Raw genomic sequence first — 63,947 nt, forward strand, 5'->3', positions numbered from 1 at the left:
CTATAAAACATAGTTTCCACTGAGCAGTACGGTTCAGTTCAGTTCAGTTTGGTAGGCTTTATTTCTGTTTTCACTGTGAAAAGTTGTGGATGGTACCAATAGAACCGTTCCGTACCGTCCCCATTTTTGGTCCCCCCTCTGTTGGGGTACCTAGCACACAGACTGGATACTAAAAGGTGGAGCTGTGAACACTGCAGTCTGTTGATTGGTCAATAGAGGGCGGTCACTCTGCTCAGGGCTGAGTTGTGGCTGGTTTTGAGGCTTATGTAACCACTGTTCATAGCGTGGAGAGTTTTACTAATATTAGAAAGCTGTAACTATAAAGTGAAAAGGACGTTTTGCTGCCTCTTGCAGCAGCTGTAGTCTGAGAAACAATAACTTAGTTCATTGGGCCGACTGCCGGCAACTATTAAGGTGGAACGTTAACTTGTTATGTTACTCAATGTATGAGGTGATGACATGAATCCATCAACATAACTTAAATTATGACCTTTTTAGTTGTCATTGTCTCTCTTGGATGACAGCCACTTTTAGTTTCCTGAAAGTTATTAATTTTGACCAGATTATGTGAACTGCATATATTCTAATCTTCATGCAGAGGGAAAAAAAGAAACGCCACAGAGCGTCGTTCCTGTGGGCTCCAGCAACACTAAACCACTGAGCTTGCCTTAGAAGGAATAAATGCACAAACCCGCTATTTTTAAATACCCCATGGAAAGAGACTCTCACTGCGGCTTGTTCTATTTTGTTCTGAAAATGTCGGCTTGCAACCTTGTTCTGTGAATGAGAAATGAGGTGTAGACTGATAAAGAAGGAAATCCAGTGAGTGACAACAACCCTGTCCACATGAAAGAGTACTGTTTGTGGTAGAAACGCTAAACGTACCTAGGGTCTAGGTACCATGTCCAAAGGGTTACTTTTGGTTCTACAGGTACTATACCGAAAGTTTGGAAACAGTGCTTAAGGTGCTTTTTAAGGCCCAGACACACCAAACTGACTTCAGAGAACTAGCGCAGACCAAGACCCCCTGCTGAATCACTTGATGTTGCTATGTCTTTGCCAAAAAGGTGCACATGAACACACCACAAAGACTACAGCCGATGGAAAACCAGCATGTATATTTTGTGCCTGCATGAGAGGAAATAACTTTCCACACCTGCAGATGGCGGTTGTCTATAATCCTTGTTCAAAACGGGAAACCAGAAGACCATCTTGACACTAGTTAGTCAGTTAGCACATTCACAACATGATCCAGTGTTGAAAGAACAAATTATATTTACTGTGCGCCAATGAACAACAACACACATCATCATCACAAAATGTTTCAGCTAAAGAGCTCAATGTCTGAAGAAAAATAATCTTACTTCATGAAACAAGTTTGTTTTGTCTTACTCCCTCTTGACTTTAGCTGTTTGTTTACTTTCCTCACTTCCATTTCTCTTCGTGTGTGCTGAGCTGAACTGCCAATCAGAGTGATTTAATTCTCTGATGGTCTCCACCATCGCCAATTCAATATGCTGAACACACAAAAAAAAATAAGCCAACAGGGGCCAACGAGGGGCAACAGTGCGAGACACACTACACTAACAAGGGCGACAGACGGCTCACTGATTGCCCAACATTGACCGATGGCTGACTGTTGGCTTTGTGTCTCAGGGCCTTTAAAGGCTTAAGTCTGTGAATCCTACTGCTTATTATTTGAATCTTTAATAGAATTTGAGTCTTTGTCAAAAGCCTTGCTGTTTTAAATCAGCTCTCCATAAAAGAACCAGTATGAAAATGAATTTGATAACTCAATATATCAGCCCTTGATTTAATTACTCCCAACAAATGTGCAAAGGCAGCAGTCAAGTGGCTCTTAAGCCCCTGTGCCTCTGTAAAAACATCACATAAAATTACATAAAGCAATGATTACCTTCAAAAAGCACAGCCTCTCACTAATGTGAGTGTTGGACAGTTTATTAAATGAGTTGTGCAGTAAGGAAAATAAAAGAGGGGCTATCATTACCACATGTTGTTTTATTCTATTTTGTTTTTCATTGACTATAAATGTATTGATGCCCAAGGGGAGTAAGTCAGCGTGTTTTTAATGTTTTGCTTGGAAAGGTTCAATAATTACAGTGGAAACATTTGCTTTGCTACACAAACTCAAAACTGTAACGGCAGAGGAATTCTGACTTTATGACCACTGCATTTCTGTTTCCTTTTAGTTCAATTATTATGATCCTTTGTTAGGCCCATATAGGACTCGATAGGTCTTTACCGCTAGCAACCATCTTTTCTTTCTGTTGGATTTTTAACAATGCTAGAAGTGTGGCCGTACAGCAATGTTAGAGGGTCGGTCAGTCCACCACTTTGGTCCACAGTGAAATATTTAAAAACCTGTTGGATAGTTTAACAAACATTTGTACACACATTTATGGTTCCTAGACAATGAATCCTGTTGAACTTAATCCTCTTACTTTTCCTCTCGTGGCATCATGAAGCTCACATTGATGTTTTGAGTGAAATGAACTTTGCATGAAATGGTATACACTACTGATTTCCTAAGTGGGCGTGGTCTCCTGTCTTGCTTATCCCCCCACCTTGTAAGAAAGTGTTGTAAACGTCATGTGGATGGATGAAAGCAGACTTAAAACAATATAACACTGTATACAGAACATGTTTGCTTTTTTATCTGCTACCTTGAAATCTGATATCAACCACGTACAAGATCATATCAGTCTAATTCGAATTCTTTCCCCCTCTCCGAAACCAGTTAAATAATAACAGAAACAGTATTATTAAGCAAAGAAAGACATGTTTTGTTTTTGTTTTAAATTTTGGTTACAGTTCACATTCAAGTCTATTTTAATTTCTGTTTATCTAGTTGGGAAGTCTGCAACACCAGAGGTCATTACGCCTGGGTCCCTGCCCCTGCCTGCTGCCTGGCACACATTTAAACTGGCCCCAGCGTCAGTCCCTGCTGGTGGTGGGCCCACAGGGTGAAGGCTCCATGTTATTCATTCTGGCTGAGCCCTACCTGGCCCCATGGCCCAAGGCCCAGCCAGGGGGGTCCTGGTCTCCCCATACTAGGCGAGGTACGCCTTCCCTGAATGTGCCATGTCATCGTGGTCTTCTTGAATCGCTCTTAGTCTGGCCCCTCCCCCTGGGACCACTGTGCTGTGGGAGACCCTTCCAAGCCCCTGGCAACACAGCTCCCAGGATCATGGTCATGAGCTATTGGTAGTGAGCAAAAGAATGAGGTTGCGGATACAAGTGGCTGAAATGGGCCTTAGAGATAAGGTAAGGAGCTTGGACATCTGGAGAGAGCTCGAAGTAGAGCTGCTGCTTCCTTACGTCGAAGAGGGCCAGTTGAGATGGTTCGGGCATCTGATCATGATGCCCTCTGGGTGCCTCCTGTTAGAGGTGTTTCGGGCATGTCCCACTGGTAGGACGCCCTGGGGCAGACCCAGAACACGCTGGAGGGATTACATATCTCATCGGTCCTGGGAACGCCTCAGGTCCCCCAGGAGGAGCTGGAAAGCATTGCTGAGGAGAGGGATGTTTGGAATACTTTGCTCAGCCTGCTGCCCCCGTGACCAAGCTTCGGAAAAGCAGTTGAAGATGGATGGATGGATGGATGGATGGATGGATGGATGGAAAGTGACATGGCCAGCACTACAGTGAACCTGGGCTGATGGTTCAGCGCAACAGGAAAGATTCTGTGTTGCCAGATCTTGTGAGAGTGGGTTACTGAGGTGGTGACATGTCTCAAACAAAGTTAATATTCTCCTGATTTGTCTGTCTGAAGAATGCCATTTTAAGACCACCTCTAGTCTCCTTAAGGGGCGGGGCAGTGGAGACACCCACGTGACACACATACAGGAAATGAATCTAAAGTGGGCTGTCTCAGTTTATCAATGGTCTCTGGCACCACTATCGGGGTTAAACTATACATTTGTCCCATGCTGGTTCATGACTGAACTCTCACACCTACATAAAAACTAAGAACTCAACATGTACTTTGTGATAAGTGCTAATTTTGCAAATGTCAGTCAGATGGTGAACATGGTAAACATTATAACTGCTGAACATCAGCATACTGGCATTGTCAGCGTGAGCATATTAGCATGCTGGCATTAACATTTAGTGCAAATCACAGTTGTGCCTGGCTGAACTCTGTTTGTGTAAAATTAAAAGGATCTGTTCAAGCCCTTCAGTTTCAGGAGGAAAGCTGGGCGCCTCCCCTCATTTTATCACTTGACCCGAGGCTCTCGAGGTCTCTCAGGATTTACAGCAGTATCACCACCACACTGTGTTTCTAATGATAATAAAACAGCATGATAATATTTTAAGTGTTGAACTATTTAAGCTCATATTCCATCATTTGTTTCTCTAAGTGATGAAGTATAATTCACAGAGGCCTGGCTTTTTTCTATCTTGAAACCTGTGTTTCTTTTTTTTTTTTTACTGACCTTGCCTTTTTTTTTAGCATGTGAAGAGTTAAATTCTGTATTTTCAAATGTGTCACACAGGCATTCAGTGCATGAAATACTGAGTCTTCTTGTTTAACCTGGTTTCACCTTTGTCTCTGTCTCCCTAGAAATGCGCAATTACAGGTAGCTTTAAAGGGGGCCTATTATGCTTGTGTTCAGGTTCATACTTGTGTTTTGGGTTATTACTAGAACATGTTTACAGGCGTCAATGTTCAGAAAACACTTTATTTTCCTCATTGTCTGTGCTGGAACACCTGTATTCACCCTCGGTCTGCAGTCCCCTTTTTCAGCGCCTGTCTTTTTAACGTAAGCTCCCCTAGTATATCGGTACTTTCCACCATGAAAAATCACCGGTAAAAGCTTTTAGACTAATATCTTTACAACCAGACATGTTTCAGCAGGAATATTACCTTATATTTGGGGGAAATTAACAACATCAGCAACCAAGGTTACATATTCCCTGATGTTAGCATACAGCTACATGTAGCTCTGCACTTACAGCCAAGGGATTGATTTTAATGAAGTACGTCCAGTGCTTAATTTGAGCCGGAACGTACTGGAACGCTTACCAGGATCTTTTCAGAAAAGGCCCTGGTGCGTTCCGGAACTAATTTGCATGGGTCTAGAACTTTTCGCATCTAAAAACTACATACAGTATTGGCTGATGTCACTAGTGTTGCAGGGTATACTGGTAATGGTAGACCGCGGTACTAAAACTCCACAGTAGCCTACATATGATAGTTCAAAGTCCAATCGCAAGACGGTGAGTGTCCGTCCCAGCGTGCGCTGGTCAATAACGGCACGCGCCGGCCGCCTGGCACTCAATATGCTGCTGTAGTGGTTTGTTTTCCAGGCATGTGAGTATCTTTGAGCAGTGAAAGTTATTATTTATTTATTTTTACTTGTCAGCAGTGATTTGTTTTCCACAGAGCTCTACGTGCGAGCATTTTACTCGCATTTGCGACTAAAAATAGTTTTGTGAGCGCAAATTAAATCATTCAGCTCGCTGTGTGAGTACAGATTTCAACCAGCAGCAGAAAGGAAAATCAAATCCTGCCGGTTGTGGGTTGAACGGGGGTCACAGACAGGATACGGCGGTCAAATACGGTGGAGGCTCATAGTGCTCCGTGCCGCAACATTACAGCTTACCGGCGAGTCTGACTCCAGGTCCGCTAATTTCCTCTTCTTGGTGTCATGACTGCCCAGTAGTACCTGGACAACTGAGCCATGGCGGCACACAGGTATGTGGCGTGTCAGAGGAGGAACAAGCTGTTCACATTTCTCTCTGTGGCAGGTAACGGTCTACAAACCTCACTGCACTTTAGGGACTGTTCTTTACTTATGAAGGGACTGTTCTTTACTTGTCAGGGGAGGAGGGTGGCTGGTTGATTTTTATTTCATTTATTTATTTTATTTTGATCCCCCCTATGTTAATCACTTATTGATGCTGTTTTTGAAGTATGAATAAGTCAGTAAGTAATTTATTCCATTGAAATATCATTGATGTATTATAGACAAGTGATTTATCTTTTTATAAATGACAAAAGGCACATCTGCCTCATTTTTGCCGTGGTATCCTGATACTACTCAGAACCGTGATACTTTCACTGGTATCGTACCGTGGGTCCCAATTTTGGTACGGTGACAACACGAGATGTCACAACCATTCCATTCGGAGTTGCGCAGTGAGGCGGCTCGGGTGCCGCTTAAAAAAGTGTTCCCCCACTTTTGGGAGTGGGGGAACACTGCTCTCTCAGAGGCCCAAAGTGTTCCCTTACTTCTAATTTTACAAATTAAGCACTGAGTATGTCGGTACTTTCTACTGTGAAAAATCACCAGTAAAAGCATTTAGGCTAATATCTTTACCTCCATACGTGTTTCAGCAGGAATATTACCTTATATTTGGGGGAAATTAACAACATCAGCAACCAAGGTTACAAATTCCCTGACGTTAGCATACAGCTACATGTAGCTCTGCACTTACAGCCAAGGGACTGATTTTAATGAAGTATGTCCACCATACTTTCCACCATGAAAAATCACCAATGAAAGTTTTTAAACCAAACTCTTCACAACCATACATGTTTCAGCAGGAATATGACCCAAACTTGGGGAAAAATTAACAACATTGGAAACCAAGATTACATGTTTCCCTGATGGTAGCAAGTAGCTACATGTAGCATTGTAGGCTATGTAATATAAACACGCAGTAGCATGCCTGGAGCAAATGACCTTATAAAGAAATCTGTATCGAGCTGACATCAGCATGTCTTGAAAGCAGAAATATAATTGGAAACAGTATTCACAACATTCTGAAGCCTTTTGCTCACAGGGATTACTTTTACACATGTTTACCTCATTATTTAAAAGTTTGGCCACTTTTGATATGAACATCCAACATTGTAACATTTTTATGAAAGAAAATAAGGAAAACCACAACAGGTCCCCTTTAAATCTGTCCCAGAGCCCTCTGGCCATCAGCCATGTCACAGTTGTTGGTCCTCTTTCGGTTCAATAGGAAACTTAGGAAAGGAGGAAAACAGACAATATCCATCACTGCTTATTACTCAATGTCGATTTTTGAGTTTCACAGCTGGAGAATGATGATCCAAGGCTGGTTTGATAAATCAGACACACAGGATTAAATACTCAAAAAGGTGCACCTGATAATAATCTATCAAGTCTGGTTTGCAGTCTTCCAGAAGTCATTGCACATTTGCAACTGGAAAATAACTCTCTTCTCAAACGTGTTTTCATATCTTTACACTTTTTGCATAACTTGATGTGGTTGACTGTATAAAGAGAGCTTGAGAGATTTGTTTTATGTCGTGATTTAATTTTTGATGTGACTGAAGCTTGATCAAAAAAATAGGACTAAATGAATAATGATATTGGAAACACGACAACGCTTGCCATACACTTTGGCAGAACATGAGAGAGACCTGCAGGGACATTTGCTATTTATCCCCTACCACGATTAATGACCTCACTGCTGCGCTGCTTTTCTGATATGCATTCCAGTTCACCCCATGCTGACATTGGGACGCCAACAGGAGGCATACGCTCTGCTGTTCTTTTACATTGTTCTGCTGGAAATGTTCGTCCGGTTCCCGTTTTTATTTGTTTCCTTTGTTCTGTTGTTCTCACAGGGTTCTGGCCAGGTTTCATGGTAGAACATCCACTTACACATCTGTAAGTCATGTTGACCTGAACATCATGACCTGAACGTCAGGTTTGTATCACAGTGTTAGTTCAAAAAGAGAAATGATTCTGTGTGAAATATGTGAAGTACGCAAACCCTTGAGTTCTCTTTATGGAGTTGTATCAGTCAGCATGTTGTCTTACTGAGCAGAACATGAGTTTGCGTCTGTACCCACTTACGTGAGTGTATTATCCACTCTACAGCATATGATCTTGTGTGTTTTGAGCAGATCTGATTCATTTTCCAGCCATGTTTCAGGGTGTTTTACCCACATCAGGTTTAGATTAGTGGGATCCTGGCCTTGATTGCTCTTGTTCATAAATCATGACTTATGATTAGAGTTCTCAACTGCTCATTTAGAGATTAGAGACTTTAACTTTGGCCATGAACTTTCCTAATGCCACGTTGTCTGTTGCACATTGTAGTTCATGTTTTGATTCAGACAGAGATACGGAAGAATAAAATGGCCTTACTCCTGCTAAACACTCCGTTTTATAGGTTCATGGCGTCATATGACTTCATCCTCTCGCTTCTCCCGTCAAGATGCTTAGCCAATGAGAAATGAACTCAATCTTTGGGGACTGGCGAGGCCAGACTGATGTGGCCGAAATCCAAATGCATACTAACCGCAGGCAGCAGGACTTTACTTCTCTTCTAGGCCAAGGTTAAAGGCATAACTTGACGTTTTGAAATTCAGCAGATTATTTGTCTCCGCCAGGAACTTGTCACATTATAGGAAAAACTTGCCATTTTGTTTTCCTATAATGGCTTGCTAGCATCATTAGCATTCCCTGTTGAAACCAGGAGGCACAGCCAGCCAGGAGTTGGAGAATTTCCCTGACATTGTTGCAGTGAAACCTTCACGTGAACACATTATGCATATGCAATACTCTCATTCTCCTGATGAATTGCAGGTTGCATTTCTTTACAAAAAAGGGTAACTCTTCATCATTTTCTGGCCGGCTACCACTGGACTATTCCTAGGCAAGTTATAGACCAGTCAAACTTGCTCTGGGTTCAGGTTAAACAAAGGAACCAAAGCAGCCAGACCACCCAAAACATTCATGAGTAAGATTATGAGCATCCAAAGCAGCCAGCTCGTGTCCTGCTCTTCCAGTGTTCTGTATACACTCTGTGACTTTGATCACAACTCCATGATTGATGCCATATTTTTCATTTGCCTGGCTTTGTCTTTGTGATCCAAATTATAGTGTGAAGAATAAATGTCAGAACTCTAAAACAAGCCCCCCACTTTTGGGTACTTACCATATCCCCTCTCATAAAGACACACATGGTTCTACTTAATCTCTCTCTTCATTCTGGGACCTTAAAAACCTCTTGATTAGAGTAAATGGAATATGAAACCCCAGATTTAGGCCTGATGGTGCGCCTTTGGATGAGCAACTCAAATGAAACATTAAATTATTTCTCATTCAGCTGCACTGAAGCAATGTTCAGTTGGCTGCGTTACAGGACTTTTATGTTTGAACATCAGCATATGCACTGATGCATACAGACTACTCTTGTTCTCAAGTTTTTGCTTGTCTGAAAATAAACAACTTTATCCTCAAACACAAAAATTTACATTCCACAGTTTCCTGAGCGGCTAAAACAAAACTGAACTCATCTATCATCAAAAAACACACCTCCCAGTACATTTAAACTCTTGTAACTCCACTTCTACTGTTACAAAAAAGAATAGAGACAATAAATGGTCATATTTCAGTTGAAAACATTTTGCTGTGATGGAATTGCCTCAGGCACTCACACGATTTTTGAATAGCTCAACTTCATATGGAGACCTGACAATGGGAGTTTCAGCATAAATTAAAACACTGACAAATGGGAAAGGAACAGAAAACAGAAGTGCTTACCTCTAAAACAGTGCCCCCAACCTGGGGGGTTGTGACCCCTGAGATGATTAACAGGACAGGAGCCAGAAAAAAAACATAAATTGCGTCTAATTTCCAGACTCTTATATAATCTTTGCACCTTTTCAATTGAATGACTGGATTTCGTAACCTTTCTAGGCCTTTAAAAGTGAACATATTTGACCTACGCAACCCCAAAAGATGGGCCACAACAAGCCATTGCTTTGTTTTAAGCAAAGTATGTTCATACAGCTGTTTGTATATCTCACAAAAATGCACATACAACGGCTAATATTATATCTAACAATAAGCACCCCCAAAAATGGCACAAATTACCACCTCATGAATGGTGTTATCATGTTACGTATGTAACATAAGGTTATGTACTTAACGAAAAGTTACACAAGTTAGTTTTAAGAAAAGAATGTTGATGTAATTGATGTAAAGTTACGTAGGTTAGGTTTAGGCAGGAAAGTTACTTAGGTTAGGCAGAAACATGGTTGGGCGTTGTCATGTGCTTGATGTAATGTTCTGTAGATTTAGGGAAAGGAATGACAGGGACAGGCACAGCTCCAGGATTTTTTCTCTCCCGGGGCTAAGGGGGAGCTTGACCGATATGTGGGGGTGCTAAGAAAATAACTGATTTTCATGACTTCAGTTACTTTATAAGGAGGTTCTTGCTTTTTCAATAAACGCACCTATGATACACAGCCCAAGCATGTTCGATATAAAAGTGGTTTTAACTGAATTTGGCCAAAGAATATTCAACAAAATAGTTAAGCCTAATACAAGTGACCACAAGGCAATGGCAAAAATGTTTTACGTAGCAGCGATGGACTGCTCCGGAGCTCCTTCAGGTCCTGGCTCACGAGTTCCTCTCTCAGATTCATTTTTCAAAACTCGCTCTTCTTCTTTGTCCCACTGGGAGACTGGGTCTTGGTCTTCATTTTCTACCTGCACTCTTTTTTTCTTGATCACAAAACGATCCATTGCAACGGACTATAGGCTAGCTAGCCTTAGCCTAACGAGCGAGTATAAACAAAAGACTCCCCCAAATGTAGCGCCGTCCCTGGACAGGGATGAAAGGGATGACAACTTACCTTAAATTTACTCAAAGTTCACGTTTTGACACGAGACACAAACATTGGTCTCCTGGGGGAAAGTCCTGTGTTTGTTTGACCCATCCACCACCCCTAACTGCCTCCTTACGTGGACTTTCACTCTTTATACTATTTCCTTCTTGACTCCTGTTGGTGCATTGGACACGTGATCTCAGCCTTCCTGATTTCGTGGGTTAGCCTATATACAAATTCTGCTTTATTTGTCATAGGTGTTCATACAAACAGTGCATTGGAAGAGCCTGTGTTAGGGGGTCACAAGCAATAAATATTGGGAATACTTAAAAAGAAGTGAATCAAAAGCTTTCTAATAGTGTCTAATAATAACCTCTTTCTGATACATTTGTCTTCCTCCAGTAGAAGTAAATCAAGGAGTTTTTGGCTACTTACACCCTCCAGGCCGACAGTCTGGCTTCTTGCTGAACCTGCAACTGAAGAATTGTTGCCAGTGCAAAGACAGCTTTACTTAGTCCTAATCAATTCCTTTTCACCCTTAATTCTCCACGATGAGTAAATAAACCCACCTGTGCTCAGAGACCAAAACTGGTCACACTGCATTCCTTTTTGCCTCAGCCCAACTGGAGGTCAGTCAGAGGTTTCCATCATCTAACAGCAGGCTGACAATGGGGAAGAAAAGCACTTGCTGTGAATTCTAATGTAATGTAACCTCATGGTTGGAAACGGAGGATGTCGAATATTGGACCTCCTTTCAGCTGAACCCAGATGAAAGTGTCTGGTAGTGTCATAAAAGCCCTTTTTTTTAAGTGCAGAATGTCAGTGATTCGAATGATTATGTGGACAGTGAGACTGCACAGGAACTGAGATCATTACACTGACCTTCCAACCCAAAGAAACACATTTGTGCATACGAGTATCAACCACGTTTGTCATCTTTAACAGTTGTTTGTTTTCTCCGACATCGAATATAAATTCTTGCTGTTGTCTCTCGACACGCTCAACGAAGCAGACATCTTAAGCTCACATATCTCCTGAAGCTGAAACTAGAGGCGGCTGCCATTGTTGGCTCGGCAGTGATATCGCATTAGGTTATGTAAAATGCCAGTCAGCGTTTCTTTCTTCATAGCGCGAGGCTTAACATCAAAGAGAGCAGGTCCATTCATTCCCATTGCAAACAGGTAAAAAGGCTGTTATCTTCTGTGGTGTCTGGTGTCTACTTGCGCTGGCCTAATCTTATGAACATCATGGATAAAGGCTAAAATGTCTGCATTGTGTAACCTGCTATCAAAGCTTTGCATTCACACATTAAATGCTTGAGTTCAGTAAGTGGTCATTACTCGTCTTAAATGCTCTGAGATTTAGTAAATATTAGGCTCCGACCAAAGGAATGTCCTCTGTGACCTTATCCTCACACTGACATGCTGCACAAACAAGCTCACACTGAAGTCTGAGCTTTATCTCTGCAGATCTCCAAAATACTCCAACAGCTGACCGTTCTCTGTCCTTTCTTGTGATTTTTTTTCAAGAATCTCTTAAAAACCAGACATTTAGATTAGGCCCAACAATGTTCACCTTTTAACATTACTTTCAGTGCAGACAATGATGAGAAAAAAGTAGAGCAGGTTTTGGAATCTGTGTTACCATCTCTGTCCCATTTATCCACATACATGTTTCCCCTTAAGCAAGGTCAGAGGTGAGCGTTACAGTGACAGGTGACCCAACCATCCTTGTTTGGCTTGGAGCTGTGCCACGGCGCTGCCTTCACATTGTATCACCAGATTTGACTGTTGCTGTTGCTCTGTATCAACAGAGGTATCTCAAAGCTTTCCCGCAAAGTTTCCACATGACTAGTGTATGAATGTTTACACAAAACTGTTAGCGGCAAGCATCAAATAAATGGATCCCAGATTGAGACATTAATTTTTAAGTATGGAAATGATCTTTCTCATCTAACTTTGGCAGAGAGTTAGATGAGACCAGAATCACCAATCACCAGAAAAAATGTTGGCATCTTACATTATTGCAAACCAAGGTCATGTTACATTTGCACATTATTATGTAGCGAATAAATTGAACTTTCAACAATGCTGTGGTTAACATGTGGTTAGGTTTAGGCACAAAAAACACTTCGTTAGGGTTAGAAAAAAATCCATGTTGTGTATTAAAATACAGGGCACAATCCCCTCTGGAACCACAATGATGTCCTAATAACAAACAACCAGTGTTTGAGGCAATATCCCTGCTGGAGAAACAGTTAGCGGTCCCTTAAAAACACCCATGTTTGGCACCTAAAAAGCTGCTGGAAACAAAGCAATGACTCGCTAAAAACAATTGCTTTTGTTATTTGTTGCTCTCAAACAATGTTCTTCAGTGGTCTGTAGCTTTGCAGCTGTCTCGCCTAGCTGACACGCAATCCACCATCCTACCAATAACAAAGTTAGCTTACATTGAAACATGATACGATACGCATAAAATGTGCAAATACAACGTATTCATGGTTTGCAGATATTTTCAATGCCAACATTTTCTTTAGGAGGGGCATAAGCGCATACAGCGAGCAGCAGCAGCGACCCACCGTCCGACACTAGCACACCGTGAGGACGGAAACAGAGGGCTCAGCAGGGACGCAGCACCTGCTGCGTTCATTTTGATTGACCAGTGGACTTCACCACAAGCTTATTGGCTGTAGAAACTGGCTTTACATTCTAAAACCAGCTGCTGCCGATTTGACCAGCTGAGTTGCAGGTGACACCATTAGCTGGCTTGAGTCGAGGCCAGACCGGCCACACCGCTGCAACGTTTCTCTGCAACGTTTTAAAATGGCTTCATCTTGTCAGGTATTTTTGGTCTGAACTGGGCTTAACGCTCACATGTTACATCTTGTTTGTTTGACCATAAAAAATGGAAGTGTAAAAACCAATGTTGTGCAAGCCACAGAACAATTTAAGTAGGTACAGTTACTCTCAAAAGTAATTGAATTACATTACCAATTACTGCATATAAAAGTAACTTTTGCATTACTTTTAAATATCTGCTTCAGTTCTCTTATTAATACACACAGCCATTTAAATGTTGCTGTGGTACAATGTAAGACAATAAAACAGCCTATGGGTGCTTTCAGGCCTAAAGTTGTCTTGCTTTGGTCTGAATCATTTTGTCACAAAGATTCATCATTGCCTAGAGTGGGTTCGTGTTCTCACGGCAGCATTTACAAGTGGACCAGATCAAATGCCTTGTGCGAGAAAGCTGCTCTTGATTGGTCAGAATTTCCATGTGGGAAAAATCCAGGAAGTAAACAAAGCGTTGAAGAAGAATACACTTGTAAGATAAATGTGACACTTTCTAATGTCACAATGGAGGGACAACTACGCAGGTTGATTTTAGCGCTGCTCATCGTGGACTATATTGCTGTCATTGTTCATTTTAGTTAAACCATACAGTTTGAAAACGAGGCGCGGCTCCAACTAGAGCTGAGCTCATTTCATAGAGCTCATTTTGCTGCTGCAAGGTCAGGTGACATTAGATCATAACCTGGAAAAAAGGCTGGGTTCGTGTGCTATGATCAAGTCTGTTTAAGATTCAGTTATTGTAATTGTGTCTCCTTTAAGTAGTTAAAACTACAAATTGCTGTAATGTGTCAGAGTATTTCATAGTTGGGACCAGTTGCCCGGAAACCAGTGGAAACTCCCAAACAGTAACCAGTGACTTTGTTACCTTTGGACCGAGCCATAGGCTGGCTGTCTTTGTCCTCAGTTTCATATTTCGTGAACAGACATGATACTCAGTTCAACAGGGCAGCAAAGCACTAAAAGATGTTGTGCTCAGATAATTGCTTTTGACTTGTCGATGATAATTTTGGGTGTTTAATGAACCCACAACCACACAATAAACAAAAATGTGTGTAAGAAGTGTCATGCCATTTAACTCAGCCACACAAAGCTGAATCATTAGAATAGTTTTCAATGAGCAGAGGTCAGCTGCGGATCTGTCATCACTATTGTTTGCAGACAGATTCTGTTCTTGCTGCAGTCAGCAGACCTCCTCAGAGATGCGCATTAATGAGGCTACTCATTGGGCTTCTCCACATACCCATTCAGAATCACATGGACTGTGTACAAAGCACTTCTTTGAGATCTTTAAAATGGTCTGTGGTGTGCAGTCCATCTGACTCAGCAATAGCTGCAAAAACAAAAATCTGCTGCTGATCAGACAGAAGACGCCACATAGAAATTTTGTCACTGGGCTCCTCACCCTAATTGCTTACAGAAACTCTCAGGTCTTCAACAGTTTATAATGGTTTCACTAATTAGGGGTAAGCCTTTCCTTGGTAGGGGGAACTATTAAAGGGAGCAAAAAATGTGGAGTTATGTCTTTTTTTTTTAACAGGAAATGCAGTGATGCGCTGCTGGCTGACCCAGCTCGTCAACATTGTGGCTCAATGTCAAGCCTTGCAGCAGTGGTGAGTGAAGCAGGACTTATAATTTGCAGAAATAAAATAAAGTTTGGCTACACATTCAGTGGTAAGAGTAGTGCTGTAGCAGTCAGTAGTTCAGTGTTTTGCCCAAGGACAAATTCCAGTTTATTAAACCTTGAACCAAGCTAGCCAGTTAATGTCTAGCTTGGTTAGCAGTAAATTGATCACAGAAAAACTTTAACAAATCACAGATGGACAATCACTAAACAACAATAAGGTAGGCGCCGACATTTCCAGGCACCTCTCTGTCAGCTCTGCTATATTTTGGCTAAATTATGCTCTTATGAATATTTTGCAAGTGTTTGTGTTGCTTTTTGTGGTTTGTGTAGGACGGTGGTGGTGTCTGGCTGTGAGTAAATAATTGCGTTCAGGAAATCAACTCTCATTCTGTAAACCCTCCTCCTGCCAACCCTGCTAGCTAGCCAGGTTGAAGTATTCAAATGTAAACATCAGTAAACATCAAGGAAAAGATAAACAAGACGGGCACCAGCCAAGCTAGCATCCTGCTAGCTGGTCTACAAGCATTGGAAAATAAACTGAACGACCTCCGTGCCCGCATCAGTTTACAGCAGGATATCAGAAACTGTAATATCCTTTGATTTACTGAAACAGCTTAATCCTGCACAGCGCTATTCAGCCTGGTGACTCATTTTCTATATGTCAATCTGACAGAGCTGAGGACTCTGGCCAGAGGGGAGGAGATGTGTAAGGACTGTATAGCCCCGTTTTCACCGAGCAGTATGGTACGGTTCAGTTCGGTACAGATTTTTTCCCATTTCCACTGTGAAAAGTTGTGGATGGTACCAATGGAACCGTTCTGTACTGTCCCCATTTTTGGTCACCACACAGATCTGGTACTAAAAGGTGGAGCTGTGAACACTGCAGTCCGTTGATTGGTCAATAGTGGATGGTCAGTCTTGCTCAGGGCAGAATTGTGGCTGGTTTTGAGGCTCATACTGTGGAGAGTTTTACATATAGATTAGTAAATTGTATCTATAAAATGAAAGGATGTTTTGCTGCCTCTAGCAGAGAAAAACTTACTACCAATGAATTCACTACCAGTGAATTCACTGCCACACTGACTGTCGGCAACTTTTAAGGTGGAACGTTTACTGGAACTTTTAAGGTTGACGACTTGACTTGAGAAGGACCAAATGGACAAACTAGCTATTTGCTACTATCACTGCAGTCTGTTCTGTTTTGTTGTGTAAATGTCGCCGTGCAGCCTCGTTCTGTGGATGATGACGAGGTGGAGACTGATAAAGGAGGAAATGCAGCGAGTGCTGGACGGAGCAGTGAGTGACAACAACTCCACACACATTTAGAGTTCTGTTTGCGGTGGAAACGCTAGGGTCTAGATACCCTGTCTGAAGGGTTAATTTTGGTTTTAAAGGTACCATGCTGAAAGTGTTTGTCGGAAGTGGGGCTAAACACTCTGGATCATTGCTATATGCCGTTTAGAGGCGGCTGCAGAGCGAGGTCGCTGCCCCTGTTTGAGTGAGGCAATCGTGCACCCATCTTGTTGAAGTCAGGATATGTAAACAAACTACGACCCATGCTCTCAATAATGGGAGTGATGGAGCCAATCAGGGTCTGGAGCTCATTCTAGGACACCACCGTTGATGTCACAGATGACATCAATGACTTCACCAACTCTGTGGTGGATTTAATTTGTAAAACAACAGAAGCAAATGTACCCAAATGGTTCTGGTACCCATTACTAGAACCATCGGGAACGGCTGGTTATTACTCTGTACTCACCAGTGAAATTACTGAGAACATCTGGGAGCACTGCAACAACAATACAATAAAATCTGATTGGGCAAAAAACACAAGTAGTTTAAACTGATCAGATGGGTTGTAAACAAGCCACAGGATTATCTGCACCACTTGATTTGAAAGTAAAACTAAAATGTCTGTGATTAATCCTTTAATGCACAGGAAGTGCGTACACGTAATCAAAACACGAATGGCAAAGGTAGATCAAGAAGTCCATCAGTAAACCTGATGAATGCTTACAAAGGGCAGTTTGGTCAGCAGTTTTACTGTTTGCCTTTATTTTCTCCGTCAAATTATTTTCTCAAATCATTTTTTTATAACATTTTAAGCAATGTTCATTCATTTTCTATAGCTGCTTAACCTGGTACAGAGTGGCGGGGGTGGGTTGGAGCCTATCCCAGCTGACATTGGGCGAGAGGCGGGGTACACCCTAGACAGGTCACCAGACTATCACAGGGCTGACACATAGAGACAACCACTCAAGTTAAATAGTTGGAAAGCTACAAAAGTCCTTGACCCAAATCTTTACAGAAAGGATGAGGAAGAAAGCAAGGAGTTAGGGCTGGGCGGTATACCGGTTTGTACCGAAAACCGGTATTTATTTTCGTTATGATATAAATTTTTCATATACCGCCATACCGGTGAATAGCCCAAACAACGTCCGGAACGTGCGCGGCGAGAAAGTGTTTCAGCGGGGACCCATTTCACTGCTGCACACCACAGGCACGCTTGAGCGGGTGAGAGTGAGAGCATAGAAAAGTTTAGAGGCGAGAATGGCTACCGGAGAGAGTCCTAAAAGCAGAGCAACTGTACATGACGACCCAGAAGAACTCATACCAAAAAGAGCAGTGTTTCCCCTATATGCAACTAGCAGCGGCGCACCGCCGTTTACAATTATCCTCTGCCCTCTGTATCGCGCACGGCGGAGTTTTGCCCTGATGCGCACACACCCATACCCACACACAAAGCGCACACACACAGACAAAGTGCACACACACACAGGTGAGCACACTAGAGCACGGCTCGGACCGCATTTTCCTGACCGAAGACGACCCGTCCCGAGTCCGAGACAGTTACGGCCGGGCTCCACCGGGCCCGTCAGCGGCGCGACACGTCTGCAGCGCGAGTCCCGTAGCAGCTCGCCCCCCTGTTAATCAATTGCAACGGGAGCGGCACGACAACCCCCGTCTGTCGCGCGACAACTCTCTATTTTACGCGGCTCTTCTATTTTTGTCGCGCTACGCTCCCCTACGCGACCCTCCAGCAGATAAAAACTACATCAAATAGTGTGCTAAAAGAGCACAATGTGTTTTTAAATGAATAAACCATTATCAGAGGTGATATGTGATGATTTTTTTTTTCATGCATTTACCCATGTTTATCCGTGACATTGTGTAAATATCTGTGGCGGACATTTGAAAGTGAGTAGATGACAAACAGTACAGTAAATTTGTAGATAACTCAAATATATGTAATAACTTAGGTGGAAAATGCTTTAACATTTCATGCAGCCTACATGCAGCCTCTCGGCTCGGCAAACGGTAAACAACCCCGCTGGCTTCTCTACGTGTCGCTTCCATACGCAGTCAGTGGAGCCCAAATGAATGGAGCGGAGCGTGTGTTGTGTTCAGGCCTTGTCAGATAAATAACAAATTCCGGCACTTGAATAGGCCATAGCACAACACAGCAGCATGTCAAGTTGGCCGAACCTGAGAAAAATACAGTGAAATACCATGAAACCGATATGATTTTTTCTTAAAACCGTGATATGAAAATTTTGTCATACCGCCCAGCCCTAGCAAGGAGTGTCTTGGCAGATAGCTCCCATCCTCTCCTCAGCCAGGTTTTAGCTCTTGAGCTCCGGGAGGCGCTATAGAGTCCCTCTGGCAACTAAAGATGTATTCAAGAAGTCCTTCATCCCAAGTGCCATCAATATTCTTAACTTAAAGTGACTGATGAGTTTTAAGCCACAGACAGACGATGATATGAGATGACTTAATGTGTTAAGTGTTTCCTAATGACCTTGTATGTTTGTGTTACTGACTGCTCGTCTGCTTTTTATCATGTTGTCTCTTGTGTCTGGTTAGCCGTAGACAAGAGCGCTCCAGATTCTCAAGCCCAGTTTCCACATTCAGTATGGTACCTTTGGAACCAAAAGTAGCACTTCAGACATGGTACCTAGACCCTAGATTCGCTTAGCATTTCCACAGCAAACAGTACCCTCAAATGTGGGCAGGGTTGTTGTCACTCACTGCTCCATCTAGCACTGATTGTATTTCCTCATTACCTGTGACCCAGAGGGAAGGCTGCACCTCGTTTATCGTCCACAGAATGGGGTTGCACACTGACATTTTCAGAACAAAATAAAACAGGCTGCATTGAGAGTCTCTCTCGATGAGATATTTAAAAATAGCGTGTCTCTGCATATAGTCCCTCTCAGGCAAGCTCGGGGGTTTAGTGCTGCCGGAGCCCACAGGAACAAAGCTCCACTACACTTTTCCTTTCTCCGAGTGAGGATTTTACTGTATGCGGTTTACAGCCCAGTCGAAATTAAATTACATAAACACTTGAGGATCCACTCATTACTAAAAGTGTCTGACATATAAAAACTGAAGTAATGGTCAAAGTTTTTACAGTGAAATTTAAGGTGTGTTGATTGATTCACACTGTCATCTCATGCATTGAATAACATTACAAGTTAATGTTCCACCTTAAAAGTTGCCAGCAGTCGGCCCAGTGAATTAAAATATCCTTTCATTTTATAGTTACAGCTTACTAATAAAACTCCATGGTATGAACAGTGGTTACATGAGCTTCTCCTATTGACCAATCAATGGACTGCAGTGTTCACAGCTCCACCTTTTAGTACCAGATCTGTGTGCTAGGTACCCCAACAGAGGGGGGACCAAAAATGGGGACGGTACGGAACGGTTCCATTGGTACCATCCACAAGTTTTCACAGTAGAAACGAAAAAAAGAAGCGTACCAAACTGCTTGGTGGAAACACGGCATAGTGTGGAGCTTGCATGTTCTCCCTGTGTCAGCATGGGTTTTCTCCAGCTTCCTTCCATCGTCCAAAGACATGCAAGTGAGGTTTGGTTAGCAATTAACTCCTTTAGCACAGTGCTGTTATCACTGATAGGAATGATGATCAAAACTACACATAAAAGACCCAAATTGTAATATACTAGAATATGTAAAGGACCAAATGATCCAGCTTGTGAATTTTAGTCAGGAGTCCATTTTCTTCTAAATTTCTGTCCTATAAAAGTAAGTATCACACCAGTGGAAATGTGTATTATATAAACTGCACAGTTTTAGAGGCTGAGATCATTAATCCTCGGGATTGAGTTCACATATAACGTAGACATCCCCATGTATGAGATTTATTTTTCCAAATCAAAAGCTTCACTTGAGAGAAACTGGTGCAGCCAAACATTCTTTTTGATAAGGAGTCTGGCTCAATTAAAGCCATCAAACCTGCAACTAGATATGACTGTAAACCCAGGCAAGAGGCAACTAGGGGAACAAATAAATATTTCCATTGGCTGTCCTCCAGCTTTTTCCTCTATCTGCTCTTATGTAGGTCAGACTATTCAGTCTCTTTGACATATCACTTCCTTCTTTAAAAAAACTTTTAGAAATGTCTGACACAATACCTCCCATGTTAGACTCTGACCTTTTTTCTCAAAGTCCTCAGACATGCATAAGTCATCATGCCAGGATCTTGCAATTCAAAATTTCCACCTTCTCACACACAGCTGCATTTTTGGACTGGTCATAGACACAGACAGTGAGAATGAGTCCACGTCAGCCAGTGGAAAATGTCTGTAGTTGCATGTCTGAAATGTTGACCGTGAAACAAATGCACGGCAAAGTAGAGTTTATGGGCTACAGTGAACTGCAACAAGGCTCGCCGGCCACCCATCTCACCTACAGCGTGCACTTACTGTGGCTGCACATGTGAGAGCAGTAATTAATTTGGATGTTTCACAGAGAGGAAACAGAGAACATGGGCATATTTTCTGGCGCATGTTTCATGGTCCACACTTCATCTGCTTCCTCTCGTTCTTCTGTTTAATGTAAATGCTGACCCTTGCTAAAAGTCTGCTCAGCATGGGTTCTGTAATTTTACTCCCTCTGGAAGTATTATAGATTTTCTGGCTAAAACTGTGCATTACTTTGAGTCTGGAAAGGCTTTTAAGTGCCTCCCACAAACTTTCTAGAGTAGCTAATGGACAAATGTGGCTTTCTTATATTGTTACATATTTGATGTTTTTTTAAGGATTTAAAAGCTCAATTTGTTATGCCAGAGCATATGGGATAAAGACTTTAATACTTATATGACATATAAAAGGTTGATATTGTTGAGAGGTGCTCAGTCAAGGGCAAGTGGACTTTCTTTAGGTTTTGAAGATGTTTCCCAACTGGTCAAGCCACAGGGTCCAGATTTCTCCATAGTCATTAGTTCAAGGTCCACACAGTTTAATATATTCAGAGTCATACTTGCATTTGGACATGTCATCAAGCTAGTTTGCTGTTTCTGTCAAGTAGCCATCCGTTAGTCACTCAGTCTACAGGTGTGAAACAGCACTTGAAAATAAAAACACAGCGCCAGAATTTCACTTTACTTAAAAATAAAGTGTGTTTTTTCCAAACCTGACACATTTGTGAGTCCGTATAGTAGTCAGTGTAGTTGGATGAGAATGAGGGTGATGTGGTCGGATGATTTGGTGCGGGTAATGATCCGGGCAGCAGAGTTTTGAATGATTTCAAGCCTGTTAATGAGTTTAGTGGTGAGACCAGAGACAACTGTGTTACAGTATTCAATATGGGATGTGACAAATGCATGGACTAAGACCTCAGTGCTGGACTGGGACAGTGATGGGTGGAGTCTGGAAATGTTGTGGAGGTGGAAGAAAGCAGTCCAGGTAATGTCTTTTATGTTTGAATAAAAGGATGCTGTCAAGAATGACACAAAGCCTCATGCCTTGGCTGGAGAAGGGTACAAGGAAGTTATCAGTGATGATATGTTGGCTAAACCGGAAGTTAGCTGCTCAGCCAGCAGACGGTAGCAACTCAGCTGTAAGTCTCTGGAGTGCTTGCTCTATTAGCCCTACAATGCAAAAGATCCTGCTAAATTTATACTGTGGAAATCAAACTGTTTCAGCTTCATATGCCATAGGGTAACTTTTATAGGAATGAACAAGGGCCCGCCGCCAACACTGTATCCACCTGTCTTTGTACATCCATGGCCAGTTAGCAAGCTCATTGTTAGTTAGTTTAGGTTGGTCACTAATAGAACAATAACTTCATGCATTAAATTTAAAGGGCATATTTGTAAGATGAACTCCTTTGTCATAACTGTGTGTAAACCATTGCTTTTTAGTGGAGAAGTTATACTCCAAGAGAGGAGGTTAAATAAATGTGAATGGTGCAACACATGCTGCTACGATGGTTCCCTCCATTTTGTCCTCTCTGGCTTGCCGTCCTCTCAAAGGTCAGGGCTGCAAGGATGGCTTGTTATTAGTAAAAGATACCAAAAAACTGGCCAAACTTTGCATGGATTTACCTCACCCACGTGAGGTAATCTACTAATTTTGGCAATTGCAGTAGAATGAATTCAGTTTGAAGCGAAATTTCTGACCAGTCAGTAGCCTTTTTTAGATAGGAATTGTGCAAATTTGCAGGAAAGCCCAATCAGTCTTATTTCAGCATTGGCAGTATAAAAACAAAATCGGGGAGTGTGGCAAAATGCCGCCTACCTACTTTTGTTTATACAGAATGCGCCTTTTTCGGGGCAATGGAGGGCGTGAGCAAGTAACGAAACGTGTAGCTCAGCGTGTGATGTAAACAGTGACGTGGGAGGGAAGCCGCGGCTGGTATCTCGTAAATGGGAGGGCGCGTAATTCCTTGTCTCCCCAGTTGCTCATCTTTACAGTGTCTGTCAGGTTTGCGTTTCCCTCTTGCTACTAGCTGCTCGCTAATTCCTGCTATCAGCTGTTTCCTGTTTATCCACCGCCGGCGTCATCAACAGCTCCTCCCACAAGTCTTCAACAGCCCCTCCTGTGGCGGAAGGCCACCTCGTTCTGTTTAAACTAAAAGGGTTCCGCCAATATGTCTACCCTACAAGGCGGAAAATTGGGCACCTCGGATCAACTCGCCAATCTGGCTCTGTGTGTCTAAACGCTTGCAGTTTGTTGGCGAAACAGCCCAACATTCACGGATAATCTGGCAGTGTAAAAGGGGCTAGTGATATTAACATTAAATCAGTGCAGAACAGGAAAAGAAATGCGGTATTAGTAATAACTGTTCATGAATGGCTTTATTTTTGGAATAAATACACTTAAGTCAAAGACAATTACAAATGCCTGTGTAAAAAAAAAAAAAGATTTAAAAAATATTTACATTATTTTTTGCACCGAGCTGAATAAATATATACATAGTATATAAGACAGCCCATGTAGGTCATAGGTTTCTTTTGCTGTACAAAGTGCAAAAGCTGATTAAAAAAAACAAAACAGAAATAATAATCCAATTGACGCAGGATCCATCCTGTAGTTGGATGTTGGACTGGACAATGTGGCCCCTTCAAGAAACAAAACAAGAGTATAATAGATTACAGGATTTCACCGAGAGTGTAGAAAGAACAGCTTGGCTCGAGCTGTGGGGCCATGAAGGAGGAGATCCAGGAAAACACACATTCTGTACAGCATGACCGAAGGCTTGCCAGTTTTTCTTCCCCTCTCCGCTTTATCGTTTCATTGATAATAAATTATCTGTGGTAACTGTGCCAGACAGGCCTGACTCAACATGGCTGAACACCATAAACCGAGAGGACAATCGTTGTGGTTGAATGATAGAGGAAATGAAGGAAGCAATCAAACGTGTTGGACACAGGAGGTGGGAATTGAACACAGCATGTGAGTGTGTGTGTCTGCATGTGAGTGTGATATCAGGTTGAGCCCTTATCTCAGATGAGCAGTGCAATGTTAGGTGCAGCCTGACGAAATCCCTCCGCTGGCAACCACACCAGCTAACAGGGACCACTGGCTATTGTCTCATGCCCTGCTTTGTTTAGTCAGGTCTGTCATGAAAGCTACCAATGTGACTTCAGATTCTAGTTTAAACTGTTTCCATGACTGGCGCTGAGTGAAGTCTGCACAAAATCAACATCTACAGCTTCCTAGTGTTGGAGGAGAAATGCTGGCTGCATCGCTATTGTTTGTTTCTTTGAAAGTTTTTGGAGGACAAGATGTTCAAAACACAATGGTTGCTGTAGAAATCTATCCAATGTTGTATCAACTTTGATTTACCATAGCTGCTGAGCAAGAGAGCTAATATATGTGCATATATATTTGCATTGTATAAACAATGCAGCAGTAAGGCCACATCTGTACAACAACATAAATTATGTGGCCTGTTTCATTTCTGAATTAATTCCATGATTTTTAAAGATTCCCTGAAAAGAACACCTATAAAATGGCAGATAAAGTTTGCTCATAATGTCAGTCATAAAGTGGATTCTCCCTCTCTGTGTGAAGTATTATGGGCTTTGTGTTTTCATCCAGTTTATAAAAAGTTATGTGCATCAATCCTGTCATTTTTTTTGGACAACCAGAAGGCTTTGCTGATCTTTTTGCAAGACTCAACTAAAACTTTGAAACCTGAACGGCTGAAATATTATGACATGAAATGGGTTCCAGACTCATAAGGTAAACTAGATTGATTGTTTGCAAATGGGCATTCTTTATCTGCAGACAGCCCAGGGGATTCGAATACATTGTATTTGACCTTCTGTCATGTTATTCTGCCTTTAGAGTTAGACCTGGATCATGTCTTTTGAAGTCAGAGTGATGGCAGTGAAAAGTATCTTCCAGCATTTATCCTGCGGCTTTCACTCTCCTTCCAATATTCTTCGTCCAAGCAAGTGTCCCATTATGCAGGTTGAAAACTGCATCTGTGAGACATATTGTGTGAGATACTTGGAGGTTGATTCAGCTCAGTCCATTTAAAATATGAACATAGTTTATGAGTTTTAGTCACTAGCAAGGCCTTAGGTTACAGAAGTCCAGCTCCTGTGGCTTGCGTAAGCCAGTGCAATGGTCCCTTGGAAGCAGATGCCCAGTTTGGGTTTTGCATTGTAACGGCCGTCTCTTGAATCCCTTCCCACAGGTTCTGGAGCAAGGTGACCACTGCCCGATTTGCCACTCAGGACAGGGGTCTCCACAAACCATGGTGGCTGAGGGTCTTTGTGAAGGATCACAGTCCAACCCTGGCTTCCCGTCCGGTCTCAGACACTGCACCAGCCTCCTCTGGATCCCATTACCGCAGGTCACTGAGCACTGGTCCCAGCTTGCGGATATCCATTTCCCAAGAGCAGCATCCTCCTTGCTGTAAGACTTCTTCAGGGTGTCCGTCCCCTTCTCCTTGATGCTATCCTCAGCCAGGACACTGTTATGGGAGTTCACGCGCCCCTCCTTCTTCAGAGTCTTGTCCTCCTTGGTTTGACGGGCGATGTAGAAGGAGTAGCGGATGCGAGGAGGCGTCATTTGGCCTGCACACAGCACCTCCACAGTCAGGGATTCTCCCAAGGGCTTCACAGCCTGCAGGGTCTCAGAGGTGCCGGCTGTGCCGCTGTAACGCAGCAGGCTTTTCTTTACAATGATGTCCCTCTCTCCAGCTGAGACTATGTAGTTCCCATTGAGCAGGTATTGGCCCTCGCTGTTTTTAACCGCCAGATAGTTGTCATCATTCCTCATTCCCTGGTAGCCTCGTTGACGGATGTCTATGTTGGCTGCACCCACTGGTAACATGACCACGAAGTTGTAGCCGTGCCTGCATGCCAAAACATATTACAGTCAATGAGAGATTATAAGAGTAAGGTTGATAATGCTATCATGTTTACGTAAGGGAGGAAATAAGAATGACGTAAGCAATATCCCATGATGATGTGGGTTTTACTCACTCGGGCTTTGTGAAGAGTCCTGACACCTTCTTGCAGCCCTTGCTATCACCACCGCAGATTCCACACTTATCAAACTTCTTGGTGGAGCCAATTTTTCCATCACAGCCGGCCTTGATGCACTTCCCTTGGACACAAACTCCCGTGGAGTCTGGGGAGCATGGCGTCCCATCTACAACCTGGAGTGAACAGAGATGCTATAAGGTTACCTTTTCATATACGCTATACAGGACAACAATCTGTAGTCCACATAACAGTCCCTGTGGGTTTAGTGTGTTATGTTATTTCACATTAGGGTTGTCAGATTCAGTTCATTTTGCCAGACAGCCATTAGCTGATGACTAAAAAACACAAAATATCATGAAATACAAGAGGCCATTCTTTTCAGTTCGGTGCTCCATTTATGCAGTGACCTTTAGCGCCACATTTCAACACGCTTGTCATTTAGAGGTGGTGAATATTTAATGTTTTGTGATGTAAATGTCTCACCTTTTTTTTTATTTTGTGTTGACTTTGCTGACAGACAGCCGACTAGCTGTGTTAACATGCATAGTGGCCACTGCCCACCCTCTGATCTCCACTGGTTAGCTTACGTTAGCTGTGGTCACTCTGCACTGCGCACCACGTGAGTAGGGTAGCAGTTGCGTGCTGCCACCAGGACTAGCTAATTGCTGTTGAAACATGGTGGCTACCCTCCAGTCTCACCCTCAGCTAGCTCCATGAGTGAGTGGCTTCATTTTGAACCAGAAAACTCCTTTAGCATTGTTAGCTCTGTTAGCACTACTAGCTGTGCTGACACTGCTAACAGAGCTAACTGTGGTGTTTAAAAGAAAAAGTTCTGTGATACACAACACTAACATTGCTAAGGGGGTTTACAGCTTAAAATCGAGCTGCATACTTACTGGGGTGTAGGGTTGTATCAGTATACCGGTTTTAAGGTATACTGTGATATAAAAATTGACGGTTATCATACTGTGTACATTTGCTTATCTACAGTATTAAAAAAAAAACATCCCCATTCCTAGTTATTAATAAAATACTCAAGTAGGGAATATATTTGATTGCTCTTAAACATTAACCACAGCATTGTGTAGTTGCTTTGGTTCCTGTAAAACTTTCACTACATCCTCTGGAAACACTTCTCATAATACATACTGTCCTGTGAATGTTGATCTGTCCTTCCCAAATGTACGAGTTAGAGACATAATACACATGTACCAGGATGATGTACTGTATGTTCTGTGGAGGATAGTATCTGAAGTGAGGCTGTCAACCAAATCAGCCTCACTGCCAGTCTGTCCGCAAATATGTGACTGATAAGTCCACTTAATGTGGTCATGAGCTCCCTGACGCAGACATTTTTTCATCCTTAGATGAATCTGACACCACATGAACCAAACTCCAGCTCTCGTCTAAGACTAAACTGTACACAGAAAGTAGTATAAACTCATTTTTGCTTCAAAGTCCACTCTGTGGTTAAAACATGCAGCTGCTCAGTGATTCAGTGCTACGTGTCCCCTGAGCACTCTTATCTACTCCTCCTAAGCCGGGATGATGGAGTGAAGTGTGAACTCCACCTCACTGCTGCTTAAGCTCACTCTACACCCTGCTATCTGAGAGAAATAAACTGTCCTCCTTCTATCCTTCATTCCTTCCTTTACTCTTTGCTGTTAGACCAGAGGCAGCTGGTTGTCATATATTCTCGTTACCTATCTTGACCTCACATCTCTTCATTTATTCAGACTTTTGTCCAATCACCAATCAAATTATCTTTACATTTGTTCAGGTAAAGTAGAGAATACACTTCAGGTGTTGTGTTTACCTTGGGTGCCAGCACGTAGAAGTAGCCAGTGCCGTTAGCCCTGCAGATGAGTTTACACCTGTCATCCATGGACACTCCGGAGTACTTGGGTACCCACACCACAGAGGGGTCGATGCGGTTGCTGTTGAAATTGCGGCCACTGGTCTCACACTGCTCATCACGATAAGTCTTACCTACACAGAGAGGAGGGAGGGAGGGTACAGAAGGTGAGAGGTGGGAACGCTCTAGGGGGAAAAATGTCATTGGACATAGTTGACTGTTTTTAGCGTACCTGTGTCAGGGCATTGGTTCAGGTTGCAGGAGCGGTATTTGACCCGAACCCCTTGACAGTATTTACCCCCGTGTGACGGAACAGGGTTGTTACACTCTCTCTTAGATAGTTGGACGCCGCCTCCACATGTGCGTGAGCAGGAACCGAACTGACCCCATTTCCCCCAGCGGCCGTCCACCTGGAAATAAACAAACCAGTGGAATATTCAGAATGCATAACAACAAAGACCTTTCTTTATTTATGTTGGTTACTCAGCGGTTCTTTGGTGTGGGTGGAGGTGTTATAGCACCACTGCCACATAAAGAACTTTTTAAGCCTCTGTATCATTCTTTAGAGGTTCTCTACGGGTTCTCTCTCCTGTAAACTGAACTAAACTGAGCTGAAGAACCAGTAGAGAACCTTTTAAGTGCAAGCATTGTCCTTTAGAGGTTCTGTACTGGTTCTTTGGCTTAGCTGAGTTTAGTTTAAATAGTTTAAATAGAGTTTAGGATGAAAAATAAACAATATATTTCCAGAGGATAACACATGAAAGCAGTGGCTCTCAACCTTTTTGCCCATGTGCACTGAAATATTATAAATTTGAAAAGGTAAAGTGTTTTTCAGAACGCAGTTAGTACAGTGCAATATGGCACCTCTAATGGTTCTTTATAGCACTATCTGACAAATGTGCTATATATTACCTTCAAAAGATAGGTGCAATATCCTCCTGAGACTCTGTGTCCTCGTATGAAGACTTCACATTTTGGGTTTACTTGACCATGTACTTTATCTACTTAACTTAGAACTGTTGTCCTCATTAGTGGACACCTTTTATGCCATCTAATGGTAGTGAGATCACAATACAATCATCCATGTACAAAACAAGATGGCAGCCATCTCTGCCAAGTCAGTCTGCAGCCAGTCCCGACACAGAAGTGGACAAGATCCAAAACCTGATCACATTTTATGGTTGAAACTTTGGGACTTTGGGGACTTGATTGTCATTGATAGTGTTTAATTTTTTATACTTATCAGGTCCTAGTGATCCCAAATAGCCAGGAGAAATTAAAAATGAATACCAACAAAAGTTTGGGTCTAAGGAGGATATAGCACCAAAGTAGGTTCCCCTATGTTTACGAGTCAAAGAACTGCTTTTGGGTACTCTTAAACACCATTTTTGTTTAGAGTGATAAAGCATATGTTGAAATTAAGAACTCTGTCTTTATGTTAGCCTTACCCTTGCGTTTTGGATCCGTTTTTCGGAGCAGACCCCTCGGTCGCAGACCTGATTTTCCCCACACTGGGTGCCATCCGCCCAGGGGAAGTGCCGCGTCATACACACCAAATGGCCATTTGACTTCCCTGTGCACCACAGACGGCCGCATGGTGGCTGCATAAAGGGACAGGGCTTGGAGCCTTCTCCAAATGCAAGCTCACACTGACGGTCGAGGATGTAGGATGCTCCCGGCAGCACGTCAGGGAGGACCAATGGTTTTTGAGGTTGGTCGAGCAAACATTCCCCTAGAAGAGGGAGACTCAGTGAGCAACACGCTGGAGCAATACCAACTGTCTGGTTTTATTCCTTTTCTTTACCAACTTTGAGCGCTTCAACCCAATTATGAAAGTAACATTTCAACAAAATATTATCACAAAATCATGAAAAACAATGTGTTCTGTACTTATGCATCAATATTTCCACTATCCTTTTCATTAAGTGCGTGTGGGTGAGTGGGATTGTGGGTTGGAGTCAGTAAGCAGCCATTGCCCTTGTGATTTGGGCTCTTTGAAGTGAAAGTACAGCTTGATGCAGTGCATGCAGTGTATTCCACATACCACACACAGACACATAACACACACAAATACAGGAGTGCCCCACATGCAGCCACCCACACCCCCATCCCATCCTCAAACTCTCCCTAAAAATCCCACAAGTTCGGCCCCTCACGTTTGATCCCACCCAGGGATAAACTTAAACTTGAACAATCTTAACCCTTTTGATCTGAGCTTAAAATCTCTGCTTTAAATCAAAATAACATGCGGCCAGCAAGCAGTTCAAAGGTCAAAGGCATGGACTGCATTTACAATAAGTGGCTCAGAGAAACCTTTCCAGGAACAGGCTAATAAGAGGAGTTTGACGAGCAGGTGCTTGGAAACATGAAAGATCAGCGTCACTGGATGAGAAGGTTTCCAGGAGGAGGTTTTTATCACTCAGTTTCTCACCCCTATGTGGAATTTACACATCCAAAACAAGTCATTTGCACTAAGGAAAAAGTGGGTTCACGTTGCTATGAACTGTTTATTTTGCCATCTGTGTTGCGGTAAATTCACAACAGATAATAAGGTAGGGAGTGAATGAGCTGTAACTGGTGGCAAATTTGTTTCCTCCCATTTCACCGCAAATTTGGCAGAGGAGAGACGCAGATTAACTGATAGTACGATACTATATAAACAAGTCAAGCTGAACCTCACTTCTTCCTTCCTACTCTGTCTCCAAAGAGCAATCATCGAAAACAATAGCTGGTATTGTGTGTGTGTGTGTGGAGAGATGAACAGGTTACAAATAATTTTTGGCGCAGTGCTGCATGAAAACTGCCTCAAACATGTGGCAACATGTTTTTTTTTCTCCCCACAGCCTTTTGAAGTCTAGATTTATGACAGACGGCCAAAAGAAACCAAGTTACAACACTGTTCAATAGAAATCACTCCCTGTTGAGTCCAAAATCTTCTTCTGTGCCTCGCACGGGACCAGTTTGTGTTCTTTTGTTCTCAGACCATCCCTTAAAAGGACATGGAGAGAAGCAAAAAGTTTGTCTATTTGGAGTAAACCTGCATGGGAAACACTGGACAGATACACCTCGCTGTCCAAACCACTGTGGCGACTCTCCCCAGAACAAGCCCTCTAATTTGGGACAGATGTGGGGGCAGTTTTAAAATAAACGTTTAGCATTGCTCCCAGGCCAAGTCCTGTGGTCTGGCCTGCTTGGCAAACAATCTGCATCCAACCGAATGAATTTCTTTTTGGCTTCTCCTAGTCATTTCTATGAGCATGGTGCTATAAGAGGTTAGGCAGATGTCACATTTGAAGCTAGACTGATGCTCAGATTCAGTCATGCTCTCACTTGAATTTACCTCAAATGATTGTAGACATGGTGCAAATCAAGAGGCTCTTAACCCAGAGTAATTGAATAAATCTCAGCAACAGTCAAAAGACGAGTCTGCTTCTCTTTAACAGCTGCATGAAGGTCATCTCTTTATTCTCTGACAGAACTGTGTCTCCTAATGTGATCAGCACCTAGCTACATGTTTGTTAAGCACTCTTGGTGGCCCTTTAAGGGGCACTCCATCAGTTAAGCAATACATTCCTAAAATATTGTTGGATTCACAGTGGAAAGTTTAAAAGAAAAAAATGGTGCTCACATTACCCAGAATGCAACCTGATGGTGTGATATGCTAATAGAGTGCTCCAGAGATTACATTTTTCTGTAGGCCAACACGCAAGTTAGCTTTGCCCTGGTTCTGTTGTCGAAAAGTTTATAGCATTTTTCCATTGGATTTTAGATTATTGCCAAAAATAAGCTCTGTGGCAAAGAAACGTTTTGTTCAGTAAGATAATCTTCACAAATGAACACCACTTTCATGATTACTGAAGTCTTAATGCAATCAGCAGAAGTGAAAAGCTAACGTTAGGCTACAAATGAACTACAAAATGGTTGCATGATGTTGTGCCACCAACGTAACAAGACTATAAAGCCGTGTTCGGTGTAGCTCGGCATGATGACATTATGTAGTCTCATTTAGCCACTTGTTTGCAGCTGCCGTTTTAAAGTCACATAGAAGTTTCAAAATTCACAGTGGGGTATTTACTGACTTACTTTTATGTCGTAGAACGAAACGGAAAAAACCCTTAAGCTTGTGTTAACCACAGACCTTATTTGAGGCTCATGATTAAAAACCCATTCAAAAAAACTCATTGACTTTGAGATGAGGGAACTGGAAGCTCTAAAATACTAACACATTTCTGGGTTCTGGGTTAGGACTCATTCCTGGCGGACTCTATAGTGGCTAATGTGACCTCAGGCTGATAGCCTCAAGCAGAAATTACAGATGCCTGATAAGCTCACGTCTTTCTAACTTCAACACCAGAATTTTTCATTTTCAAACTTGTAGTCTTCGCCCACAACTGATGCTAGCCCCTTTTAAACTGCCTCTTCAAAGTGGAAATGTCACGCCATTATTCTGCCTGTATAAAAGGTGCAATCGTGGAATGTGGGGACAAAGTTGGCTTGCCTTTAAGCTGGCAGTGCAGGTAGTAACAGCGCTGTATCAACAACTGTGTAAATAGGACAGGAATGTGACGTTTTGAAGATGTGTTATGTGTGCAGCCCACAGCCAGGAGATTTAAAAAGCAGGTAGTAGCAGTTAGCAGCTAACTCTAAAAAGAAGAAAAGCTACCAAAAACTGGGGAGACAATGAGGTCTAGGAGCTCCTTACCCTAAGTTCAGCCACCATATAACAGAGATGGTAGATGATTGTTATTGCCATGTAATTGTTATTGTTGATAAAGCATAGTCCAAAGCTTATGTTAAATATCACACTAAAGGCTGACGCTGTTGTGTCACACATCCCGCCTGTCACGTCTCTTTTGCTTTTGGCAAGCCGGTGTGCTGTCTAAAATCACACACTGGGGTGGCATTATGCCTGCCTCTTTACTTGTAAAAGTTGGCGTGATGAAGAGTCTTCATTGTAGCCCTGTCATGGGATCTCTCTAGAAAGGGCTGCTGACTCAAGTTATGTCACTTGAGGCCATCTGGCAAACTTGGCACAGCTCCCTCTGAAGCCACAAAAGGCTTTATATAATTTCTTTTCCCTTATTCAGTAGTACACCCCAAGATGTGTAAACACACTTTGATGTATAGTTTGTGTCTGTTCTGACTTTGGCTTCACACCTCTTTAAACACACTATGAGGCTGTCTGCAGTCAAACACAGGGGTCAGGGGTCGGTGGAATCTCACCATGCCCGCTGTCCAGGAATTCAGTGATGATGGCAGCGCTGCAGGGGGACCAGGGGCTAGTGCGGTTGATTTGAATGAGAGTGGGAGACATCATGTGGTTGTCTTGCAGTTTCCCAAACACATCCTCACAGGCCCTCACGTTGTCGTGTGGCATGTTGAACACGTGTCCTGTCGAGAGGGAACGAGATGTCAGATGTCTTTAATAAATACATGGACACTTTTATCTGTGCTCATGCGTGTGCACTCACGCTACAGGAAACGTGACAGTACTGGTGTGTATTGAATAATAGGCAGCGCTGACTCACCGAGCTCATGAGCAGTAGTGAAGGCTGAAGGTAGGCCGTCGTCTTCGATCACTGAGCAGCTTCTCTTTGGATCGCACATGGTGCCAACATCTGCCATGCCGAGAGTGTCACAGGTGGAGGCTCCACACAGGTCCTGGAGACAAAATCAAAGTTCTGCGTCATTTTGTTTGTGTTATCATAGGCAGATTATGAGACAATGGGCCCCTGGGCACACATTTGCAAAGGGCCCCATTAATCCTCCTACATATGAGCAGGACACTAGGGCATTGCGCCTCTCTGTGGGTTTGTGTCTCCTTGTGGCCATTTTGAGTCTCTGCCTGGTCGGTACGTGTTAATTTGACATCTGACATTTTGCTAGTGAAGACCAGGGGGGCCCCTGACACTAAGGCCCCTGGGCCTGTGCCTGATAGGCTTGTTCAGTAATCCATCCGTGTGTATTATGATAACATTGTAATCTGGTTGTAACAGTCTAACCTCAGAGTTTGATCACGTGGCTGTTCCTGTTTCTCACCCTGTCTGACTTCTTTTTAGTGATGTCACCTTATTCCCAGCCCTCAGCAGTTAACATGGTGAGTATAATGTAATTAATATCAATGTAAATGAGGGCCAAAATGCGGAAAGTAAGACCCAATTGGAATTATCCTTTAAATTGTCTTGTCATTGCAGTAAGGTTTGTTTTCTATGTGTGTTAATCCAGGCTTTCCACCACTGAGTCCTTAAGTGTTTTTAGCGGGCAACAGTGTTTAGAGCACACCTTCTTCTATGAGGTAATGTGACTGTCCCCAATCATAACATTTCCATGCCAGAGCAGAGTTTCCAGATGACCTATTTCTCCACCACAAGGTTTTTAAAATCCAATCTTAGCGAGTATCCATTTGGAGCTGAACCTCCTAATCACAGGACAACTTCTGCAGTAACCGCCACAGAGAACCGCCCATCTGCCTGGCTCCCAAACAGCTCTGTGTCTCAGTACCCAGAAAGCCAGTGGCCGGCGGCTATTAGCGATAACGCACAGGTTAATGCCGCACGGTCCCTACAATCCTCCTCTGCACACTGGACGTACACATGAAACCCAGTGCCAAGTGAAGACCTCGAGTGCTATGACAAATCATTCCTAGAATAAACCACAGAACCACAATTGTTGGCCAGCGCAAATGTAGTCCAGATGTGCTCATGTGTGCAGACGACATCTGAACGCTCAGGCCATTTATGAGCAAAAAATAAAAACTGCAAGATGAACAGGGGAGAAGAAACAGCAGTGTCAATGAGTTTGTTCTTTGCTTTGACCTACTTCCCACATCTGTCATCTATCTTTGCGTTTTTTTGTGTGTTTCTGCAATTTAAAAACAATATTATCTCAGCGACGAAATATTTCCATTTTATTTTGTGTACAGATTTTAATGCACTTAACTACCATCTGGCCTATTATGGTTTGTGTTTTGGGTGCGATTCTTGTTACTGTCATGTTGCTCTGAGTTTCCGTTAGAACTCTTAAACTAAGGTCTATGAGAAGTGGAAAAACAGGTCTGATACAGCAGCGTGGGTTTATGACATCCGGACATATTTGGGCATACTCTTTTTCCTTCTCAACCCCATTATCTATCATGTAAAGCAAACATGCTATGAGTTAAAGTACTACCACCCCTATCTCTCCCAGAGGAAACATAAATACATCAGAATTACAGTAAGATTTAGTCGTTTGGAGTCTTTTGTTCACATACAATAAACTTTCTGTGTGACTTAATGAACTGAGTAAACTTGCAACATTCTTTACGCAACAATCATGCTGGCTATAGAGTTTAAAGACAACTGCAGTTGCCTCTGGACAACACTGAGTTGGTCTTCATAAAACCTACAAATTACACTGTGGGCTGGTAAACAGCAGACAATGGACGTGCCTTGAATGCCCACGGAAAGCCCTGGTGAACCGAAACAACACCGCCGACTTAAGTGACTAATTTCAAGTCACCAAGTCATGAATCAACAGAAGATGGGCTGTTGTCTGACTTTTTGACCTTTGCTGATTTGCTCAACAGAATGCTCTATTATCAGTAGGCATGTGTGCAGACACCTTATTTAATATCTGAAGCTATAGTGTGAAATATTATAAATAACTACCCTTAGTCTTGGAGAGGTGAATTTTCTTCATGCACCCTACAAGCCTGAATGGCAAAATGTTTGTTTAAAATCAGGCTGTTCTCATAAACTTTTTCCTACAAGAAGTAATGCACCCAAATTCGTACATATCCCATGTATTTTGAAAGGCTGCGAACACGTGACTAGAGCGCTGACAGGAGTAAACAAGGAAGCAGTCCTGAGCTGTTGGGGTTGTAGATGGGTCACAAAAATGCAGCATTCCTGACTTTCTGAGTCACTTTAAGGTACGTCCTCACCATGTTTCTTTTCCTAAACCTAACCTCTGTAACTCTATGTTTATTACATAACTGTACGTTAAGGACGTAATGTCATTTGTTGGCGCTAATTTGCAGGATGTCGTATGAACCGCTCTGTGAGGATTGCATGTCAATCAGATTTTAACCAACAAAACCTGTCGGCTTTACATATAATCAGGGCGCTCCACCAGAAGAGGCAAACCAGGCAAATGCTTGGGGCCCCCGAAAAAATTTGGAAAAGGGGCCCTCAATGGCAACTCATATTGGCAAATTTTGCAATGACAACTTAAACCAACCCTGAAGGCAATACGTGCACCACCACTAACCCAAAAAACCCTCAAAGTGGGGCCACTTCTAGCTGCCGTTATCAGCGGGATACCGTTAGCTAGGACTGTCAGCTAGCTAGCTTTAACAGTCATACATATATTAGGAGGAACCGTCAGCACAATAAAACCCCTCTGATCACCAGAAATGAAAGACAAAACACAAAGAGGAAGAAATAAAAACACTGGGGATGTTTTGGTACCTCAGTGGGGGTTTTTTTGCCCAGGGCCCCTCCAGAGTCTAGGATCACCACTCGTTAGTGCTCTTGGAAATTAAACTGAAGCACTTTGTCCTTGAAGTTTTCAGATCCTGGATCTTTTGCACATGATGTTGGCAAGCCCAAACTTTGTTTACAAAGGAGAGTTTGTTCTGATAGACTGAATATGATATTAACTCATATAAAAAGCTGGAATGTCTTTGCTTGTTGCATAGAAAGTAAAATGTCAGCCCAGGCATATGTGCTTTAAATCCCTACTGTTGTACCTAGACAGAAGCTTGGCTTGATGGATGGTGATAAATGAGGTGTGAGCTGTGCATTTATACTCCCAGTTTTTCCATTCAGTTTTGCTTTCACAGTTTAGGCAAGAAATTCCACCGGCAGGAACGTATTTCTCACACATATGGGTTACGGCCATTTTTTTGTTCAGCCAATCCTGGCAAATGCATCTTCCTTAGAAATACATTACTTGTTACAGTGTAGGTCATTCATCCAATCCAAAACAATGACTGAATCCGTTGACGCCTGTCTTTCTGCTTTATATCATAGATTTCAGCCACATGACTCAGTGTCTGTAGGCAGGTCCAGCGCAGTTGAACAGGGTCATCTAAACTGGCCACAGAGTTTATAACGTCAACTCTGCACGTGGAGCTCATGATCCCAAAACCTGGTAACACCCTAGACTCTGTGGCTGAAATACTTTTATGGAAAATACAGCCCATCTTTGAGCTGTCATGGCTTAGACAGGAAAACCATACTGTATGTATATTGGAGCCTTGCACAAAAACATTGCATGGGAGAGGAAGTGTGTGACAGGGTGAAGAATGCGTTGTAAAGATGCAACAGGCTGACTGCAGCTGTGCAGGGCTGCCTCTCTGAAGCAGCTTGTTCCAGACGTGGGTCGAGCAGGTGGGGCAGAAACATTGAGGGATGTGACATCTCCGACTTGCACATAGGAACCTCCCCCCTCCTACATCACTCCCTTCAGGGCTTTTTTAATGAGGAGCAGGCAAGGTGGTGGGCAGGGCTGGAAAACCCACAGCTGGAGGAGGAATGGGAACGGCTGAGAGAAACGAGACACTTCCTACTAATGCATCCCTGGTGGCACTTAAATTTGGCAATGTTACAGTTAAAACAAGCGTTTGTTTGAGGGCTGATGTGATCTCGTGTTGTGTTAGGGACCTTTGACTCTTTAATTCTGGTGGTGGCGGCTTTGAGACTGTAATTGCATCTGCAGGTGACTGTTTAACTGCAGACTGAACAATATCCAATCATAATCATCCTCAGTAATTAAACATGTATTTGACACCTTTATTCCAAGTCTTCAAAAATGAAATCAAAGTGGTCTGAATCCACAAGGCAGACAGTTCATCACAGATCAGTGGGTTACACACTGACCAATGAATGTGAGCAATGACTTCATCTCTGACCCAGAGTCATCTGCCAAATATTTGGGAGTGCAGGGAGAGAACTGGGAGGTGGGTTCCAAGTCTATAAAACTATCCTCTAAGGATCCATGAAGAGCAATCAAGACTTTGCTCTGTTCAGCTCAAATAATTTCCTTAGTGACCCAACGTCAGTGTCAAAGCTGTGATGGTATTGGTGGGTTGGATACTCGCTGAGTGCCTGCTGCCTGAGTTCACCAGAGGTGGAGAGTGTGCTGTGAGTGCAAACCAATTATCTGACACAGCAGGAGTGGTTTGGGGGAAGCCTGACATGTAAAGCCTACAGCATTGTTGAACTAAGTTCAGATCTTATCTAACATAAACATGCCTTACATCCAGAAGGCGCTGTTAACTTTTTTGTTATTACTGTCACCTCATTATTTCAGAAAAAAAAATACGAAGGTGAAAAAAAGTATTTGCTGAGAAAAAGCATCAGATTTACGCATTTCTGTGCGTAATTACGCATATTAAAATACCACATTCTCTTGTGTTACCTTTACCCCGGCTGCAGCGTGAACCCCAATAAAGCATTTTTACCTGTCGAGTGAAGAGGATTGCTGTGTCCCAGTAGTCTGGATGCTTGTCGTTGTTTTTGTTCATCTTTTTTTGCCAAGTGCAAAAGTTTCGCAGCGTCATGGCTGCGTTCCCGGACACTTTGGGTCCTTTGTCCTCCTCGTATATAATCACGATCTTCACAACTAAGATGTTGATGGAGTTGAGAATACTGGGGTGTCTGTAGAGCCTCGCTGCCACTGACATCAATGTCAAGAGGTAGTGTTTTAGGTCATCTCCATGGAACTTCGCCATGGACTCGTCCGCCACCACGAGCGTCTCCACGAACCGGGGGATTGAAGCGAACCTTTTGGATCTCCCCATCCTCCTCAGCATCGTTTCGGTCACATTGCTGTAATCTTGCAGTCGCTTGTATTTCTCCAACAATTGCGCAACCTGGAGACTTATGTCGCTGTCCACTGCGCACCTAGAGGTTGAATTAAGCTTCAGGTTGTTGCTGGTTCTGCGCCGGATGATGTGCGCGCCTTCCGCGCTTGTGGTGTCATTTTGCACCGGGCTGATGAAATATTCCCAGCCGTGGAAGCCAAATGCACCTTGTAAACCCTTACAGAGGCTCAAAGCAGCGTAAGAATGTGGGTCAGCATTCACATATCCGGAGTAAAAACACCGGCTCAGGTCAGTGGTAACATCGGCGTTGGAGAGCCACAATGCGTCTTGGTTAGAAATGGAAGGGGCTATGAAATTAGAGTCCTGGTGTAAATCGATCACTAATTCCTGCTGAAAAGCTCTTATTTTTAGGACACTTTTTTCATTAAGGATATCCACGTCGTTGTCAAAATCCCTCCTGTCATGGTTATCCAATCTAATAGGGAAGCAGAGTTCACTTTCCATGCACCGAACAAGTTTTGAGAGCGAGACCACAAAGCAGAGGAGAAAAGTTGTTCTGATAAACATGACGATGTTTGCATTCAATAAAGAATGCAATGACCATCAGAGAAAACAAAACGATAATGAATCTGCAAGCTCAGTGGAAGCGGTGAGAGCCACAGATCAGGATGAAGAGCATAATCCAGTGCGCACGATTCTAAAACAATGCAGGTCGTACGAGTCCACTCAGTGCAAACGCCTCCTGGTCATGACCCATTCCCATTCTCCACCTGTGTGTGCTGAGTCGACTGCTGCCTTCTGTGGACTTTATGCATTTTCGTCATGTGTAAAAAATATGGAAACTCAATCTCTCTTTTGGAGGGGGGCAGTCTTTGGAGGCGCTCATTGGATGCGCGTCTCAGCTCGAGACTTTTTCTGCGGCCACTTGAAACCCAGCAAACAGCAGGCCTATCATCATGTCCCAACACACACTGTGATGAGTTATCAGAGCTCCTTCTTCCAGGGCTTTGTGCGCTCAGACCCTGCCTGACTCCACATTATCTGCACAGCTACATCAGTCCATTATTCACTTGAGACTTTTGGCAACATTGCGGAGATGTAATCAGTAACAGCACTTAACATCTCGCATAAAGAGCAGAGCGCTACATCAGCAGAAATATCTCCTTTTAATGCACAACTAAGAATGATGCTTTAATAATGTATATAGTATCTTAAATGTAACATCAGTGAGCTGCAGATATATTACAGAGATTTTAAAAATACTTTGAACACGACACAAGTCTCTTTAAAATAGCAGCTGAAATCCTTCAGAGGAATATTGGGCTGCTGTGATTCCTTATCAGCTTTCATGTCACGGTCACATCTGTTTCTCTGCGTAACTCGCATGCGACATCTGGTGGACAACCAATGAACTGGGATCTTTCGATTTCAAGACTAAGAGTAGTCTGATTATTATTGTCAGATTTATCCTGTAATACAATGACACAAGTGCAGAGCAGTGGTGGAAAGTACCTATGCATATTTATTTAAGTTGGCTACTGTACTTTGGTACACTTCTGAAGGACTGATAATGGAAGTTTGTATTTTTACTCCACTACATTTCAGAGAGACATGTTGACCATTTAGCTGTGGTGACTGAATACTTAATAGATTAAATCAGCCTTTCAAAATATATTGATTTGTTAAAGACTACTATATCTATCTACCAACTGTAAAATGCAACCTGCATGTTAAGCAGCATTATTAATCTGTTCCCTACCTCTTTGACCTGTTTCTGCTGTGATATGTGACTTTTTCCTGTAAGTCTCATCTAATGCATCTAATAATAGTAATAATAGCCAAATAGTAGCCTACCACTACTACGACTACTACTTCTACTAATGATGACAATAATGATATAACATTCTTAATAGGACCATTCTGCATAATGAGTTTAACTTTAATGTTACATTGACACTGATACGTTGATAACCAGTGGCATTGTTAGGCCTGAGCGTTCGAAGCTTTAGCCCTGAATGTTTTGTCAGTATCCCTGGATCCAGATATATAGGCTATATGTATTATTTCAAAAATAAGAATAGGCCTAATAGAAAACAAAAAGTCCCCAATTTAATATTTCATCTTTCTGTTCCTGCATTAAAAGTGAGATATTGTTGTTTAAAAATGAATGTTTTGGGTCCTCTCTGTCATTTAAGCAGTGCACTTTGTGTGATCATATGTGTGTGCAAGAGAGAGAGCACCCCAGTAATGTGAAAGGCTTTATACATATACTGTATATACTACTGAGTGGTTTAATGTATAATAATATATAATACATCACCATTTATTAGTTGATTGATTTCCCCACTGACATAAACTGTAGTTTTAATAAAATGCTATAGACAACAATAGACACTTCTTCCCTGTGTTTTCTTACATAATACAGTCATTCTGTCTCTTGTGATCTGTGGGCTAATAGAAGGCCATTTGACCAGTGTGTCCTGAAAGATTTGTTTAAAACACTGGTTTAAAAAGACCACTTATTACTGTCAACCAGCTGTGTATGGGCTCTTTAGGTGGGTAATTAAGGAGTAAACTGAAGCACAGGATATAAACATTTACTGAAATAGAGTGCATAGCTGTAAAAACCAGCACAAATATTTGCTAGTGATGAGATATAAACATCCTTTTACCAACCAGTGCAGCATTGTCAACTAAACTCGCTGGAGTTTATGCATAGCTTACACGAGGCAACCTTTAGTAGAGGGTAACGTAACAACTAACTGATCACAAAAGTGTCATCTAAAGAAACGAAGTAACGTATAGCAACAGCACAGTTTCACTAACAAAATGTGCTGTGTTTTTATAACTTCTTTATGCAAATAATATCAAATAAGCAAGTAGCTGTCGTGATATCAGGCAAGTTTTCTGAAGGGAGCATTTCAACTGAAAGATGACATTGCTTAATATGTACAGTTGATTATATTTAGTATTTTTAAGCTGACTTTTCAAAGTAACCAAAGCACGCAAATAAATGCAGTGGAGTAAAAAGTATAATAATTCCCACTGAGATGCAAAGTAGTGTAAGTATATTAGTATAAAGTAGCATAAAATGGAAATACTCAAGTAGGCCTACAAGTCCCTTAAATTCTCTAAATTATTACAAGTATTGTTTCTAGGCTACTCTACTAATTAGTAACAACTGCTCATATTTTTGACACCACACAAACAAGTATAGGCTATTACTTTGTGTTTTACAATGACAGAATCCCTCCTTGGCTCCTCAGATGACGTCACTCCTCCAGCTCGCCCCTGTTCTGTTGTCCGCTCTCAGCCCGTTGTCAGGCACGCGACAGTGGTTGCTACGCTAAGGACCCCTTGTTTCGTGTTGTCCACAGAAATGCCAGTTTGGACTTTCGCATTAATGGAAAGAATTGCTTAAAAAAAACACGACTCGTTTCAAAGAACAAGATACATTTTGTTATATCATACAAATTCTGAATATATTTGTGTGACAAGTCAAACTTTTACTCTATCTTTTGTAACTTTTGTGAAACGGCAGTTAGACTCGCGCTCGAGCGTTAATATTTTTGTTGTCGTCTTATCTAAAAAGTAGAAGCACACAACAGTAAGCTGTGCCTAAAGTTCGTATTAGCATCTTCTTAAGGCTGCTAGCTACAACTAGTGACTTGTAAAGTTTAAAGATTTGACTACAAGTATACACGTATCCTGTGTTTGCTTACAAAGAGTGAAACAACCGCTTATCTAACTTAACGATGTTCGGTTTGTGTCCGTTATAACGGTAGCCTCCTTCCGACATGAACTCGTATCACGTTTTGGAGCTGGTGGGAGAAGGTTCGTTTGGTCGAGTATACAAGGGAAGGAAAAGATTTACTGGACAGGTAGGTGTCTTTTGTGTAGTTGTGTGTGGTAAGTTTGTTTAGCCACACCGTGTCACCCTCTGTGTGTCTGTGTCCATCAGGTGGTGGCTCTGAAGTTCATGCCAAAGGTGGGTCGATCTGAGAAGGAGCTGAGGAGTCTGAAGAGGGAGATAGAGATCATGAGAGATCTTCAACATCCAAATATTGTCCAACTCTTTGATAGCTTTGAGACTGAAACTGAGGTATGTTTAATATGATCGCTGTTAAAACACACAGAAGCAAGGGCGAAGGTTTCATTTCAACACTGGTGAGGACATTTATACATGCACTGAATTTGCTGCATTTAAGTGATGTCTTCTGCACTAATTTGTGGTGGAAATGACTTTATTTATGTCAGGAAAAACACAAAATTCAGGCTTAAGGTGACGATTTTTAATGGAACACAATGCAATACTGGTGTCAGGCATTCTGCATTGCTGTCCTTTAGTCCTTATGTCATACAGGCAGTGAACACACTACTACTTTGTAAGATGTGCTCTCTTTTGCTATTTATATAACTTATTGCTCCTACCTGCCTATTTGCACTATTGTATCATATAGATATTGTAAAACTGTAGGTTTTTAATGGTGTATTGTGTTATGTGTCTGTATGTACCTTTGACGTTTTTTGAGAGAAGCCAAAGACAAATTTTCACCGAAGTGGACAATAGTGTTATCTATCTATCTATCTATCTATCTATCTATCTATCTAATAGCCTATTTATTCTCCTGTACATCAGCTTTTATCATTTACAGTTATCTCTGCTGAGTCAGCACACATGTTGGCATGATCTACTCTTTAGTCCTCCTTTGTGTATTTTGCTCAGTCATCATATGTATTTTAGACTTCAGCTCATGTTTAAAACTTTCATTCAAAACATGGTAAATGGGCCTGCATTTGTATAGTACCTTTCTAGTCATCTGACCACTCAAAGCGCTTTTTACACTATGAGTCACATTCACTCATTCATACACTGGTGGCCGAGACTACCATACAAGGTGCCACCGCTACTCAATTTTAACAAACTCACACACCGGTGGAACAGCCATCGAGAGCAATTTGGGGTTCAGTATCTTGCTCAAGGATACTTCGACATGCAGACTGGAGGAGCCAGGGATCGAACTGCTGATCTTTAGATTGGTGGACAACCTGCTCTGCCTCTGAGAGCCTGTCCAAGGCAGCCCCCTTGCTCTGACATCTCTCCATTAAATGCATGTATAGGTCCTGTTTGTGCATGTGTGAATTTCGGGCCTGTGTGTGAATGACAACAGAGTGAAAATATTGAATTCCCCTTGGGGATTGATAAATATATGTTCTTCTTCATAATTTAATGAGAATACACTCATTATGTTTAAAAAAACAAACCTCCCTGCCCTGTAGTCTGCTATGCATTACGTTAGTGCTCTGCTGAAATGGTAGGTTTTTTGGTAGCAGTTAGACAGACACAGAGCCCTGTTTGGTACTCTCTCTGGATGAGGCAGAATTTAAGCAGCAGTGTGCAGCTCTTCATTGGAGGTGGAGTACTGAAACTAACGGAAAACAGTCTTGATCAGGCATATTACGGGACTGTCCTATATTGAAAAATAAAAAGCACTGTCCCATACTGAATCAATATGAGAGGTGATTTGTCCTGTATTTTTGTGTACAGATTTATTAGTATGAGGATAATACGAACAAGTTTGCTCAATTATTGGTAGGGACAATTCTGGCGGACAATATTGGTTGGGACTTGCCTCTACCAGGAGCACAGAATGCCTCTTCACAAAATGCTGTATTTGATCTACATCTGAGTTCATTATCTCTTGACCGTGGTCCCTTATGTGTTTGTAACAGGTTGTGGTTGTAACTGAGTACGCAGAGGGTCAGTTGTTCCAGATTCTTGAGGACGATGGGCACTTACCAGAAAGCCAGGTATTTATCTTCAGCACACAGAGTTATACCAGACATTATATTTATCATGGTTTCTCATAATCAACATGTGCTCAATTCTTTTCTTCTTCCGAGGTCCGTGAGATCGCCTGCCAGCTGGTCTCTGCTCTGTATTACTTGCACTCCCATCGCATCCTTCATCGTGACATGAAACCACAAAATATTCTGCTTGGGAAAAGTGGTGTGGTGAAGCTCTGTGACTTTGGGTAGGTAGATGTTGGTTATTATAAAGAGAACGCAGCTGTGTTGTTCATGTCCACAAAGATAAACTACATGTGATGCAATCCTCCTGCAGGTTTGCCAGGGCCATGAGCGTCTCCACCTTGGTGCTGACTTCTATCAAGGGAACACCACTGTACATGTCCCCTGAGCTGGTGGAGGAGAAACCGTACGACCACACTGCTGATCTCTGGTCTCTGGGCTGCATCCTTTATGAGCTCCACACGGGGGCGCCTCCGTTCTACACTAACTCCATCTTCCACCTGGTGCAGCTTATAGTGAAAGACCAAGTCAAATGGCCAGACACTATGAGCGACGTCTGCACGGTACAGTACAGCTACAGTCTCTGTTAAGATGTGATTGAACAGTGGAGACATAAAGCCTTCAAATTCTCAGACAGACAAGACAAGTACCACCCCAAGCCCAGTGCGGATAATTATGACTAGAACCCACAAACAAATTTCTAAAATAGTTTGCAGTTTTCCTCTCCCCTTGTGTCTTAAAAGTCGTCAAGTATATTTTTTGTTTCCTTTTTTTTGTCAGCGATGTGTCACTGTCAGCTACAGAAAATAAATTGCACTGCTAAAGGGGAGATAAGACATGTATGACACACAGAATATATTGCCTTAATCACAACACTTACCATATTTCCCTTGAAGAGTTTCCTGAAAGGTTTGCTGACCAAAGACCCTCAGAAGCGATTGTCATGGCCAGACCTCCTGCATCATCCCTTTGTTGCTGATGGTGTTTTAGGTGATGCATAAACATTTCCAAACATGCACAACACTGGTCTGATTTTTTAGATTATTCCCTAATATGTCTGATTCTAACTGTTTTATTCCAATGTCGGTGTGTTGGCCCAGTGCTGTCAGACACAGGCCTTTTCAGCCCTCTGACAGTCTCACCCAGCCCGGACATGATGGCACTGAAACTTCAGCAAGTGGCGGCAAAGTCGGCGCCGACTCCTGGAGGGAGCAGATTGTTGCGAAAGGCCATAGAACAGATGAACAGAGGGAAACCAGTGAGCAGTGACAGTGTGAAAGTGAGTCGCAAATTGAATTTTCATTCTTAACTCAGTCACATGGAAATCCACGGAGGAGCTTTCAGCTGCTCTGTGTGCTTTAACAGAAAAAGAAGGATGGAGTGGGAAATGAAAGGGCCAACTCTGCAATGGTAGCACCATCCCCGAGAGCCAAGCCTCGCTCCGGTGATGTCTCTGTTACCTCAGGCCACTCGATCATGACAGCTGTCAATCAAAGCCCCAACCCTAAGAACCAAGGCAGCGTGAGATCAAAACACAGGTGTTTATAGAAGCTCAGAATAAAGATGCAATATGTTAGCAAAACAGATCGAGGTGTGTGTTCATTGTTATGGGCATTTCCTCTGCAGGGGACAGATCAGCAGGGACTATGAACAGGAGTTCCCCTCCGTAGAGGTCGGGCCGCGACTAGAGCAGAGATGCAATGAGGACAGTCAGACCGCACTGCAGAGGCAGGTCAGTGCCAACTGATTAAAAGACACTCTCCATTTAGAAATTGTGTCTTGTTCCATTATACAGATTGTGTACTCTCTTCCAGTCGCAAATGTGCTCTGGTGATAAAGAACCTGTCTGCTGTCTTACAGGAAAATGTGCCCAAGAGTATCAATCATTTCTTGTTCTTTCAGGATGTTGACAGTGAGCACTATTGGGAGAAACTGGTCCAAGAATCAGATCCAAGCAGACAGCAGAGAGAACTATTAAACCACAGTGCCATTATACTTAAACTAAAATCCATGATCCAGGCATTTAAAGCTCAGGTAATACATTATTCAACAAAGCATAAACCAATTATTCCTTGAAACAATTTTGTATTTAGGTTTTTAATTTCTTCGTTCAGTCATCAGGTGGCGCTGTTAAAGAATCATGGCGGATTCAACTACCACTGAAGGTCTTACGCAACCTTATTCTGACGTCTGACCTCAAGAAGTTGTACCACATTGGTCAGGAACTCGGACTACCCCATGTCCTCTTCAACCTGGTCAATGATGCTGTAGAAAACTCAAATTTCATCAAGGTTAATAATCAGGAATCATAATTAATATTACATTCTTCCTGAAACAGTATTCCTGACCTTTTTATATTTTTCCGTTGCTCAGCAGCCATGGAGTGTCCCAGCACTTGGAGAAATGATTGTTGTGCTTATGATCTACTGGGAGAAACACCCTGACTCTGTGGAAGAAGAGCACAGGTTTGATTATTCCTCTTCTTCACTGAAGCTGATGTTGTTGATTTGTTAAATGATGTCTGTGTACGATTGAGTGTCAGTCAGTGCAGCTCATCATCTGTTCTCTCACAGTAGACTGGAAGAGTTCACCAAACCCTTCATCACAATTCTCAATCAACCAGACCTCATTCCTTTGGCAGTAAGTTCTCACTGCAGTTAGTATGTGTGTACCGTAAAATTTCTATTAGCAGCCCAGGCTATTATTTGCTTAAATCACTGAACTCAGTAGGCCTATATTTGACGCAGGCCTTTCCTTTTTATACAAAGCTGTGTCTTACCAAAAATGGGAAACATGATTGAATTGTTTACTTTAACCAGTATAACTATTACTTGCATAAAAATTAGGGTTTGAATAACCTATCAATTATGAATCATTCATTTGATCTAGCTCTGTCAGACAGGGCTTCAGAGAAAGAGAGATAGGACATTTGCTTTACAGCACCTGAGGATTACGGCACCCAGCATACCGACAAAACGCAACTTTACCCTGTTAAAACAATACTCATAACTTGGAGTGATTTTTACAAAAAAACATTTTGATTCCTTTGATTGGTGGACCCTTATGAACTAAGGGAATATGATTAACTTACAGGGTAATCAAGAAATGGATACATTTTCTGACTTTATGAAAGCTTCAGAGGTACAGAGTCACCACCTGTTCTTTCTTCATGGTGGTAAATCTGAATGAATTACAATAGCTAACGATGTGAAGCATCTCCATGTTGACCAAAGTTTCAACATATATATAGCTCAAGTGGATAGCCAACAACCTGTTTCATACATCTAAATTTCTAAAAAAAAATGAACTGCTTGGCAACCAGACCAGGCTTCTAATTAGACAGGCCTTTATTTGTTAAAATGTGTAGCCACATTGGGCTAGTAAAAGGGACTGGGCCTTTAATTGGGACTGGGCTGTTAACTGAAGTTTTATGGTATACAGAGTGACTGGAAATTAGTTTTAAATCAATATTTGGCAGTTGTGTGACACAGTTGATTTTGTGATCTCTTCTTCAGCCTCTAGCCGCCTCTGTTTTGTCTCTATTGACACAACACGGTGTTTATGTCGAAGTTGATGCAGACAATCTAACGTCCGCGCTGAAAAACCTGCTTTTGGACTCGTATGAGGTACTGAATCTGTGAGAAGCAATTTTGCCCAAATATGAGTATGTTTTCTGCAAGTTTAAAGTGATCCACCATTTTCTCCTGTTCCTCATCAGCCCCAGCTTTCTCTTCCTCCTGGCTGGGGACTCTGTGATGGCCTCCTGTCTTTACTCCTACACACACTCTCTGAGGTCAGACCATAACCACAATGTGATTAAAAAAACATTGACTGAGTGGATACCAGAGATAGACCTGCAATTTCTTCCTCTGAGCTCTGCCTGTTTGTCTCGTTTAACAGCTTGAACATGGCTCAGGATCTTCATGTTTAGATTCAGCAATGTTTTTGGATCTATGGAAAAAAATAGGCACTTCACTAACAAGGACATCACCAGACGCAGACTTCTGTTCGGCAAATGGTAAATATACGTGTCACATGAGGCCCTATATTAATATTAAAAACATTTACAGTGGTCTTACTTATTTTCTCAGGGCTGCATTCCTTTCTGTCTACTGCGCTGTTTGTCTTCACGAAGGACCCATACTCATGCATTCCTCTGTTTTCTGACCACGAATCAAAATGTGTATACACCCTTGGCCGGCTGCTGGGCACTGACAGGTTGGTGTTAAGATTTCTTAACTTACAGTTTCATTTGTACCACCAATCTTAGAGCAGCACAGCTGCAACGCCTGGAGCTAACAATAGCATCTTTATACCCCCACAGTCTTCATTTGTTTGCTGAGGGCAGTCCAGGGACACATGAGCTGGATCTGAGTCACAACAGCCTGTCCGTGTTGAGCTGCCACTTGTTGTGCTTTCCATTCGCTCTGGACCTGCCTTCACACACCATGTCTGCAATTTTACAGCTGTATGACAGTTGTGGTATTGTTGTGTGCCTCCTGCAGGTGAGGGCCTTCCCGTGCTCCGATAAAGACCTCGCTAACAAACATAATTCTCTGATGCAACAGAGGATAACTCTTGCAAAAGGCGCTCATCAGCCACACACCACTGTACATCTTAATGCCTCTGAACTTTTGTCTTGTTTGTTGTCGGCTGTTTGATCTGTGACGAGTTGTCTGGATGATTTTGTTTTTTGTGCTTTGGCAGGTAATTCAAACTCTTCCTCCTCCGCTGTTAGAGCTGCCTCTCTCCCTGCTGAGCCGTTTACTCCTCTGTGACCCCGAGCGTTCTGTTTCCCGCCTCGGAAAAGCTGCTTGTGGTTTTTTTGCGCCAGCCGGGGACAGCAGGCTCACTGCCTCCAAACACCAGACTCCGCTGAGCAGAACTGCCAGCTCACTCCTCTCTGACTTGCTGCAGCTGGATGTGCTGTGGGACTCTGCTGTGGAGCTGTTAACTCTGCTGTCCCAAGTAGCTCGTTGTTCCCCCTGGCCTGCCCGCTCTCAGCTTCACCTGAAAGCCTCAGTGCTGCAGCAGGCGCTGGCTCACTCTTATGACCAGATCAGGGCTGCCACATGCAGACTTTTAGGAAATTTGGATCCATTCAGGCCTCCCACGCTGCACACCCTGCAACCTGACATTTTCAAAAGCATGATAAACTGTCTCCATGACTCCTGCACGCCTGTCCGGCGGATGGCTTGCAGGGCAGTCGGGAACTGGTTGGGATATATTGCGGCAGGGGCAGGGTTTAAAATGGGTAGGTCCAATGGAAAGGGCAGTGACATGTCAGGGTGGGGCAAAGGGAAGCAACAAAATAAACACAAGTGTTCACACAATGTGGCAGCAGGAGATTTGTCTACTATAGTAGAACAGGGAGTGGACGATGAGGAGGGGCGCAGGTGGTTAGAGGAAGCCAGGAGGACGGCGGCCATGCTGGCGCCTCTGATCACTGACCCTGATGCCCTCACACGTCGTCACTGTTGCGCAGCCCTGGGAAACCTGGTAAAGGTTGATGGAGCTTTATCCTTGTTGTTGGAAGAGGACGTGTCCAGCTTACTTCTGAGAGCGGCATGCACGGATTCCCATAATGCAGTGAGACAAGCTGCCATAGCAACCCTGTGCCTGTACAGCGAGCAGGACGCAATACGTCAGGTAATAAATGAGGAGGTTACAGGACAGCAGATGTCGACTTTGATGTGGGCTTTATAAATAAAATTGATTGATTGATTGATTGATTGACATTACAAAAAGTCTGTCAGTTTTCAGAATTCAAATAGAGGAACACTGTTTTTAAATGTAATTACAAGAGTTTCTTTATGGAAGAAAACAATTCAGTGTTTCCCTTTAATGCCTTTAAGGCTTTCCTTTATTTGTAATATTGCCTTGAGCTTATTCATTCCTTTATATAAAGGCGTTACTGGTCATAGTTCACTGCACAGTCGTTGAAGGGTTTATCAGATATTTTCCTCAGTCATACATCTGTGCATGTGTCAGCACTTTAAACACACACATTTTAAAGTTGGTCACTTACTTCTGCATTGATTTGTAGGTCCTGAGGTCCCTTGATGCCAGTAAGAAACTTCTCCAGGCATCACAACACGCACCTCCACAGTGTGACTATCACCAGCTCATCGGACAGCTGTGAGTGAGTCCACTTCACTGGGAATAACAGGTTTAAACACCATGTGTAAATACCTCTTCTCCCTCTTTTCTTTACGTCTTCCTCCAGTGTTAAGCAGTGTGGTAGAGGACTACAGACAGCAATCCCTTGTATTAATTTTGTAAGTTTTTTTTATATAAAAGTGAACTTAATACATAGAATCAAAACGGTGCAAATTAAAAGTTGCCTTTTTAAATGGAGATCTTTGTTGGGTTAACTGAAACTGTGGCTGTGTTATAATAAACTTGTTACTGTTATCTGATGTTTCATTTAATGACAGGTTGTTCAAATTTCATTGAGAAATAACTTTGTGGCTCAAAGATATTGACGGCAGATTTTCTTTTGTATTAGAAGAGATTATTTTTATTCTTTGCTCTCCACAATAATAAAGAGGAATGACGAATATGTGGTGTAATAAACTTCTGCATTAGAAGTGTTTCCATGCTATGACAGCAGCGCAGGTTAGTTGTGTTCAGCTGTAGCGCACGTTATTGATATTTAGGAGTCCTGTTTTCTGACCTGAAATAACTCTGATGCACGGATTTTAACGCCCTTTGCTTCAAAAATTGAAATTTTGGGATATTTAATTAAAATCGGCTTGATTTATTGGACAGTCGGGCCACCGCGAGCAGCATTTTTGAAAGCTTCAATCAATTTCCAGAGGGTTATTTGACGTTAAATTATTTGTTCATCTCTTTTAAAATTGCTAATTTTGCAGCGTGATATCGACTTTGCAAGATCTGCCCAATAATGACAATATTAAAAGCGTTAATTCCTCTCAGTGTGTGTGAAGTGCAGCCTGTGAATGGGCCGCGGGCTCGGATCAAAAAGCAGCGGCGTCCGCGTCCATCGGGCCCTGCAGGGCTCAACTTTGCTTTAAAAAAGAAATGTATTGCATTCAATGACACGCAACTTGTTTCCAAGCTTAAACAGCTGATTTCTGATTAATATGACAGTGAAAATAATTCCCAGTGAATCCCCCAACCTGGAGAAAAAACCCGACAAAACACAGCGGACTGAGTTGATGACACACTTTATTTTTTTGAAAGAAAAAAACAGCTGACGTCACACAAAGGAAATATACGATTAAATTAAATTTAAAAAGCGTTAAAATGTGCTGTCACATATTTTTGGTTTTAACAATCGGAGTTGATAGTACACCGCAGCAGGGTCAAACAGTGTGACATGAATTTCTCTCTAAAAAAAACTCCATGAACACAAATAAATATGAGTCAATGACTCAGCGCTCATATCCGAGATTGTCTCAAAATAAATATGCATAGAAAAAAATCTATCCTCGGTATAGGCATATTTAACAGTAACAGTAGTGGTAGTATTTGCTCAGCAACAAATCGGATTGGAAAATAATTTACACAGCATCCTCTTACACCAAAGCTAGCACTGCAAAAGCCTCAACAAATAACCTAATGAGATTTTTTTTTCAGTTAATTTTCTACAAAGAAAAGGCTAACACACTCTGCTCCCTGAACATACAAAAGTTGTTACAAATTAGTGCAGATCAGCCAGAGGCCTAGAAAACTTATTGCCTTAACAAGCACTTTAGAGGAAGAACCCCGACTTATTTCTCAAATCCTACATTTTCTACTTCATTTATGGAAAAACATGCAGAGGGAGGCTGCTAAAACTCCACTAGGTATAATATTTGTACATAATGAAAACCTTTTTTTTTTTTTTTTTTTTTTTTTCCCTCACATCAGGAAAACCTGCATGTCAATAGCAGTGAAATCTTGAAATGAAGAAAAGAAGCCTCCAGCCATGAATCATCTACATTTGTAGGACTGGAGGACTAATTGCATATCCTGAGCTGCAAAACAGATTGTATAATTTGCAATATGCAATAGAAGAAAATTTTAGAAACTGCCACAAACATGATAAAATGTCAGTTTCCATCTTTAAAACAGTAAAAATGAGAAGCTATTTCGGTCACGGAATTTATAATTTGGACATTATTCACTGCTGGAAGATGATTTGTTACATTAAATATAATGCAAATATCAGGGGAGAAACAAATGTAAATACAACAGACACAGTGATGTTTCTAACAAAGCAGGATAACATGTAGATGTAGACTTTCTGTAAAAGAAAAAGGAATTACATGCCTAAAACATCCAAGTCCCTTTAACTAATGAAAATTTTGGATTGCATTAAACCTGCAATCAATTAAATGCTTCTCCAAAAAAAACCTAACAATATTAAACTGATAAAAATATTTTGCAAAGGTTGAAGACGAAAACTTTTTTGCTCTTCTGTGCACCGGCCGCTCTTTCCGCAATCGTGAAAGTCAACACATCGTCAAGCGCAATTCTAATATTTTAAAATATTCATAGCAATTGAAATCACATTTGCTGTTCAAGGGAGGTGAGAAATTATTTGAGACAAGTATTTGGTTTGAACGATGTGCTCAAAATGAAAAGATGCAGTTTCACATGTAGACACCAAAAACATATTGGACAACTTCAACTGTTAGAAGGGTGATGCAGTGATTGGAAATAAAAGTTTAAACTAGAAAAAACAGCAACATGAAGTTCTATTGCTGACATCAATTCCAATGTAAGGCTGTTAAAAATGTCAAACCTGCATAAATAATAACATTACTTCATCAGAAATAACCATATTTCAATTAGTAGATCTGCGCAGTGCGAGATCTATTAAAAATGATTGTCATTTAAAGCATTGCAATGCCACAGTGCAGGCTCAAGTGATTAGAGTGCGGAAGCAATGGAAGCATTGGATAGAGTGTTGATTTAAACAGTAAAAAATAATTCACATTAGCAAAGCATGCATTTACCCCGCCCGCCATGAAAAAAAAAATAAATAAATTAAACATTCAATTCTGGACAATCTTTAAAGACACCGAATTTTTCCCTGTTACGCCCTCTTTAAATGTACTTGCAGGAGTTGGTGTTACGCTGTTGTGTCCTGCTTGAGCCTTTGGCTGCGGGCCTTGTAAACTTCAATCAGCAGGTCTTTGACATACTGGATTTCACGTTCTACCGACTCTGCCTTGTCCCGCAGCTCCCGGTTTCTCCCTTCAAGGCAGTGCAACTGTTCCTCCAAAGAATCTAGCTCCGCCCTTTTTCGCTGGCGATACCTGCAGTCACCAAAACAAAGATTATAAGCAGATCTTTACATGTGAAATCATGTTGAAAGTTTTATTTCATTAAGCAGAAACTAATATTTACCTGTGAGCGGCAGTTTTGTTCTGATCTCTCTTCTTCTGTTTGCGTTCGCCGCCTTCGGCTGGAATGAGGTCCTCTTCGTATTTCAAAGCACAGTGGTCTTCCTTCAACCTGCATGCTTGTCTGTGCCCTGCAGACTCCAAGTTCAGACTCTCCCTCGCCATTAAAAGACACTCTGGGCCCTGATCCTCCAGAAAGTTACAGTGTAAATCATGTTGCGCTATCTGTAGACCCTCTGATTTCACCTGTTCGTTGATGCTGCCTAAGAAGCTATGATAGGCCTCAGACTGCGGTGTTGCTGGAAGATAACAACCTTCGCTGCTCTCTGTTTTCCAAGAAACGGTGGCTTTTGTCACCTCCACACTAGTTTTGATACTATTCAGCACCTCGTTGTTGCCGGTGCCTCCGCTCACCTCCCTCATGCTATACATCAGCAGATCCTCTTTCTTGTGCGGAACATCAAGTGATCCGCCGAAACCAAATCCACCACCAACAACCTTCGCACCACCTATCACATCTTGACTGAAACAGCAATTTTTCTCGTCTTTTGGTAGAACGGCACATCTTCTGACCTCGACTGCACTACCCAGACAGTAGTTTTTCCCTACCAGCTGCTCGTCCTCAACACAGCCATAGTTACCTGCGAGGGTCACTGCCGAGTTACCTGAGTTACTTCCTTTGGAACTCAACAAACTGTTGTCATAGCCTTCACTGAACCTCACACCATCAGGAACTCTTTTCCTAACACACCCACTGGGGCGACTGCAGCTGTACGGGGCGTGTCTTGGAATTTTGGATCGCCCAATGGGCCCACCACAGATACTCAGCAGGTCCAGTTCTCCGGTTGCCAGGGTAACAAGGAGTGGGCTGGATTCCGATTGGTTGGATGTCGAGTATGATGCATATGGCAGCTGACTGAACGGCTGAGGACCCGCCGGCAGTGGACCCCTGTCGCATTTTCCCAGCCTCGGCCCTTTCTCTGGCAGTGGTTCAGACAGGAAGTAGTCCTCTAGTTGGGCAAGTTCCTCTTGCAGCAGAGAGGTCATGACCTCCAAGTCAGAGGGCACCTGGATATCATTCTGAAGGGGTGAAGGGGGAAGGGAGGCATTGGTGGAGGAGGGAGGGGAAGGAGGGTTTGGGAGGTACGAGGAGAAATCCACTTCTTCCGTCATCCAGTCAGTGAGACCATCACCTATTGAGGAGAGAAAAAAATTGCAGTCGTTACATGCTGTTTGGTGGAGGCAAACGTTACAGCCAAAAAACAACGTTCATGCAAATGTTAGAAAAATATCAGTCATCCAACATAGCACGTAGCAGTTCTCCAAAGGCATAATCTGATCGACAACAGTAAATGCAAAGCAAGATTCTTTCAAAATATAGTTGCAGCATTTCAACATATTAGGCGTAGCTAGTTTTTTACTTACTGTTCAAGAAGGACGAATGTGCTGCAGTGCCGAGCCCACCTGAAATGGGGAAAAATATAAAAAAGCGTACTCGCTGCAACTCACCAATTAAGTGCTGACTCTCCTCTGACACCTCCCCCCTGCACCCCTGTGATTGGCTGTGGTTAGCCTGTGGGTGAGAGAGAGCGAGGGGGTCTGCCGGGCAGACACGAAGAGTCTTCCAAACAGGAGCTGATGTTGCCATCATATTGTCTGTTGGCGCTTTGATTCAGTCCAAGTCCAAGCATATGCTGAGAGCAAGCAGGGTCTGACAGATGGGCCACAGAGAGCAGGGCTGGGTGAGCATAATGAAACCTGGAGGGTAAACAGACACAGGGATCAGAAAAGTGCTGCTATTAAAAAAAAGAAAAAAGATGCAACTTATTCAGTCGACTGGGAATCAGGAATATCACTCCTGCTGCCCTCAGCAAGTTCCTTAACATGACTCAGTCTGGTGATGGAGTGGCCACAATGAAGAAATCACCTGCAGGTCATCATGTAAGAATCACAGGGGTTTGAGTGATGAGGAAAATCACTCTCCAAAAAAAGCACATTTACAGCAAAAAATGTAAAAATAAACCACTTAAAAAACCAACCATCAGATGTGACACAGTCAGTGATACTCAAGTGAGAGCTGTGTCCTTTGAGCTTTGAACTCCCTCAAAGCAAAACGCACTTGACGTCCTCAAAACACGTGGGACCCAGTGACGCTGTCAACAGCCCAACTGTTGTCAAGAGGCACTGGAGTAAGTCTCCCAGTGAGAGACACCCTGATCATTAAATCGGATTTATACAGATCAGCTGCCTCCAATCCCATGTTCCTTTGAAATTAATCACCTCTGTTTGACCACTTAAGCAGTTTAGGTGACACTAATGTGGCAGGTTATCTAAATGGAAACCTGGAAAGACCTGCAACTGAAAGTGACAGAATACAGATACTGCATCTCCAGTGTATAAAAGGCTTGAGACTATATGTTTACATTAATATGATAGTCACAAAGTAAGGCAGCTATCTGATAATAACCCTGCCACGCACTGTTTTTAGCTAAAGCAACCCAAACAGACTAAACCCTCGAAGGCACACCATTGAGGAAACATTAAATATTAAAGCAAATAGTTCCTATGAATATATCAAAATAGAGGAAGTTGTACAAGCTATAAAAAAAACAGCCAAACACCAAACTACTCCACAGCTGTAACCACACGTTACGCACACCTGAATACGCCAAATACAACAGCACAAAAACAAACTTTACACAGCCACACTGACAGCGAGTAGAAAGAGTTTCACTTACTCCATTCTTGCGGAAAAAAAGGTAGAGCACTTGGGGGTGCGTTGCTAAAGCAAAGCACGGTTTCTCTTCGGGTCCAACTACTTAACGAGTTTAAAGAGCCATATTTGAGCTCGGAATATCCGGGACGGCGCAAAAGGGACGAGTTGTTGCTTTGTTGTGGTCGACCTGTAAACTGAGGGGGCTGCTTAATTGTGAGGAAGCATCAGTTCATTCACACCTAGCAACCGACTGCGTCACCAGAACAAACCGTGGTGCTGAGGGTAGATCCCTCCGCCCCCGCCCTCCGCGCGCACGTCTCACCGAAGGACGTCCCACAAACTCACCGCCGGGCTCCGTTATAAAAAAAAGTACAGTTACTCGTTCCTTGATGCTCGCTTCAAACGTAATATGGTATGGTATGAGTAGTTTTAATTACTTATAATAATGTTAAAATACAGCCACAAAATGGCGGTTGCTTTAAAAAAAACCGCACGCCTTAAGGGGAAGGCGAAAAAAGCGTAAAAAGTGAACAGAAAGGTAAATGTAACAACAAATATTCAGTGTACAGTAGCTAATTGTTTATGGGAAGCTTTTTATTTACTCTAGCTTAGCTGTAAAATCTTGAATGAATGAATTTAGTCAAACAAAAGGACAAACTCATCTTAACTCACTATCCGGGGTGGGTAATTCAAAGACACTCGGAATTTCGAAGTTCAATTGAATTAACAAGTGGTTCCGGCTCGTGATACTGTTCCTATCTCAGCAATAATCCCCAAAGTAATCACATTATTATGTAACGCGTTACACCTTGTCATTGTTTTTCTTACGAGTCGTTGTTGAGAGCACCGGGGAAATACAGGGGCAGTACCGTTAAGTTTCAGAGCTCGACGGCGTACACCGCTCCCGCTGATAAGCTTGATTTACGTGAACGCGTCTCAAACACACACCACATACAGTTTAGACAGTGTACTGTACTATGTGGCGTGGCATTGTTTTGAAGGGGGACTATTTGATTCACAACGCACTTTGTTGTTCAGTTAGAAGTCTGTTGCATCTCCGTTGCATCAGTGGTCCATGCTCAGAGCGATTGGCTGCGCGTGCCCAGACTGCCCTCCTGTCATTGGTTGGATCCGGCTACATGTGAAATGTGATTGGCTGATGGTAGGCAAGGCAAAGCATCACTGTGTTGTTATCTTTTTTTTTTCTCCTCCTGCAGTGCAGACTGTGCACATGTTTCAGGTAAACAAACCGGGTGTGGATTTCAGTGCTGCAGTTTTTAAAGCTGAGAAAAGCTTTTTGTGTTACACATTTACAGAAACAGCTTGTGGTTAATCAAGTCTGTCTGACTGATTATACAGTTGAGCACACTTAATGAGAGAGTATGCCATTTATTACTTTCTCTATTCCGTGTAATAGGAACCCGTGTTGTCATCAGAGGCTTGCAGTCTCTTTATATCCTTTAACAATTACTCTATTGTAATTATGTGACTAATTTAATCCATAGCTGTCAGCTCATATGAGTATCAGCTTCACTGGGACATTGTTTGATGAAATGACACTGAGTTAGAGAATAATGGAGGACAGATTATTCCCCCTCTCTTGTTGACTCTGATCGTAATATACTTTGAGAATCCTTGTTTCTGTGGCTAATTCAGTGAGACACAGCTGGTGGAACCGAGTTGATTTACTAGTAATGACTGTCAATTACAATTATGTGAGAAATAAAACTTTGTTTTTCTCCTTTCAGCAAATCCTGAAGCTGAGTGAATGTGCTGTTCTCCTGTTGCTATAGTAATAGCGGACACTGCCCCCTATTTTAGACTTGTTTTCTGGTTGCTGTTGCCATGGGATTTGCATCTCTCTCTCTCTCTCTCTCTCTCTCTCTCTCTCTCTCTCTCTCTCTCTCTCCTCCTCCTCCATACCTGCTGTTTTCCTTCCACCTCACCTCTGTTTTTCTGCACCCCTCCTTGTTCAGCCGTTCCTCTGTCTCATTTGCTGAGTTGCATCTCTGTGACAATATCATTTTGTCAAAACCAATAGGCTTATTTCCAGTTCTGCTGAATTTGCATATTGATGGGACACTAGCCTCTAATAGATTCATCCACTGGTCAGCGTGTCTGCGAATTGAGTGAAAGTCAGGAAACATCAAACTGTAATTGATTGCACATAATGACATTATCCAGCATGGCTACAGAGGAGTTGTTTGCACACAAAGGGGAACATGTCGTTTCAATAGAGTTAATCCACAGAAATGGATTATATTGAATTTGAGTAACATGTGCTTTGTACGGCTTTTATGTACTTAAGTCCATCTGTGTTAATCTGAGTCATTTAAAGGGACAGCTCTGTTACAGAGGAGCTATTCAGCAAAATGCCCACTGTGCAGTAGCTATCATATGAGTGGAGCTTTGAGAGATTTGTAGAAGAGCAACCTGATGCAATCTAGATAAATGTGGTTGTAATGGAGACCAGATTGAGATAGTAGTAGCTGGTGAAGTTGGAGGGTCTCCCAGGAAATCGCTGACTGCTCTCTCTGTCTATATTAATTGGTCCACTGAGGGCCTCCTGTTTGCGTATCATGAGAGAAATCCAAGGTGCCGCTCATGATAGCGCTGCTGCATTTACCTGTTGTCTCCACCGTTGAGTATAATTTCCTTTTGTCAATATTTAGAAAGAGATGTCAAATGTGTTTAATATGCAGCAAATACCTTTAATTCTGCTTAACCAAGTGAATAATCCAAATCCAAATGGCTCAGAGGAAAATCTGGGTTATTAACATGTTCCAGGTTGTTGAAACAACTTAATTTAACTGGTGAGTCAAAGGAAAGCCGTAAAACTTTGGATCAAACTTGACTTATTTAGATATATCTGAGATATTTCTTATCATTTCCCACAGTGGTTCGAGGCTGTCCATCAACTGGTGCCCAAATTCATTGTCTGAATATTGTGTATGAGGCGAGAAGTCAGAAAAAAGTTGATGCTGCATGCCAAGTGCACGTATGGCACGTTAGTAAGGGTTACACCATCATTTCATCATCATCTCTCTCAGAATTTATTGTCCTCAACTTTTGCCCCTCTTTGAACATACGATGAAAACATGGAATTCAGTTATGACTTGTGAATGGGAGCCTCTCAGGGGGGATTTGTGGATGTTTTTGTGTGTGTTCAGCCTACAAATCACTTTATTTGTTTGGCACGAAAACAGTTAATCAAGTTTCAAAAAAAGTGACAACCATAATGTAATTTTCATTCATGATCGGTGTGTTGGCTAGCTTCATTTGCATTCGGCTTTGACAGATGTGAAGCAGCTAGTCGCAGGGTTGTGTTTATTTACTACTCCTCAAGGACTTCGCGGTAAATTAGAGGTGTTTGATGTTAAGGGCTACAGTGCCTGTTTTGTGCCCCTTCGGGATGTCACAGCTTTTAGGAGATCACCTTTAACCAGCTCTAATTCCTAACGGCATCCTGAAGGCACAAAGCTCAGCCTGTACTGACCTGGTGTGGAAACAAATTAAACCCTGTATTGTAAAAGTTAACTTCAATATCAGCAGGTTGATAGACTGGCGTATATTGTGGATGGAGAAATTAAGTGTTACACAATCTTGGAATCCATCGGCTATCATTTGACAACACCTCCCAAAGCAACAGCTAGTATTTCAGGGGTTCCTCCTCCGTGTACCGGTCATTGTCAACACCCCGATGAGCACTTGAAGAGGCACGAATGGACATTTTGGTTAATCTCTGTAAACAAATATCTGCATATGAAAGCAGATACATTTGAAGGAGCAGTGTGTAGGATGTTGCGGCATGTAGCAGTGAGGATTGCAGATTACAACCAGCTTAAACTTCTCCCATGTGCCAAGCGTGACCTCCTGTTTAGGATTCCTTCTGTGTTCATTGCTCAGGAGGTTTTTACTGGGAACTGAATTATCTGCAGGGGTCTCTTCTTCTCCTAAACAAACAGACCAGGTGATCAAAATCTTTAAAAATGACTGAATAATGCATCGTCCATAGCTAGTATTGAAAGATGGACAATGAGTCTCCGCTTACCCCCACAAAAATGAAGCCAAAGTACTCCGGATATGGCTGTTGCCATCTTGCTCTGATGATGTCATTTGGAGCCAAAGTCTGTGCAGTACCAATCTCTATGGTCTTGAGTTCCTGTCAATAGACCCGTCTGATCAATCCCAAAGAGCGCAACTGATCAAGAGCACAACTGGCACACACAGCTGTCAACCCTGACGTAAAGCCCCCTTTATTGAAAGCATCAAATAACTAATTAAAACCAAACGTATCAAAAACAACCACTTGAGCACATCAGCGTGACTAGAACTACCAAAAATGACAGAAAACATCTTTGGGAAAAATTATTTGACATATATTTTGATCTTTAAGTTTGGCCCATGTACCATCCGCTAATTTAAAGGGGGTGTGGTTTATGGCCTGTAATGCAGCCAGCCACCAGGGGGAGATTGAGATGTTTTGGCTTCACTTTTGGGGAAGCTGTCATGTTGTCCATCATCATTATACAGTCTGTGGGCTCATTTCAAATAGCCCAGCACCTGCTAGTGTTTGCTCACCTATAATCTCTGATAATGTGTGCTCACCCTTTTTCTGATCCAGCTGTTGAGCAGGTTTTTGCAGGGAGCCGAAATGTCCACAGACATCTCCTCCTCTCCAAAACAAATGGACCTGGTGAGTTAAACCAGTATTTAAAATAGTTTTATGTTACAATCAGTGTTTCTCCGATGCTGTTCAGCCCAGCTTACCCAGCACCTACTAATGTTCACTCACCCCTTTTCTCTTTTATCTGAAGATACAGACTTTAAGGAGTTTTTTACCGTGAGCCGAATTATTCAGAGGTCTCTTCTCCTGCAAAGTAAACACACCTGCTAATTTAAACCAGATATGACACTGAATAAAGCTGTTTCACATTACAAATGAGCGTTTTTCCGACACAGCTCATCACGGAGGGGCTTCATACACCAGTGGCTGACATGAAAATATGAAAACGCAAATGGTCCTGTCTAGAGCCAGTGTTTGGTTTGTCTGTTCCAGGCTACTGTAGAAACATGGCGGTGCAACATGGCGAATTCGGTGGATATCTGCTCCTGTATAGAAATAGCCCATTGTAGGTAACAAAAACATGAAAGTTATTTTTTTTAAGTCATTATGCATAAGAAAACAGACTTATATATATTATATATGATTTCTGCCAATTTATTCCCCCAAATCAAAATTAATTAAAAGCTAAAGCATTGTCAGATGATCGATGCTGCCTTCTGAAATTGCATTTGGTCAGTACGTTGTGATTCTTTTGCTCTGTTAACTTGAATGTAACCAAAACCCACTCAAACATCACTGGTCAATTCTACTCAGTCATCAGACAGAAACCAGAATGTTTCCGATACCAAAGTCTTGTCCTGTTGCCTACAGATTGTGCATTCATATGCAGATATCTGTTTAATGGGATTAAATGTTGTATAAAAAAATGAAGTCATGAACAACAATAACAGCAGAATTACCAAGATTGCGAAATAATTAATTTAGCATCGCAGGTTTTAACTCAGACTTACCGTTCGTGCATCACTTGTGTCCTTCAGAATTTTAGCTCTTTAGGCAAACAAGTCCCAAAAGGTTCCTCGGTGTCATTCACAGCACTCAAGCCGTATCACGCTGCCCTGCAGAGCCTTTCAAACCCCAGAGGCTGAGCGTCTATCGCCTTTGAGCTTTACACAGCCGATATTCATTCATGCCATATGCTTCTCTTGCTCACCGTTAACAGTCACTCAACTTCATTTCATATTGAACTTAATAATTCATCTGTTTAAGAATGACACTTTAAAACAGCTGGCTTTACTGTGCAACATTTTCACATTACAATTTAGTCAAGAAGATGATGTTTTTATATTAATACAACTATAAATCTAATTCCTACATCACCAGACTTACTGAGGGCAAAGGTCAAGGCCATGGTACCCTAACATTGTTCCCCAAAATGATGATGATGTAATGGACAGGAAACTTAAAAACAGAGCCCACATAACCAATCCTTTACTTCACTTTCTATTATATGAGATGTTAGTATTTTTACAGTTAAAAAAAACAATTTATTAACTAAAATTTGGGCTGATAGAAGCACTGAACACGCACAGTATGATACTTGCATGTTTCCACACTGCAGTGATAAAGGAAAGTACTTCAGTTTCATGGCTGCTAGTGAAGGAAATAAAAAAGAATAATATCCCACACTGGGGTGCAGTTGTGTTCACTATCTCTGTTTTTGTTGGCCTCATTAGGTCAGCGCTGGTGCTTCTGCTTATTCTCCCCTCTGGATATTTTTCAGATATCATTGTTGTGCCTGCCATGAAATCCGAAAACATGTTTCTTTTATTGTAATTTAACGATTTGTACATTGTGTACCCTATTTGGAATTCATGAGTGTCATTTTACATCGCCTTCAAAGCGAGAGAAGATGATTTGTTCAAAGCGGTAAACATTAAGAGTGGAACTTTCACTGGTGTATCAGATGCATTTAGTGAAGGCTTCTTTCATCTGCTGCGTCTGAGTGTGTGTGTTTGTGTTTGTGTGTGTGTGGGCATGTTTGGGGCTGGGCAGGAGATTTCTCTCTTTAATCTCCTAAATTACTCTGAACTCACATGTGGATATGAAAAGTTGTAAATCACAAACATCTGCGCTGAAATTTTTAGTGAAGGGTGTAAGCGTGTGGAAGTCTCTGACAGGTGAAGCTGTAAACTCGCCCTCTTATCCGACAGATATCTCCGTTTCATCAGAGTTTTTGAGGTTGTTTTCAGACACGGTTAATATCTCCCATTAATATTGACAAAATCATGCAAGACCCGTGCTAATTCACAGCCCGACAATCTTATTTGTGCTCCCGAGGCCTCGGGGAAAGGCCAGTCTGCGCGTGTGAAAGTGAGTGGAGATCACCCAGGGCTCATTAATATTTCACCAACAATAAGGCTGGGTGTCACTCATGCTCATCACCACGGTAATGAGCTCACACTGCCCTCTTAAAGATCTGTTTATTATTCAGCCGGGTGCGCCAGAGACTCAAAGATACTGAATGGCACGATGTGTGAAAATCTCTCCCAAGGTCAGAGAGACGCAGTTGGTGTGAACGCTGTCAAGTGAGCTGCAGACAGATGCAGTCCCCTCTAGTGTCTGAGTTTTAAGTACTGAACTGGTAATTTGAATAAGAACCACTAAATGTTTTTCACTTCAAACCAGGGCAATTAAAAATTAACCTTTCAAGTGCTGAGTCTAATCTGTACTTGTCAGGGGTAATGTGTGTTTGCGTGATTACCTGCGCGTCTGTTAAATATTCCAGTGATTCCCTGCAATAAATTAATCACACAGCCACAGTCGTATATTATCATCTATCTGCACATGCACCAGAGCACGAGAAGAGATACATTGTGCGAATATATTTTCATACAAGTTTGTTTATGGGGTTTTTTTCTCTTACATGATCTCAAATTTCTCGATGTTGAATCATACATGTTAACTTGCATGTAATTTCACTTCAT

The 63,947-nt window shown here is 42.3% G+C and overlaps 3 protein-coding genes across 6 annotated transcripts; 1 reads left to right on the forward strand and 2 right to left on the reverse strand.

The window, feature by feature from the left end:
* Positions 1-23,183: 23,183 nt before the first annotated feature.
* On the reverse strand, positions 23,184-39,427 carry LOC117247297 (A disintegrin and metalloproteinase with thrombospondin motifs 15). The gene is made up of 8 exons (XM_033611725.2): positions 38,151-39,427; positions 33,235-33,367; positions 32,930-33,097; positions 29,155-29,438; positions 27,939-28,116; positions 27,668-27,840; positions 25,849-26,024; positions 23,184-25,718 (listed from the first exon to the last, which is right to left on the reverse strand). The coding sequence occupies exons 1-8, from the start codon at positions 39,078-39,080 to the stop codon at positions 24,926-24,928; spliced, it is 2,835 nt and encodes a 944-aa protein (XP_033467616.2). The 5' UTR covers positions 39,081-39,427; the 3' UTR covers positions 23,184-24,925.
* Positions 39,428-42,097: 2,670 nt separating this feature from the next.
* Positions 42,098-54,243, forward strand: stk36 (serine/threonine kinase 36 (fused homolog, Drosophila)). Of its 4 annotated transcripts, none has more exons than XM_033639434.2 (20): positions 42,098-42,394; positions 42,475-42,615; positions 44,247-44,324; positions 44,418-44,548; positions 44,638-44,887; positions 45,221-45,314; positions 45,425-45,603; positions 45,690-45,862; positions 45,951-46,056; positions 46,227-46,358; positions 46,439-46,615; positions 46,698-46,789; positions 46,898-46,964; positions 47,840-47,950; positions 48,043-48,117; positions 48,225-48,342; positions 48,416-48,542; positions 48,649-48,829; positions 49,032-49,973; positions 50,371-54,243. In XM_033639434.2, the coding sequence occupies exons 1-20, from the start codon at positions 42,311-42,313 to the stop codon at positions 50,464-50,466; spliced, it is 3,354 nt and encodes a 1,117-aa protein (XP_033495325.1). In that variant the 5' UTR covers positions 42,098-42,310; the 3' UTR covers positions 50,467-54,243. The 4 variants fall into 4 exon arrangements, with proteins under 4 accessions (XP_033495325.1, XP_033495340.1, XP_033495334.1 ...); XM_033639449.2 differs by having other exon boundaries at positions 46,901-46,964; XM_033639443.2 differs by having other exon boundaries at positions 46,701-46,789.
* Positions 51,502-56,841, reverse strand: atf5a (activating transcription factor 5a). The gene is made up of 4 exons (XM_033635829.2): positions 56,419-56,841; positions 55,190-55,438; positions 53,685-54,873; positions 51,502-53,593 (listed from the first exon to the last, which is right to left on the reverse strand). The coding sequence occupies exons 2-4, from the start codon at positions 55,329-55,331 to the stop codon at positions 53,407-53,409; spliced, it is 1,518 nt and encodes a 505-aa protein (XP_033491720.1). The 5' UTR covers positions 55,332-55,438; positions 56,419-56,841; the 3' UTR covers positions 51,502-53,406.
* Positions 56,842-63,947: the final 7,106 nt, after the last annotated feature.

This window comes from Epinephelus lanceolatus, chromosome 11 (genome assembly GCF_041903045.1).
Source record: "Epinephelus lanceolatus isolate andai-2023 chromosome 11, ASM4190304v1, whole genome shotgun sequence".
Lineage (NCBI taxonomy): Eukaryota > Metazoa > Chordata > Actinopteri > Perciformes > Serranidae > Epinephelus > Epinephelus lanceolatus.

Bases quoted from the DNA above. Each gene is read 5' to 3' on its own strand.
- LOC117247297 (XM_033611725.2), bottom strand. From the start codon at position 39,080: ATGTTTATCAGAACAACTTTTCTCCTCTGCTTTGTGGTCTCGCTCTCA. The intron at 33,098-33,234 runs GTGAGTCAGCGC...CCCTCTCGACAG, and splicing joins CACTACTGCTCATGAGCTCG to GACACGTGTTCAACATGCCA. The intron at 26,025-27,667 runs GTAAACACAACA...TGTTCACTCCAG, and splicing joins TCTACGTGCTGGCACCCAAG to GTTGTAGATGGGACGCCATG.
- stk36 (XM_033639434.2), top strand. From the start codon at position 42,311: ATGAACTCGTATCACGTTTTGGAGCTGGTGGGAGAAGGTTCGTTTGGT. The intron at 45,315-45,424 runs GTGATGCATAAA...GTGTTGGCCCAG, and splicing joins TGTTGCTGATGGTGTTTTAG to TGCTGTCAGACACAGGCCTT. The intron at 46,965-47,839 runs GTAAGTTCTCAC...TCTCTTCTTCAG, and splicing joins CAGACCTCATTCCTTTGGCA to CCTCTAGCCGCCTCTGTTTT.
- atf5a (XM_033635829.2), bottom strand. From the start codon at position 55,331: ATGATGGCAACATCAGCTCCTGTTTGGAAGACTCTTCGTGTCTGCCCG. The intron at 54,874-55,189 runs GTGAGTTGCAGC...TCTCCTCAATAG, and splicing joins GGAGAGTCAGCACTTAATTG to GTGATGGTCTCACTGACTGG. The intron at 53,594-53,684 runs GTAAATATTAGT...TGGTGACTGCAG, and splicing joins AACAAAACTGCCGCTCACAG to GTATCGCCAGCGAAAAAGGG.